We start from the raw sequence: 72,089 nt of genomic DNA on the forward strand, positions 1-72,089 counted from the left end.
ACGCGCAACTTCTTATTCTCTTACCTAATTTAAATAAGTACTGTCCTGTAGCCAACATCGTAGAAGGCGTGTTCACAGATGGGCGTGGTCTACTGGTGCCAAAATTTGACTATGTAATTAGCGGTTTCCCCTATTCATCTAAGGCAGTGGTCACCAGTAGAGTCAAAATGCAAGCTGAGATCTACCGCTCAGATTTTTTTTTAACATGACTTAAAAAATGTAAGCCTATGCAACATTAACCAATTAAAAACAGTTCTGTAGCAAGGATGTTTGTGCAGTAGGCTAAAGGCCCAATACATAATGTAGTGAGTGGCGAGTGGCGCAGTGGTCTAAGGCACTGCATCGCAGTGTTAACTGTGCCACTAGAGATCCTGGTTCGAATCCAGGCTCTGTCGCAGCCGGCCGCGACCGGGAGACTCATGGGCGGCGCACAATTGGCCCAGCGTCGTCCAGGGTAGGGGAGGGAATGGCCGGCAGGGATGTAGCTCAGTTGATAGAGCATGGCGTTTGCAACGCCAGGGTTGTGGGTTTGATTCCCACGGGGGGCCAGTATAAAAAAAAAAGATGTATTCACTAACTGTAAGTCGCTCTGGATAAGAGCGTCTGCTAAATGACTAAAATGTAAATGTAATAATAACTGCATATTGGCTATGCTTGAATTGACCTGCCCATGTTGTTCTTCTCAGACCATTTTGAAATTATATACAAAAAATGTAGGTACAGTGCATTCAGAAAGTATTCAGACCCCTTCCCTTTTACCACATTTTGTTACGTTACAGCCTTATTCTAAAATGGATTAAATACACATTTTCCTCATCAATCTACACACAATACCCCATAATGACAAAGTGAAAACAGGTTTTTAGAAATGTTTGCAAATGTATAAAAAAAAAAAAAAAAGGAAAAACCTTATTTACATAAGAATTCAGACCCTTTGCTATGACACTTGAAATTGAGCTTAAGTGCATCCTGTTTCCATTGATCATCCTTGAGATGTTTCTACAACTTGATTTACCTGTTGTAAATTCAATTGATTGGACATGATTTGGAAAGACACACCTGTCTATATATACAGTGGGGGAAAAAAATATTTAGTCAGCCACCAATTGTGCAAGTTATCCCACTTAAAAAGATGAGAGAGGCCTGTAATTTTCATCATAGGTACACGTCAACTATGACAGACAAAATGAGAAAAAAAAATCCAGAAAATCACATTGTAGGATTTTTAATGAATTTATTTGCAAATTATGGTGGAAAATAAGTATTTGGTCAATAACAAAAGTTTCTCAATACTTTGTTATATACCCTTTGTTGGCAATGACACAGGTCAAACGTTTTCTGTAAGTCTTCACAAGGTTTTCACACACTGTTGCTGGTATTTTGGCCCATTCCTCCATGCAGATCTCCTCTAGAGCAGTGATGTTTTGGGGCTGTCGCTGGGCAACACGGACTTTCAACTCCCTCCAAAGATTTTCTATGGGGTTGAGATCTGGAGACTGGCTAGGCCACTCCAGGACCTTGAAATGCTTCTTACGAAGCCACTCCTTCGTTGCCCGGTCGGTGTGTTTGGGATCATTGTCATGCTGAAAGACCCAGCCACGTTTCATCTTCAATGCCCTTGCTGATGGAAGGAGGTTTTCACTCAAAATCTCACGATACATGGCCCCATTCATTCTTTCCTTTACACGGATCAGTCGTCCTGGTCCCTTTGCAGAAAAACAGCCCCAAAGCATGATGTTTCCACCCCCATGCTTCACAGTAGGTATGGTGTTCTTTGGATGCAACTCAGCATTCTTTGTCCTCCAAACACGACGAGTTGAGTTTTTACCAAAAAGTTATATTTTGGTTTCATCTGACCATATGATATTCTCCCAATCCTCTTCTGGATCATCCAAATGCACTCTAGCAAACTTCAGACGGGCCTGGACATGTACTGGCTTAAGCAGGGGGACACGTCTGGCACTGCAGGATTTGAGTCCCTGGCGGCGTAGTGTGTTACTGATGGTAGGCTTTGTTACTTTGGTCCCAGCTCTCTGCAGGTCATTCACTAGTTCCCCCCCCGTGTGGTTCTGGGATTTTTGCTCACCGTTCTTGTGATCATTTTGACCCCATGGGGTGAGATCTTGCGTGGAGCCCCAGATTGAGGGAGATTATCAGTGGTCTTGTATGTCTTCCATTTCCTAATAATTGCTCCCACAGTTGATTTCTTCAAACCAAGCTGCTTACCTATTGCAGATTCAGTCTTCCCAGCCTGGTGCAGGTCTACAATTTTGTTTCTGGTGTCCTTTGACAGCTCTTTGGTCTTGGCCATAGTGGAGTTTGGAGTGTGACTGTTTGAGGTTGTGGACAGGTGTCTTTTATACTGATAACAAGTTCAAACAGGTGCCATTAATACAGGTAACGAGTGGAGGACAGAGGAGCCTCTTAAAGAAGAAGTTACAGGTCTGTGAGAGCCAGAAATCTTGCTTGTTTGTAGGTGACCAAATACTTATTTTCCACCATAATTTGCAAATAAATTCATTAAAAATCCTACAATGTGATTTTCTGGATTTTTTTTCTCATTTTGTCTGTCATAGTTGACGTGTACCTATGATGAAAATTACAGGCCTCTCTCATCTTTTTAAGTGGGAGAACTTGCACAATTGGTGGCTGACTAAATACTTTTTTCCCCCACTGTATATCCCATAGTTGACAGTGCATTTCAGAGCAAAAATCAAGCCATGAGGTCGAAGGAATTGTCCGTAGAGCTCTGAGACAGGATTGTGTCGAGGCACAGATCTGGGGAAGGGTATGAAAAAATGTCTGCATCATTGAAGGTCCCCAAGAACACAGTGGCCTCCATCATTCTTAAATGGAAGAAGTTTGGAACCACCAAGACTCTTCCTAGAGCTGGCCGCACGGCCAAACTGAGCAATCGGGGGAGAAGGGCCTTGGTCAGGGAGGTGACCAAGAACCCGATGGTCACTCTGAAAGAGCTCCAGAGTTCCTCTGTGGAAATGGGAGAAACTTCCAGAAGGACAACCATCTCTGCAGCACCCCACCAATCAGGCCTTTATGGTAGAGCGGCTAGACGGAAGCCACTCCTCAGTAAAAGGCACATGACAGCCCGCTTGGAGTTTGCTTTGTCATTATGTGTGGGTTGATGAGGAAAAAAACAAATGTAATCCATTTTAGAATAAGGCTGTAACGTAACAATGTGGAAAAAGTCAAGGGGTCTGAATTCTTTCCGAATGCACTGTATATGATCACACTGGTAATAGATAATTTGTTGTATTACTCGTGAGGCACAGCTGAGTGAGCATAATTTGCTTCTTTTTTTGTGGGGGGGGGGACTGATGGCCTGCATCTGATGGTCAGTCTGAGGGGAGGCTGCCTCTCACCCAATTCACCGTCCTTCCACTCTCCCTCTCTCCGCTGAGAAAAGGGGACACAGTCTTCCAGTTCATTGTGAAAAACAAGTCGCACTGCATTATTTCTGCATCATGCACCAATTCATGTTGTTACACCTATGACCAGAGAAAGTGAAATATTCAATATTAAAAAAGACACAAGCCGCTAATAATAACAACGCAAGCTTATCGGAACACTTTGCTATACTCATTCATTGCAGCTGCAGTGCTGGTTGTAGTGTGAGTGGAAGTAGGGATAAACACGCATTTTATGGCTTATAAAAGTGTTGAACAAATCAAATCAAATCAAATGTTATTGGTCACATGCTCTGAATACAACAGGTGCAAACATTACAGTGAAATGCTTACTTACAGCCCTTAACCAACAGTGCATTTAAAATAAAACAACAAAAAAAGTGTTGAGAAAAAAAAGAGCAGAAGTAAAATAAAATAACAGTAGGGAGGCTATATATACAGGGGGGTACCGTTGCAGAGTCAATGTGCGGGGGCACCGGCTAGTTGAGGTAGTGAGGTAATATGTACATGTGGGTAGAGTTAAAGTGACTATGCATAAATAATTAACAGAGTAGCAGCAGCGTAAAAAGGATGGGGTGGGGGGGCAGTGCAAATAGTCTGGGTAGCCATGATTAGCTGTTCAGGAGTCTTATGGCTTGGGGGTAGAAGCTGTTGAGAAGTCTTTTGGACCTAGACTTGGCACTCCGGTACCGCTTGCCGTGCGGTAGCAGAGAGAACAGTCTATGACTAGGGTGGCTGGAGTCTTTGACAATTTTGAGGGCCTTCCTCTGACACCGCCTGGTATAGAGGTCCTGGATGGCAGGAAGCTTGGCCCCAGTGATGTACTGGGCCGTACGCACTACCCTCTGTAGTGCCTTGCGGTCGGAGGCCAAGCAGTTGCCATACCAGGCGGTGATGCAACCAGTCAGGATGCTCTCGATGGTGCAGCTGTAGAATTTTTTGAGGATCTGAGGACCCATGCCAAATCTTTTCAGTCTCCTGAGGGGGAATAGGCTTTGTCGTGCCCTCTTCACGACTGTCTTGGTGTGTTTGGACCATGATAGTTCGTTGGTGATGTGGACACCAAGGAACTTGAAGCTCTCAACCTGTTCCACTACAGCCCCGTCGATGAGAATGGGGGCGTGCTCAGTCCTCTTTTTTTTCCTGTAGTCCACAGGAAAAGTTTTACTCGGGTGGTTCAGTGAAACAATTATAGTTTCTGAGGTGGAAGTTGGGAGAGTTATATATATATTTTTTTTTGGTGAGGGAGGCCTGCTCTCTCCTTTCCCTGATGTTTAGTTCATTTCATTCCGATCTTCTCTGCATTATTGTAGCCATCTGCTGCAGCCTGTCAACTATGCCTCTGCCTATCCCTGTTCTCTCCTCTCCGCACAGGCTACACAAACGCCTCACACCGCGTGGCTGCTGCCTCTCTAACCTGGTGGTCCCTGCACGCACCACACACCTGGAGTTCCAGGTCTCAGGCAGCCTCTGGAACTGCCGTTCTGCCGCCAACAAGGCTGACTTCATCCCAGCCTATGCTACCCTCCAGTCCCTCGACTTCCTGGCGCTGACGGAAACATGGATTACCACTGAAAACACTGCTACTCCTACTGCTCTCTCCTCGTCTGACCATGTGTTCTCGCATACCCCGAGAGCATCTGGTCAGAGGGGTGGTGGCACAGGAATCCTCATCTCTCCCAAGTGGTCATTCTCAATTTTTCCCCTAACCCATCTGTCTATCTCCTCATTTGAATTCCACGCTGTCACAGTCACTAGCCCATTTAAGCTTAATATCCTTGTCATCTATCGCCCTCCAGGTTCCCTTGGAGAGTTCATCAATGAGCTTGACGCCTTGATAAGTTCCTTTCCTGAGGATGGCTCACCCTTCACAGTTTTGGGGGATTTCAACCTCCCCACGTCTACATTTGACTCATTTCTCTCTGCCTCCTTCTTTCCACTCCTCTCCTCTTTTGACCTCACCCTCTCACCATCCCCCCCACTCACAAGGCAGGCAATACGCTTGACTTCATCTTTACTAGATGTTGCTCTTCTACTAATCTCACTGCAACTCCCCTCCATGTCTCCGACCACTACTTTGTATCCTTTTCTCTCTCGCTCTCCTCCAACACTACTCACTCTGCCCCTACACAGATGGTAACGCGCCGCCGCAACCTTCGCTCTCTCTCTCCCACTACTCTCTCCTCTTCCATCCTATCATCTCTTCCCTCTGCTCAATCCTTCTCCCTCCAATCTCCTGATTCTGCCTCCTCAACCCTCCTCTCCTCCTTTTCTGCATCCTTTGACTCCCTGTGTCCCCTATCCTCCCGGCCGGCTCGGTCCTCCCCTCCAGCTCTGTGGCTTGATGACTCATTGCGAGCTCACAGAACAGAGCTCCGGGCAGCTGAGCGGAAATGGAAGAAAACTAAACTCCCTGCCGACCTGGCATCTTTTCACTCCCTCCTCTCTACATTTTCTTCATCTGTTTCTGCTGCTAAGGCCACTTTCTACCACTCTAAATTCCAAGCATCTGCCTCTAACCCTAGGAAGCTCTTTGCCACATTCTCCTCACTGCTGAATCCCCCCCCCCTCCCCCTCCCTCTCTGTGGATGACTTTGTCAACCACTTTGAAAAGAAGGTTGACGACATCCGATCCTCGTTTGTTAAGTCTAATGACACTGCTGGTCCTGCTCACACTGCCCTACCCTATGCTTTGACTTCTTTCTCCCCTCTCTCTCCAGATAAAATCTTGCGACTAGTGACTGCAGGCCGCCCAACAACCTGCCCGCTTGACCCCATCCCCTCCTCTCTTCTCCAGACCATCTCCGGTGACCTTCTCCCCTACCTCACCTCGCTGATCAACTCATCCTTGACCGCTGGCCATGTCCCTTCCGTCTTCAAGAGAGCGAGAGTTGCACCCCTTCTCAAAAAACCAACACTCGATCCCACTGATGTCAACAACTACAGACCAGTATCCCTTCTTTCTTTTCTTTCCAAAACTATTGAGCGTGCCGTCTTTAGCCAACTCTCTTGCTATCTCTCTCAGAATGACCTTCTTGATCCAAACCAGTCAGGTTTCAGGACTGGTCATTCAACTGAGACTGCTCTTCTCTGTGTCACGGAGGCTCTCCGCACTGCTAAAGCTAACTCTCTCTCCTCTGCTCTTGTCCTTCTAGACCTGTCTGCTGCCTTTGATACAGTGAACCATCAGATCCTCCTCTCCACCCTCTCCGAGCTGGGCATCTCCGGCGCGGCTCACTCCTGGATTGCGTCCTACCTGACCGGTCGCTCCTACCAAGTGGCGTGGCGAGAAGCTGTCTCCGCACCACGTGCTCTCACCACTGGTGTCCCCCAGGGCTCAGTTCTAGGCCCTCTCCTTTTCTCCCTATACACCAAGTCACTTGGCTCTGTCATATCCTCACATGGCCTCTCCTATCATTGCTACGCTGACGATACACAACTAATCTTCTCCTTTCCCCCTTCTGATAACCAGGTGGCGAATCGCATCTCTGCATGTCTGGCCGACATATCAGTATGGATGACGGATCACCACCTCAAGCTGAACCCTGGCAAGACGGAGCTGCTCTTCCTCCCGGGGAAGGACTGCCCGTTCCATGATCTCACCATCACGGTTGACAACTCCGTTGTGTCCTCCTCCCAGAGTGCGAAGAGCCTTGGCGTGACCCTGGACAACACCCTGTCGTTCTCCGCTAACATCAAGGCGGTGACCCGATCCTGCAGGTTCATGCTCTACAACATTCGGAGAGTACGACCCTGCCTTACACAGGAAGCGGCACAGGTCCTAATCCAGGCACTTGTCATCTCCCGTCTGGATTACTGCAACTCGCTGTTGACTGGGCTCCCTGCCTGTGCCATTAAACCCCTACAACTCATCCAGAATGCCGCAGCCCGTCTGGTGTTCAACCTTCCCAAGTTCTCTCACGTCACCCCCCTCCTCCACACACTCCACTGGCTTCCAGTTGAAGCTCGCATCCGTTACAAGACCATGGTGCTTGCCTATGGAGCAGTGAGGGGAACGGCACCTCCGTACCTTCAGGCTCTGATCAGTCCCTACACCCAGGCGAGTGCATTGCGTTCATCCACCTCTGGCCTGCTGGCTCCCCTTCCTCTGCGGAAGCATAGTTGCCGCTCAGCCCAGTCAAAGCTGTTCGCTGCTCTGGCACCCCAATGGTGGAACAAGCTCCCTCACGACGCCAGGACAGCGGAGTCACTCACCACCTTCCGGAGACATTTGAAACCCCACCTCTTTAAGGAACACCTGGGATAGGATAAAGTAATCCTTCTACCCCCCCCCAAAAAAAAGTATAATTGTAAAGTGGTTATCCCACTGGCTATAGGGTGAATGCACCAATTTGTAGTCGCTCTGGATAAGAGCGTCTGCTAAATGACGTAAATGTGCCCTTGAGCAAGGCACTTAACCCTAATTGCTCCTGTAAGTCGCTCTGGATAAGAGCGTCTGCTAAATGACTAAAATGTAAAATGTAAATCTCCTTTGTCTTGGTCACGTTGAGGGAGAGGTTGTTGTCCTGGCACCACACGGCCAGGTCTCTCATCATTGTCGGTGATCAGGCCTACCACTGTTGTGTCGTCGGCAAACTTAATGATGGTGTTGGAGTCGTGCCTGGCCATGCAGTCATGGGTGAACAGAGAGTACAGGAGGGGACTGAGCACGCACCCCTGAGGGGCCCCCGTGTTGAGGATCAGTGTGGCAGATGTGTTGTTACCTACCCTTACCACCTGGGGGCGGCCCGTCAGGAAGTCCAGGATCCAGTTGCAGAGGGAGGTGTTTAGTCCCAGGATCCTTAGCTTAGTGATGAGCTTAGAGGGCACTATGGTGTTGAATGCTGAGCTGTAGTCAATGAATAGCATTCTCACGTAGGTGTTCCTCTTGTCCAGGTGGGAAAGGGCAGTGTGGAGTGCAATAGAGATTGCATCATCTGTGGATCTGTTGGGGCGGTATGCAAATTGGAGTGGGTCTAGGGTTTCTGGGATAATGCTGTTGATGTGAGCCATGACCAGCCTTTCAAAGCACTTCATGGCTACAGACGCCAGTGCTACGGGTCGGTAGTCATTTAGGCAGGTTATCTTAGAGTCCTTGGGCACGGGGACTATGGTGGTCTGCTTGAAACATGTTGGTATTACAGACTCAGTCAGGGACATGTTGAAAATGTCAGTGAAGACACTTGCCAGTTGGTCAGCACATGCTCGGAGTACACGTCCTGGTAATCCGTCTGGCCCTGCGGCCTTGTGAATGTTGACCTGCTTAAAAGTCTTACTCACATCGGCTACGGAGAGCGTGATCACATAGTCATCCGGAACAGCTGGTGCTCTCATGCATGCTTCAGTGTTGCTTGCCTCGAAGCGAGCATAGAAGTGGTTTAGCTCGTCTGGTAGGCTTGTGTCACTGGGCAGCTCGCGGCTGTGCTTCCCTTTGTAGTCTGTAACAGTTTTCAAGCCCTGCCACATCCGACGAGCGTCAGAGCCAGTGTAGTACGATTCAATCTTAGTCCTGTATTGACTCTTTGCCTGTTTGATGGTTCGTCGGAGGGCATAGCGGGATTTCTTATAAGCGTCCGGGTTAGAGTCCCGTTCCTTGAAAGCGGCAGCTCTACCCTTTAGCTCAGTGCGGATGTTTCCTGTAATCCATGGCTTCTGGTTGGGGTATGTACGTACGGTCACTGTGGGGACGACATCATCGATGCACTTATTGATGAAGCCAGTGACTGATGTGGTGTACTCCTCAATGCTGTCTGAAGAATCCCGGAACATCTTCCAGTCTGTGCTAGCAAAACAGTCCTGTAGCTTAGCATCTGCGTCATCTGACCACTTTTTTATTAACCGAGTCACTGGTGCTTCCTGCTTTAGTTTTTGCTTATAAGCAGGAATCAGGAGGATAGAGTTATGGTCAGATTTGCCAAATGGAGGGCGAGGGAGAGCTTTGTATGCGTCTCTGTGTGTGGAGTAAAGGTGGTCAAGAGTTTTTTTTCCTCTGGTTGCACATTTAACATGCTGGTAGAAATTAGGTAGAACGGATTTAAGTTTCCCTGCATTAAAGTCCCCGGCCACTAGGAGCGCTGCATCTGGATGAGCGTTTTCCTGTTGATTTATGGCCTTGTACAACTCATTCAGTGCAATCTTAATGCCAGCATTGGTTTGTGGTGGTAAATAGACAGCTATGAAAAATATAGATGAAAACTCTCTTGGTAAATAGTGTGGTCTACAGCTTATCATAAGATACTCTACCTCAGGTGAGCAAAACCTCGAGACTTCCTTAGTATTTGATTTTGTGCACCAGCTGTTGTTTACAAATATACACAGACCGCCACCCCTTGTCTTACCGGAGTCAGCCGTTCTATCCTGCCGATGTAGCGTATAGCCCGCTAGCTGTATGTTATCATTGTCGTCGTTCAGCCACGACTCGGTGAAACATAGGATATTACAGTTTTTAATGTAGGTTGTTGTTCAAAGTGTTGACAGTGGTGAATAACAACTTTAACATGAACTTTCTCATAAAAACAGCAGCTCTTTGCTGTATTTGTTGAGTCTCTTTCTAGTCATGGTTTTAACAGTTTTGAAATCTCACAGTATCAACTTTGCTGTGTGTTCAAGGCTTCTTTTTACAGTCTATGGCGCTGTGAAGACAGTGATCTGAGCTATCTGATTGGCCAGCAGTAGGCCATAGGTGCACTTGATTTGCTCTCTGGGCCTGCTGGGTAGGCGGAGTTCTACCTTCAGACACAAGAAATGGTTCAAAATGGGAACACTGCCTTCCCGGCATTAGGGCTGCTGAATCAAGTGTACCTACCGCCAACAGCGCGAAACGAATACAAAAAATAGGAATGCAAGGCTTTATCGTTGGGTTTTTTACAGAAATGTTTGGTGATCGACTAGGAATGCCTTGGAGATCGTTGGTGACCACTGATCTAAGGCAAAGATACTTATAGGTTTCCGCTTTCATCTGTATCTGGTGTTAGCTAGTAACTGGCTAGTTAGGTCGGCTGCCAGCATGGTTTTGCTTGACATGGGCGTCTTCAAAGAACCGCCAGTCAAGTTGAGCTCCCCGCCCACTCTGCCTACTGCTCCCTGCCCACTCAGTTTGTCTTTACAGACTTCCTGTTAGTTTAACATGAGAGAAAAAGTAAATTTTCTCACATTTTTAGCATTTTTATCTGGAAAACATATTATGGGTAATGTTTTAGTCACTCAAAAGGCTATTTTACATGGGAATCAGAATGGCTGTTCGGGACCCTTTAAACCACACCAGGAGACCATTTTTGAGGTCTGGGAAAAATACATATTTTAATTGGGAGGGGTCCTTTAATTAAATTGTGCACCTAGCAAGAGACCGTTATTTGGCTAGCTGTGTTTCTGTAGTCTACTGTAGTGTACTAGTGTTGCACAGTATACCAAACCTTTTTCAATACTGCACAGAAGTTAACACACTTGAATAATTCGACACGCCATGTAGAAATTTTGAAACTGTTCATTACTGTTCGCAAAACAATGTCCATACAGGCTAGAACACTTAATGCAAGAAGATACCGGTAGCTTCCAACTTTCCTTGTTAGCTGACAGCTAAACATTCACTACCCTAGTACTTTGTTTGTGATAATATGCAATGTGCCTGTGTGTGTGTCTCGTCAGTCCCCGCTGTTCCATAAGGTGTATTTTTATCTGTTTTAAAAAATCTGATTCTACTGCTTGTCCTCTGTAGCTCAATTGGTAGAGCATGGCGCTTATAACGCCAGGGTAGTGGGTTCGATCCCCGGGACCACCCATACGTAAAAATGTATGCACACATGACTGTAAGTCGCTTTGGATAAAAGCGTCTGCTAAATGGCATATTATTATTATTAACCTGATGTGGAATAGAGGTCCGTGTAGCCATGGCTCTATGTAGTACTGTGCGCCTCCCATAGTCTGTTCTTGACTTGGGGATTGTGGAGAGACCTTTGGTGGCATGGCTTGTTGGGTATGCATTGGTGTCCGAGCTGTGTGCTAGTAGTTTAAACAGACACCTCGGTGTATTCAGCATGTGTTATGATGAGTTTATCTGGCATCAAGTAATTCAGTATGCAAGAAGATACTTAAACACTTATATGGAGAGCTGATGCAAAGTATTTAATATTACGGTACTGGATTCAGCTTAATGAGTTGCCCCTCGTTATCTGAATGAAAGGCATACAAAATATCTCAGTTTATATACTGCTTTACAAGCTAATTGTATCCAACAGTTGTCAACCATTATTGAGTGTCACTCCTCACCACAATAGTATCACCCTATATGGTATCGTGTTGCACCCTAGTCAGGATATTCCATCACATACTCCTTCTAAGATTAGCACCAGTGGCCCCCCAGCTATCTTGGCACGCATACCTTCTGGCACGCACCAGTGACAGAAATAAATACATGGAATGTCCTCATCCTCAAAATCCTATGCAGCTCACAATATCAAACATTAACAAACCCTGTATAAAAGACGTAATATCAGCATGTCAACACTTCTTACAAAAACAAGTAGTGATGAAGTCAATCTCACCTCCGCTCTGTAAGCTGCTCCACGAGACAACCAGTTGTTTGAGATGCGCACTCCTGCTGCCCAAAGTCGCACGTGATAAATAATCTACATTAAAAAACAAATAACCGCATCGGGAATTAATCTGTATAGCATTAATTTTAAAAAAAATTCACTGGCCCAAGCGGGCCACTGACATGGATGGTTGACTGGCACGGAGGGTTTATAAAACCTCCGCGTGCCACCGGGCAGCCCTGTATGTCGAGCCCTGATGTGAAAAGAAAATATCAGCGCACAGTATGGTTTGGGTCAGCACGGTACCTGTGAGTAAATGTCTATACATGAGAAAATACCTTGGACATATTTTTCTGTCCACAGGACACACCTGGCCAATTGCATTTGGCTTAGGAACAGTGCTTGGCATGGCATACACAAACTGTCGGAATGATCTGAGAGCACCATATCTACTTCAGAGAAACATTAAGGTCAGTATAAGAATCCTTGCACATTTCGTATTGAAGATGTGGTACAAATGCATAGTATATTGGATCAACATTCAACATCATATCATGCATTAATGTTCTTGCATAATGTACAGAGATGTAAATCCAAATGAAAACTGACTCCATTTTATCTTCACTCTTTTCCTCACAGGAGCAGTAGCCACACGTCAGCGACAAACTGTATTTTTTTGGATGCCCATCATTTGCACTGACCTCCAGCCAGACTAATTTATTTCTGTGGGTCGACCCTTCCATACATATTCATATAATTTTTACGTGCCTGAACAGGACAGTGTGTGTTTATTCAATAAAATAATTGTAAAATAAGGAAAATGTAGGTTTTTGAAGGTAGACAAAATTACGTTGCCACGAGCAGCACCGCAGATATTGCGATAGCGAGATGCAAGACTTCGCTCTCACACAATCACACACAGTATCTGCGTATGTGCAGGGGTTCGCTTCACACTTACAACATGGTAGGTACGGGACCATAACAGCGGAGAAGTTTAGCCTTGCGCTTCAACGCTCTTACTGTTGTGGAAATTGACCCATTATGCTGTTTACTTTGTGCATCTACGTCATATAGCTGAATCTACCTTTAAAACAGCTGATTAGATGTGTTGTGTGTTATATCATAGAGTGAAATAGAAGATACATCAACAATGCAAAACCGGCATTAATTTGTGCGGATACAAACACTTCCATGGAAGCACATTTTGTACTCATTAGCATTCAAGTGCCCTCCGACTAAGCCGACTAATTTACCTTGTCTTAGAATCCATTATAAACGGTGTCTGAGAATCTGCATAATTGTCTGAAACACAACGTTCTTGACATCCTTGACTTTTACTTAGTCTATTGTTAAGATGTTAACATTGAAGGACAAAAAGCTATTAGTAGTTCTGTGGAAAATGCAGCTTTATGCTATTATTCAATAAGTAAGTGAAATAAATATGATAAACCACATATACCCACAGAATTGAATAGAACACAATTTAACAATTATATATACCATAAACTGTTTTCACGCGCTACAAGGAAAATATGAGTCAATACATTTCCAACTTTTTTCACAGAGATAATTTAGAATGTCACAACAAGCACTGGCTATTAAATGAAATTGTACAACAGATGTACAGTGTATAAAGCCCACACTGCCTCGAGCCAACTTTTTTTCACAGAGATAATGCAGAATGTCACATCAAGCACTGGTTATTAAATGAAATTGTACAGTGTATAAAGCCCACACTGCCTCCAGCCACCCTAGTTATAGACTGTTCTCTCTGCTACCGCACGGCAAGCGGTACCGGAGCGCCAAGTCTAGGTCCAAGAGGCTTCTAAACAGCTTCTATCCCCAAGCCATAAGACTCCTGAACATCTAATCAAATGGCTACCCAGACTATTTGCTTTGCCCCCCTCTTTTACGCTGCTGCTACTCTCTGTCTATTATCTATGCAAAGTCACTTTAATAACTCTACCTACATGTACATATTACCTCAATAACATCGACTAACCGGTGCCCCCGCACATTGACTAGGTACCGATACCCCCTGTATATAGCATCGCTATTGTTAGTTTTACTGCTGCTCTTTAATTATTTGTTACTTTTATTTCGTATTATTTTCTATTGTATTTTTTTGTGTGATTTTTTTTTTGTTGGTATTCTTTCATAAAACTGCATTGTTGGTTAAGGGCTTGTAATTAAGTATTTCACTGTAAGGTCTACACCTGTTGTATTCGTCGCATGTGACAAATAAAATGTGATTTGATTTGATTTGCTGTGATACAGAATTTGCATCACCTAGCTGTGAATTTGCACCAGCATGTATTAGCAGCTCAATGCTTAGACACGCTCCTTCCCCGGGAGCAGAACGCTCTGGCTGGGAGGCGCGCTGGAGTGGCCGGCATGGGGATTATCAGGAGCGGGGAGCCAGAGGTAACCCCACAGCAACCATCATACCTGTAGTGCACTTGTGGCCAGAGCCTTGCTTACAAATGACAGCCTCACAGTGGTGTTTATTCTATTCAAGAAAAAGGCTTGAGATTCACACATCACAGGGAGCAGCAAATAGACTTCACACCGCTCACTCACTCACTCTCTCTCTCTCACACACACACACACACACACACACACACACACACAATGCAATACCATTAACCTTGTGTGTGTAGTAAAGAATATCTTGGGTAATTTATTTTTCCCTCTTCTCGCATTTCGTCTCTGCCTTTGTGCTCCCATGTTGTAGCCCACCTCTCAATTTTCCCTCCCCAAGCGAGTGTCATCGTGACGCACTGACAGCCTCTGAATTGCTCACACTGGCTCCAACGCTGAGAAGAAGCAGGACTATTTGACACGATGGAGAGATGGAAACGGTGTCTTCACTTCTGATCGCAGTGTCAACAGGAGATTTTCACACTTAGGAGAGAGAAATGACTCACGGGCCTCTCTGTTAACCTTGGGAAGAAGTGGTGAATGGATGATCAAAACAGGACCTCAGTGGCTTCACTTTATTCTCCTCAAGTGTCAGGAAAGCTTCAGCAGCACTAACAAGCACCAGAAGTCACATACATTTTGTGCTTCACAGCAACTTTTCGTCTTCACAGACTGGGAGAGGAACAGGGAAGCTCTCACATTGACCAATGTCAACCACCGCTATGGGTGACTCTGCCTTAACTGGCTTAGAGGCAGCAGGTGTGGATGCTGTTAACCCTTTAGGGAGCTCCAATGGCAGCTTGTCCACGAGCAGTGCCTGGGGCATCAGTGGCAGCGGTCCGTGGCTGTTGGCGTGCTTGTTAACCCTCATCATCCTGATGACGGCTTGTGGCAACACACTGCTGATCGCTCTGGTGTTTGCCCAACGCTCCTTACGCAACACCTCCAACTGTTTCCTAGTGTCTCTCTTCCTGTCGGACCTGATGGTGGCGCTGGTGGTGATGCCGCCAGCCATGCTCAACGTGCTGTGCGGGGCCTGGGTGTTGTCACCAGGCTTTTGCCCTGTGTGGCTCTGCTTCGATGTCATGTGCTGCAGTGCCTCCATTCTCAACCTATGTGTGATCAGCCTGGACCGCTACCTCCTCATCATCTCGCCGCTGCGCTACAAGCAGAGGATGACCCTTCCCCGGGCCCTGCTTCTGGTGGGAGGGACCTGGGGTCTGGCCGCCCTCGCCTCCTTCTTGCCCATCAAGATGAACTGGCACAGCTTGGGTCACCGGAGTGGGCATTCCCCAATGCATGGGGCTGGCAGTGCCAACATCAGCACATACCCAGAGCTAAGTTTGCAGTACCCCGCCTCCTACTTCCAGCTGTCGCCCTCCGATGGCCTGTCCTTCCAGTGTCGTCTCCGGGTCACCCTGCCCTTCGCCCTGGTGGCGTCCGTTCTAACCTTTTTCCTGCCATCCAGCGCCATCTGCTTCACCTACTGTCGAATTCTCCTGGTGGCAAGGAGACAGGCGAGGCGGGTGGCGGCGCTAACTCACCCTCCGCACCCGCAACATTTGCCCAGGGGCCCTTCTCAGCCTCCCTCACCAGGTGGGGGCGCCATGGGACATGCTCAGCATGACAGAGAAGACTACAGTCATCAGGAGCGCTCTATGTCACGTCATGTACCGGTGAGAGGGAGAGGGGAGTTGTAGAGGAAATTAAGGGAGATACATTGAGACTACATCCCAATGCTGTGTAAACTGTCACTGCATGATCACTGTGTGCCTGGATAGGTTTCCACCATGATGCCTTCTCTGCCTCTCAGATTAGTTGGGTCGTTCCACGAAAAGAGTGCATTTTGCGTCCCTTTGATATTTTAATAGCAATTGTGCACCAATATTGAATTGTAAAAAAGCCTGTATATTAAATGAAGTGCTCTTTCAATGTAGACCACATTGAGAATTCAATTAATCTGATATTTTTAATATTCTACATTTTGACGTCCCTCCATGCACTCTCTATGACTTCTGGAAGATTTTAACCCACTTAACCCCAAAATGTCTCCCAAGTTTTCACCATCATTGTAAAGCCATAGTTATTTTGTTGCTTTGACAAAGTCGTTCCTGAAGATTATTATTTATTCATGTGATTAGTGATTCATTTAAGTCTGTGCCTCATTTTAAGGTCAACCCTGTTACGTTAACTGAACTCTCATTTTAATAAGGTGAAACTATTGCTTTAAAAAATAAAATAATAGTCAAATCATAGTGTGAGCTAATTCTACAATTTTGGGCCATTTTCTGGTGTTTTCTGGTGGAAAACTGACCTGGTCGAGCATAAAGCGTCAACCCTGTTACCCATAGATAGAGAAGCTAGAAATGTTTTAACAATAAATAAATAAAATTAAATGCCACTCCCTGCTTCACACAACAAGGGGATTTATGGTTGATTTAAGATGAAGTCGTCAACTCTTTCGATCAACCCTGTTACTTTATTTGGCACTTAATAGGCACTTACTATAGTAAACATTTTGATTGAACCACTTGAGATGGGAAAACATGTTTTTAATGAAGTTGAACATGTGCTCTTTATGATAGAATGTTAAAATGAGGTGAAATTAAATGGGGGGGTTTCAAAGTTACACTGCTTAAAAGGTACCAAATTGGTGGAATGACCCACTTGTCATGAAGGAAAAGAAATGTGGTGATCTAGCTAAGATAATTAGGACAAGGCCATTGATTTGGGAGATTAATCAAGAAGGTGAGATTAAAGAGCGACTGAACACGCCTATTGGCACGTGTGTTTTTCTGTTGCTCATTTGAAAAACTAGATCTCCGTTTTTCAAGTGTTTCCTGACCATTCCGCATTTGGTTATGATGTTTGTCCCCCATGGGACACTGTAGACGTGGAAGCGTATTTAACTTCCTCAAAATCCCCAGAATTCATATAAAATAACTCAAGAAATCTGTAATAAATCTTGACGTTTTTGCAGAGGATGTTTTAGTTGCGCAATTTTACATCTAAGGTGTTTGGTGCAGTATTTCTGAAGTGAAAAAATGTGCTACGTGTTGTCTTATGCAAACAAAGTCGGAGCTGCTGGGGCAGGTCTGTCTCACTGTATATGCTAGTGGATAGAGAGCAATCACCGCAGCTGTTCACCCCATGTTAGTGGGCAAATGGACATCGTCAAATCAAAACCTAACCTTCATTTACCCGTTGTAATGCACGGATGTTCCAGACTTCGTTTTAAACTACTTAATTTATGACCAAAATGATCCTATTTACACTTGTAGTCAATTTTGACACTAGAATAACTGTTTGACTCATATAGGCCGTTTTCAAAGGGATTCGTTGCTTTTTAAAGGAAGTCGCTCTTTAAAGGTGGAGTGGGTGGGTTACAGTGCCTTCAGAAAGTATGCATACCCTTTGACTTATTCCACATTTTATTGTGTTACAGCCTGAATTCAAAATTGATTACATGTTTTCTTTCTCCCATCTACACACAATACCCCATAATGACTAAATGAAGAAATGTTTTATAATTTTTGAAAATGAAATACATACAGTGCTGCTTGAAAGTATGTGAACCCCTTGTGCAATTACCGATTTTTTTCAGTTTTTACCTTGAAATCTTCATTTAATCAGAACCAGTCTTTTTGATCTGACATAACAGGTTTATATTTACCAATACCATATGTTGGTGTAGAGGAAATAATGTGTGTAGTAGAAAAACAAAATTAAAAAGGAATTAGTGCAGGTGCAAAAATAAGTGAACCCCAAATTGCATTGGTTAAATCAAGTAGGTAAGTAGAATCAGGTGGGTAAATAATTAGCTACCAAATGATCCAATCAAAGGAGACATCGTTAGGAAAGAGTTTGGGCGGGACTCTGATAAATAGAGATAAGAAACCTGGTCAGTTTGGTGTTACCCATCCAGGTGAATGCAAAGCACAACATGCCGAGAGGAAAGGAGATCTCAGAGGACATCAGGACGAGGATTGTGAGAGCATGTCAGTCTGGGGAAGGCTATAAAATAATCTCAAAAAGATTTGAGCTCCATCAGTCCACTGTGAGGTAAATCATTTACAAATGGAGAGCATTTAACATGACAGCAACTCGGCTTGAAGTGGACGCCCTTCAAAAATATCCCCAAGAACAATAATAATTCAGATAAAAGCCAACCCAAACATAACATCTAGAGATTTGCAGACCTCCTTGCTGCATCTCAGGTGACTGTGCATGCTTCAACAATAAGAACACTGAATCAAAATGCCATTCATGGGAGGGTTGCTAGGAAAAAGCCTCTGCTGTCAAAAAATAACCAAACTGGCCGTCTTAACTTTGCCAGAGACCATCTGGACAAACCTAAAGGTTTCTGGAAGTCCATTCTCTGGACCTATGAGTCCAAAATTGACCTTTTTGGTCACAATCAACACCGCTATGTTTGGCCCAACACTGCCTACCACCAAAATAACCTTATCCCAACAGTCAAGCATGGTGGTGGGAATGTCAAGATCTGGGGCTGCTTTTCCTCCTCTGGACCTGGACGAGTCCACATCATTAAGGGAACCATGAATTCTGAGGTATACCAGGAGATTCTTGAACAGAACGTCAGGCAGTCAGTCAAGGAGCTAAAGCTAGGCCGAAAATGGGTCTTCCAACAAGACGACCCAAAGCATTCAAGCAAATCTACCAAAGAATGGCTTAGGAGAAAGAATATTTGTGTTTTGGATTGGCCAAGTCAAAGTCCTGACCTAAATCCAATCGAGATGCTGTGGCAGGACCTGAAGCAGGCAGTTCATGCCAGACACCCCTCAAACCTCACTCAATTGGCTGAGTTCTGTAAGGAGGAGTGGGCAAAAATCCCTCAAAACAGATGTCAGAGACTGATTACTGGCTATAGGAGACATTTAGTCCAAGTTATTGCTGCTAATGGAGGTGCCACAAGCCATTGACTGAAGGGGTTCACATTTTTGCACACATCAAATCTGAGTTTCTGTTAAATAAACCACTTTTGTTAAATAAAAAATAAAAATATCAAATCATTTTATTTGTCATTTACTTGGAATGTCTTTATTACGAATTGGGGTTTAGATAAGGATTTTATGTTCATTTTAATATTTTATAGCAAAATAATGACCAGCCCTGTAGGGTTCACATACTTTCAAGCAGCACTGTATCTATTCACACCCCTGAGTCATTACTTTGTAGAAGACAGCTTTGAGTTGTCTTGGGAATGTCTATCAGCTTTGCACATCTGGATTTGGGGATGTTCTACCATTCTTCCTTTGCTGCAATCTTCAAGTCTTTCCACATATTTTCAATGGGATTCAATTCTGGGCTTTGGCTGGGCCACTCAAGGACTTTCACATTCTTGTTCAGAAGCCATTCCAGCATTGCCTTGGCTGTAAGCTTGGGGTCATTGCCCTGTTGGAATGTAAATCTTCGCCCCCAGTCTAAGGTAGTTTGCACTCTGAAGCAGGTTCTCATCAAGGATTTGCCTTTATTTGGCTCCATTCATTTTCCTCTCTATCCTTACCAGTGTCCCAGTCCCTGCTGCTGAAAAGCATCCGCATAGCATGATGCTGCCACCACCATGCTTCACTGTATGAATGGTGTTAGACGGGTGATGAGCTGTGCCTGGTTTTCTCCAGACATACTGCTTTGCATTCAGGCCAAAACGTAACATTTTTGTCTCATCATACCATAGAATCTTTTGCCTTAGGCTCTGAGTCTTTCACGTGCCTTTTTGCAAACTCCAGGCGTGCTGTCATGTGCCTTTTTCTCAGGAGTGGCTTCCGTCTGGCCACTCTCCCATAAAGGCCAGATTGGTGAAGTGTTTAGAGATTGTTGTCCTTCTGGCAGGTTCTGGATAGTCTGCGTAGTTCCATATTTTTTCAATTTCCCAATGATGGAGAACACTGTGTTCTTAGAAACGTTCAACACTCTAGAAATTGTTTTATACCCTTCCCCAGATATATGCCTCATCACAATTCTATGTCAGAGATCTACGGACAGTTCCTTGGACTTCATGGTATAGTTTCTGCTCTGACATACACTGTCAACTGTGGGACCATATATAGACAGGTGTGTTTCTTTCTAAATCATGTCCTAACAATTGGCCACAGGTGGACTCCAATCAAGTTGTACTGACATCTCAAGGATGATGAAAGCAAATTGGATGCACCTGAGCACAGTTTGAAGTGTCATAGCAAAGGGGTGTGAATACATACGTAAATTAGATTTCTGTATTTCTTTTTCAAATACATTTGCAAAGATTTCTAAAAAACATGTTTTTACTTTGTCATTATGGGGTATTGTGTGTACATGGGTGAGAAAAAAATACATATTTAATCCATTTTGAATTCAGGCATTCAGGGGTATGAATACTTTCTGAAAGCACTGTAGGTAAGCGAGTGTTTATGTGTGTGAGAGTTGTCCTTGCCACTGCACTCGTTGATCTCCACTCTATTAAAGTGAGGTGGGCAGCTGAGGAATTGACACACTGAATACAAAATTGTCTTTCATCCACTAAAATAAATTAAACTGAATAGTGAAATAAGTGAAAGACCATTTAAGTTGAAAGATGGGAAAGAGCTTGAAATTCAGAAATGAAACATGATTAAAAAACATCTGAAAGAGACAGAGGGAGGGACAATGGCGCCTGTTGAAGGAGAAGTGGTAGTTAGAATAAATGGCACAGACCTTGCATTGTATTTATGTAGTCAAGGGCCTGCGTCTACACTCCTGAGATTGAGTGCCGAGGACAGTAATTCTTAGCAATGTTGTTCCACGCAGAGACTTTTCAATGTATTCAGCAACATGTCACATCTCTTTCAATGTGATGATTACATCTTGTGAAATGCAAGCGTTAACTTTTTTCAGAGACTCTTCGACAATATCAGGCCAAGGATGCATCTAAAGTGTGTCTTCTTCTCTTGAAAGCAATGTGGTGGAAGCTATAGTTTATTTTATGTTGCCACTACAGTTATAAAACCTAAGTATTTACATGGTAGCTCTTAAGGACAGTGTAAGTGCACATTGTTACATACAGTTCCTTGCAAAAGTATTCATGCCCTTTGGCGTTTTTCCTATTTTGTTGCATTACAACCTGTAATTTAAATTGATTTTTATTTGGATTTCATGTAATGGACATACACAAAATAGTCCAAATTGATTTAGTGAAATAAACAAATATTAATAACGGAAAAGTGGTGCGTGCATATGTATTCACCCCCTTTGCTATGAAGCCCCTAAAAAAGATCTGGTGCAACCAATTACCTTCAGAAGTCACATAATTAGTTAAATAAAGTCCAACTGTGTGCAATCTAAGTGTCACATGATCTCAGTATATATACACCTGTTCTGAAAGGCCCCAGAGTCTGCAACGCCACTAAGCAAGGGGCACAACCAAGCAAGCGGCACCATAAAGACCAAGGAGCTCTCCAAACAGGTCAGGGACAAAGTTGTGGAAAAGTACAGATCAGGGTTGGGTTATAAAAAAATATCAGAAACTTTGAACATCCCACGGAGCACCATTAAATCTATTATTAACAAATGAAAAGAATATGGCACCACAACAAACCTGCCAAGAGAGGGCCGCCCACCAAAACTCACGGACCAGGCAAGGAGGGCATTAATCAGAGAGGCAACAAAGATACCAAAGATAACCCTGAAGGAGCTGCAAAGCTCCTCAGCTGAGATTGGAGTATCTGTCCATAGGACCACTTTAAGCCGTACACTCCACAGAGCTGGGCTTTACGGAAAAGTGGCCAGAAAAAAGCCATTGCTTAAAGAAAAAAATCAGCGAACACGTTTGGTGTTCGCCAAAAGGCATGTGGGAGACTCCCCAAACATATGGAAGAAGGTACTCTGGTCAGATGAGACTAAAATTGAGCTTTTTGGCCATCAAGGAAAACGCTATGTCTGGCGCAAACCCAACACCTCTCATCACCCCGAGAACACCATCCCCACAGTGAAGCATGGTGGTGGCAGCATCATGCTGTGGGGATGCTTTTCATCGGCAGGGACTGGGAAACTGGTCAGAATTGAAGGAATGATGGATGGCGCTAAATACAGGGAAATTCTTGAGGAAAACCTGTTTCAGTCTTCCAGAGATTTGAGACTGGGACGGAGGTTCACCTTCCAGCAGGTGGTATGACTTAAAGATTGCTGTACACCAGCGGAACCCATCCAACTTGAAGGAGCTGGAGCAGTTTTGCCTTGAAGAATGGGAAAAAATCCCAGTGGAGACATACCGCAAGAGACCTGCAGCTGTAATTGTTGCAAAAGGTGGCTCTACAAAGTATTGACTTTTGGGGTGCGGGGGGGTGAATAGTTATGCATGCTCAAGTTTAGTTTGTTTCACAATAAAAAATATTTTGCATCTTCAAAGTGGTAGGCATGTTGTGTAAATCAAATGATACAAACCCCCCCAAAAAACAATTTTAATTCCAGGTTGTAAGGCAACAAAATAGGAAAAATGCCAAGGGGGGTGAATACTTTCGCAAGCCACTGTAGTACTTATAGCTATTTATACCTGTTTGCTGTTTCTACACAATGAACTTTCTACGCATTAGATTTGTACTCACCCTGGAATTGTTTTAATTCCATTGAGTTCATTTGAAAATCCTTGAAAATGTTCATGCCGCAAACGTGTGTAACAGTTTTAAGAATCATATAACAATGTGGACCTGTAGCTACCATGTACATTTAAATACATACCTAGGTTTTTGGACACATTGTGACGCAGTCCTTGTCTCTGACTGCCCTGTCTGTCCCTCTGTCCTCAGTTGTCGGTGAACAGCGAGCGGCGGCTGGCCCACAGGCAGGGACGGAGGGCAGTGAAGGCCAGTCTGACCCTGGGAGTTCTGCTGGGCCTCTTCTTCAGCGCCTGGCTGCCCTTCTTCATCACCAACATGGCCCAGGTCAGTGACTCAGACTAGGTCAGCCTCTGGATTAAAGGGATAGTTCAGTGATTTAAGCAATCTATCCCTTTAATGTCGAGCTTGGAAGAGTATACATGTTCTCCTGAAATTCTAGTGAAATCTCAATTTCCAAACTTGCACTTTACGTCCACATTAATAAATGAAATTGGCTTATAAGATGCGCAATAAATCTGGCCATTATTTTTTCTTTATCAATGATGTTGTGCCTTGTTGCAGTGTTTGCAGTAAACTTTTTGATTCAAAGGACTCCCTTAACATCTTAAATCGAGGGATTTTCAGGAAAAACGATGAGCCAAAACACTATGGGATCAGTTAGCTGCTCTGAGCTGAGACTAATAGAAATATTTCAATTGGTTGCTGCTCATATTCTCAGGATCAAAACTTGCAAACCACATGTTTGTCTATCTATTCTCATTATGTTCATTGTGTACAGCCTATTCATTTACATTAATTCCCTGTATTACAGAACCTGGACCATATCAATTCAATGTCTGATGCATCGTCTTATAGCAATTAAGCTCCCCTTTGTCTGTGCTTTAACTCTGAGGTTGCCTTATTCCTCTGACTGGGAAAGGTGTCAGCTAAGTGTGTAATATAAAAGGATTTAATCTAAATTGGTAATTATTGTTGTCCTGCTTTCAGGCTTTCAATGATCCAGTCATTTCATTTCCCATCTGTGTCCCTTACTTCACTCCTCCAGAATATAGCAGAGAGAGGGCTCAGTGTGTCTGGCTTCCTCCCCCCTCCCTTCACACTCCATGTGGTATGTGAACACCCACTCACTCACCTCACTCCCTGCCTCCCTCCTTCATCTTGATAATATAGGACACTTTCCTCCAATAGCAGTCTCCTCCCTCTCTCTCTGATATGCCATAGTGAGCCAATGTCCCTAATTTACATTGATATGTTCTACTCAGGCCCAATTACAGTAGGTGATGTACACTGATGAAAAGAGCATTTGAAATATTATTTTCAGTTTTACCTTATTGGCTACATTTTCTGTTGGCTACATACAGTGCCTATCATAAGTATTCAATGCCAAGTGTGCAAAGCTGTCATCAAGGCAAAGGGTGGCTATTGGAAGAATCTCAAATATAAAATATATTTTGATTGGTTTAACACTTTTTGGGTTACTACATGATTCCATGTGTTATTTCATAGTTTTGATGTCTTCACTATTATTCTACAATGTAGAAAATAGTAAAAATAAAGAAAAACCCTTGAATGAGTAGGTGTTCTAAAACGTTTGAACGGTAGTGTATATACATATTGAATAGATATGTCAATACAGAAACACCTTTGGCAGTGATTACAGCTGAGCCTTTTTTGGGTAAGTCTCTAAGCTTTGCACACCTGGATCAATATTTGCCCATTATTCTTTTTTAAATTCTTCAAGCTCTGTCAAGTTGGTATTTAGTATTTTATTCAGATCCCCATTAGCTGTTGTAAAAGCAGCAGCTACTCTTTCTGAGGTCCACACAAAACATGAAATAATACAGAACATTAATAGACAAGAACAGCTCAAGGACATAACTGCTAAATGGCTGTCTAGCAATGATCAACAACCAAATTCTGGGGAAGTGCAAATACAGTGCATTCGGAAAGTATTCAGACCCCTTCCCTTTTTCCACATTTTGTTACGTTACCCCCTTATTGTAAAATTTATTTTTAAAAACATTTCCCTCATCAATCTACACACAATACCCCATAATGTATGTTTGCAAATGTATTAAAAATGAAAACCAGATACCTTATTTACATAAGTATTCAGACCCTTTGCTATGAGACTCGAAATTGAGCTCAGTTGCATCCTGTTTCCATTGATCATCCTTGAGATGTCTCTACAACTTGATTGGAGTCCACCTGTGGTAAAGTCCATTGATTGGGCATGATTTGGAAAGGCACACACCTGTCTATATAAGGTCCCACAGTTGACAGTGCATGTCAGAGCAAAAACCAAGGCATGAGGTCGAAGGAATTGTCCATAAAGCTCCGAGACAGGATTGTGTCAAGGCACAGATCTGGGGAAGGGTACTAAAAAAATTCTGCAGCATTGAAGGTCCCCAAGAACAGTGGCCATCATTCTTCAATGGAAGAAGTTTGGAACCACCAAGACTCTTCCTAGTGTTGGCCGCCCGGCCAAACTGAGCAATCGGGGGAGAAGGGCCTTGGTCAGGGAGGTGACCAAGAACCCGATTGTCACTCTGACAGAGCTCCAGAGTTCCTATGTGGAGATGGGAGAATCTTCCAGGAATCAAATCAAATCAAATTGTTTGTCACATGCGCCGAATACAACAGGTGTAGAGCTTACTGTGAAATGCTTACTTACAAGCCCTTAACCAACAATGCAGTTCAAGAAAAATATTTACTAAATAAACTAAAGTAAACATTGTATAAAAAGGACAACCATCTCTGCAGCACTTCACCAATCAGGCCTTTATGGTAGAGTGGCCAGATGGAAACCACTCCTCAGTAAAAGTACAGCCCACTTGGAGTTTTCCAAAAGGCACCTACTAAAGGACTCTCAGACCATGAGAAACAAGATTCTCTGGTCTGATGAAACCAAGATTGAACTCTTTGACCTGAATGCCAAGCGTCAAGTCTGGAGGAAACCTGGCACCATCCCTACGGTGAAGCATGGTGGTGGCAGCATCATGCTGTGTGGTTGTTTATCAGCAGCAGGGACTGAGAGACTAGTCAGGATCAAGGAAATGATGAATGGAGCAAAGTACAGAGAGGTCCTTGATGAAAACCTGCTCCAGAGTGCTCAGGACCTCAGACTGGGGCGAAGGTTAATCTTCCAACAGGACAACGACCCTAAGCACACAGCCAAGACAACGCAGGAGTGGCTTCGGGTCAAGTCTCTGAATGTCCTTGAGTGGCCCAGCCAGAGCCCGGACTTGAACCCGATCAAACATCTCTGGAGACCTCAAAATAGCTGTGCAGCGACGCTCCCCATACAACCTGACAGAGCTTGAGTGGATCTGCAGAGGAGAATGGGAGAAACTCCCCAAATACAGGTGTGCCAAACTTGTAGCGTCCTACCCAAGAAGACTCAAGGCTGTAATCGCTGCCAAAGGTGCTTCAACAAAGTACTTATGTAAATGTGATCTGTTTTTTTTATTCATTTGCAAAAATGTCGAAAAACCTGTTTTTGTTTGATCATTATGAGGTATTGTGTATTGTGTGTAGATTGATGAAAACATTTTATTTTAGAATAAGGCTGTAACGGTCTGAATACTTTCCGAATGCACTGTATATCAGGCTTGCCATAACAAAGTGTGTGAATACTTATGCAACCAAGACCTTTTAGTTATACATGTTTTATTAATTTGTAAAGTCATCGGTGACAAAAACAAAATCACAATTAAGTCAATTTCGATCCCACTTTGTAATGCAACAAAATGTGAAAAGAAATCCAAGGGGGGTGAATACTTACGATAGGCACTGTATTTCCGACAAGCTACATATTTCTGATAAGAATACTTTTCATTTGAATGTTTGTTTCACAAAATCTTAATGTTGTGTACATACTGAACACAACCCCAGTGCCTGTCTGTTGCCCTCTCTCTCACCTGTCAGGCGGTATGCGAGTGTGTTCCCCCGGCACTCTTCGAGGCCATCACCTGGCTGGGCTACTGTAACAGCACCATGAACCCCATTATCTACCCGCTGTTCATGCGCGACTTCAAACGGGCCCTGGGGCGGCTGCTGCCCTGCTGCTCCACCCGCTCGCCCCGCAGACCCTCGCCAGAGCTCTCCCTCTGCAACTCTGGTGAGCCCAACCTGCCCACAGAGCCCCCCTCCCTGGCCTCCGACCCCCCACAGCCCCCCGCCACCGCCACAGACGCCGTCAACTTGTTTGACGCAGAGCATGCTGGGATTGAGCTGCCCCTGCTGCTGCCCAATCAGGTGGACACGCTAGACTGAAGGGGAGGATGAAGAAGAGCGCATGAACAGATGCTGTGTTCCATAATGTAATGTATGACCACCAAGAGTACAGGATGTGAAACTTGGCTGAATTGAAAAGTTGGTTGGAGGAAGGTGTGTCTTGTTTAACTCATCAAAGCGGCACTGTGGGTGGTAGCAAGATGGGAAAATAATCTAGAAGGTGTAATTTAGCATACAGGACAGGAGTGGATGAGGAAGAGCTAAGCACTGAGAATCACTTGGTGACTGCATCACTGGGTGACATCACTGTGATAACCATAATCCCCAACAGATGGAATAATCGACCGGAGGAATACAGGAATATAGTTGGTACTCATTCATGCTGCATTGTCTTTATATCCATAAAAGTGGGGGATGTCTGTGATTAAATGTTTTGTAATTAAATGTTTTTAATTTACATCCTGCCTACATAAAACCGACAATACTTTAACACACTATACAGTGCATACATTATGCAACACTTTTCTTTTCACAGATTAACTTCTAAATTAAACGATTGACAAAACTTAGATTGCCATAGTTAAATAAATCTAAAAAGCCCTTAAGGAGTTCACGTTCATGATTAGTTCGATTAAAATAAATATATATATATATATGTGTTCTGGCACCTGAGTGTGCTGTGAAGGTAAAGGAGGTCTTTCCACACACGATTGGGATGTTGTTGGTAATTCAAGTTGAGAAGAGGCAGACAAACTGCAGTGAGGCAGTTGGTACTGTAACCTCCTATGTCCGCTTGTTTGGTCCCATGTGTTTGTGCTCAGGAGTCCAGCGTGTGTCCTCCCAACTCCAGGATGTGTGTTCAGTGTCACACTCTGTCCCCTCTACTCCCTCTCCCCATTCCTCCTCCTCCTCCTCCTCCTCCTCCTTTCCCCATCCATCAAACTCTAGATGGGAAGATACACCGTTGTCCCTATGGGTGGCATTCCCCTCAGAACTCTGTTGCAGGTTACCCTCAACACTGTTTTCAGTTGGAACAACATCGATCTCGTTTAGCGAGTCCAACAGATCTGATATGTCAGGGATATCCCAACCGTCTCCCATATCTTCTTTTTCCTCCAGCTGCCCTCCCTCACCCATGCAAGTCTCATCTGCTCCAGCCGAAGAACCAACCAGTTTTTGCTCTTCAGCCACTTCCCCTGGTGCTGATTGGACCATGGCTATGTCCAGTTCTCTCTCGGTCATAGTGAGTGGCTGAAGAGGTCCGCCCCCAGCTCCTGGAACTTCTCTGGTGGGCACGCCCACTGCTACGAGGATGGTATCCATCTGACGCATGTAGTCCAAGTGACCTTTCACCTAAAAGAATGGGGAGGGGGGGTTAAAAGCATTTGAATATGTTCGGAGAAGGAAAAGTGGGCTTTCTGGACACATTTTCACCCCTTTACCGATGGAAATTCAAAACATACCGTGGACTTGTTTTAATAACTGGACATTACTTTACACTTTATAGATTTCACATTGTGCAACTGAAGTTTTGCCATGAATAGGCCACTTTATTTACAGCAAACAACATTATGTAAAACATAATGCTGTAGAGTTCCATAATTTCCATTCAAACACTAGGGCCGGGACAATACCAGTATCGCAATATTTATTCCATGGCAAAAATGAAAACACGAAGCAGACCAAACTCTTTGGTCCTCTAAAAACCTGCTGTATGTAAAACATTGTGTGCTATAGCTTGGAAAATAAATAAATGATGTAATAACAACATAATGATGTAATGATGCCTCGTGTTTTGTTTTCTTGCCGTGATACTGGTATCGTCCCGACCCTATTCAACACGTCAAGATTGTAATGATCTCCAAGTTGTACATGTCCTTTGTGCATCTACCATGATGATTTTCTGTCAAAGGTTGTCTTTTCATATGACAAGTCCATGGGGGTGGTGGCTGAATACCTAAGCCTGGCTGTGAACTGACAGTACAACCTGCAGTTACCTTAACATATTTTTCCTTCAACTTTAAATAAATGGTGCATTATGAATCCATGTCTATTATGTTGTAGTAATAAAAGGTTTTAGAGACAGTATTGGCAAAAAAGAGAAAGTACAAGTTTGCCTGACACCAACTGAAATGGCCCCAAGGGGGGCCAGTATGAAAAATAAAAAATAATAATGTATGCACTCACTGTAAGTCGCTCTGGATAAGAGCGTCTGCTAAATGACAAAAAAAAAACTGGATAAAAAAAAAAAAAAAGTACTATTGAACACACAGCCATTGTGTAGCTAGAAGTAATCTCATCCCTCAACCTTGTCTGCTGAAAAACTCACGCAATCAATGCCTCCCAGCAGCTCAATAGTAAACATCTTCAGATCTCAATAGCTTGACCTCTAATTCCATTCCCAAGGCTGTGGAGTCATTGAGGCCTGTAGCATCATGAAGCTACAACGGCGGTTTATAGGATGAAAGCATCACCAGGCTAGTTGGTACTGCACAGTTGTGTGAATTCTCCATCTGCTCACACCTGGTAGTCATTGAAATGTAGCGAGCTACCACTTTTAATTTAGAAATGACTAATTGAGGTACAATAGTCTAACTCACCACAGAAGATAGATCCACGTTGAATATGCGGCGATCATTCAAGCTGATTGGCTGAAGCCCTGCAACAGACAGCTGTGCCGATGAACCCCTGTACACGTATCCCAGTAGCCAGTCCCCTCTGACAGGTAGATGGACCAATTAATAAAAACCACTGCACCTTTGTATCATGAATGTGCTACCTTTATCAATGAAGAGACTAAATAATTTATATGCTTATTTATGCCATTCCTAATAGATAAAGAATGCGTGCATATGAAAATATAATCTAATATCGAAATGGTCATATACATTCATTTCTGTTTGAAAATAGCTCAAATTCAAAACTTGCTGTATACATATTTTACATCACCCAGATAACAATCTCGCCCCCCAAGGTAAGATGGGATAGGATTTCTTTCTCACCTGCAGTATCCATTCACTATCTTCCCAGCGACAACCTTGGCCATTCTCTCCCAGGCTTGGGCGGTGCCATCTACTGGGGCACCCAATAGGACAACATCCTCCACCACGCCCTCACAGCCTGAGACCATGTACAACAGAAGGATGGAAAGAGAGACATATTGTTAATTTGAACAGTTCTGTATTGCAGTTGTGTGTGTGTGTGGAAGCAGTGACATGTATCTGGCAAAAATATCTCACAAAAATGAATATTTTGATTAATAGATCAAAAGCATACCTAGATGAATATGCAAATTCTCTGTAGGCATTGCAGTTAAATGCAACAATACAATTTGACTATTGTTAGGCTTGTTACAGTCTATAGTATGTATAAAGTCAGGCAAGGGTTTAGTGTGCATGTTATACCTTGATCTTTGGCAAGTTCCTGAAGGCAGAAGTAGATAACCCTCGCTCCAAGACTGAAGCCAATGAGACTGACAGGACGCTTCCCCTTTAAAAATGTTAACACCAATGCTGATTTGTTGACACAACAAACATCATGACATAGGCTTTCAGATAATTGTAAACACATCTACAGCAAACAAATCTATAAAATTTAACTTTAGTTGTATAAAGACATGTTAATTGTAAAACCTTCAATGTGGATGTTGAAACTCCAATGACCATTACAGCTAGGGCTCTGCGATATGGCATAAAAATCATATATATGGATTTTGTTTTCATTTACGGGATTTTCACGATATTTTTATGTTTTGTTGTACACTGCATTTCAAACAGTCTGCAATAATCTAATGAATTCAGGGCTTGTGAAATTATACCTAGGATAAATATAAGCCTTCCGCAACCATAAGACCGACTAATAATTTAATTATTTTCTCAAAATGGTTTAACCAGCTTTTCTGCAATAATCACTGATCTGGCTTTCAAGTCTATGAAAATGCCCTTTCTGTCTCAAATTTTACCAGAACCATGCATAATGCACATTCACTAATAATGACTAACTTCTTGTAGCAGGCATAACACTGGTCTCATACACAATCTCTCAAGCACAAGCCCATGTGCTAGTGAGTAGCCAGCTAATCTTTATATTTCAAGTTTAGCCAACTTGTTGCCAATTTAGCGACGTTGTCGATATATTTTGCCAGTTTTCATAGCCCTCCAGCGACTTGTATTGGTAAAAGATTCTAGCGACAAATTCAGTTACTTTTCAGGCAGCCTTTGGGGAGTTTTGACACCAAGGGTTACTATGGTTTTGAAATGCATTTAGAAGAAGCTGTCTGTGCAACAGAAGTCACAGCAACTGCGCACACATGCAAAGAAGCACAAGGGGAGGGGGTGTGCAGCAGGAGAGTGGGTGAAAATCTACGTCGGGGACCGCAGCAAGGCAAATTGGTGCTGTGACGTCACGGCAAAACGTAATCTAGCGACAGATCAAGGAGCCAATAGCGGATCTCACTGAAAAATAGTTGCCAACACTGTTTGCTAGCTAACAAGGTAGAACAGTTGAACTGTTGTGAACACACCCTTCTGTCCATCTCCAACTGTTTGAACAGCATGCTAGCCTGTCCACTTTGTTCAGATGTTGAAATCAAGTGGGCTACCTACCAAGTTGGCAATTCCTTCTATAATTGTGTTTTATGCTTATTGCACACTTATAAAACACAGACTAGACATCTAGTATAACAATCTTTGGCTAAAATGCTGCTAGCGGTAGTACCTCAATGCCGCACGCGACACACTGAGCATTTATTTTCCAGAATCAATGTTAGTTGATACTCCTGTTTTAGTAGTGTATGCTCTGAGTGCAATTTGAGGAGTTGAGACATAAAAAGGGCATTGTTAGAAAGGTTAAATTCTATTACAGTAAAATAATGTCTAAACTGTTGGACCAAACCTCAAATGCAAATAGCGAGTTGAAACCGCTTGTCAGAGAGGAAGAAGTGATCTCTCATCTTTGTTGTTGTGAGTGGCAGGGGCTTGGTGTGTGTGTGTGTAAATGGGAACGTGCACAGTCACAGCAGAAGGAGCGAAGGAGACGAGACAAAAAAGACATGAGAACAAGTGGACATAAACGTTCATACAAAAATTAAATTAAACTCCATTATTGCGATAGCACAATATTCCAAATGCGTCTCAAACATAATTCAAATTAATTTGATATATCGCCCAGCCCTAATTACAGCTACAGTGTCCTCCGTAATTATTCGGACAGTGAAGCATTTTTCTTTTGGCTCAATAATGAAAAATCAAACAATAACTATGAGGTTAAAGTGCAGACAGACAGTCAGCTTTAATTTGAGGGTATTTTCATCCATATCGGGTGAAGCATTTAGAAATTACAGCAGTGTTTGTACATAAGAAAAGTACTGGGACAAATTCACTTATGTATATTAAAGTAGTACAAAGTTAAGTATTTCTTCCCATATTCATAGCACGCAATGACTACATCAAGCTTGTGACAGTTGGATGCATTTGCTCTTTGTTTAGGTTGTTTCAGATTATTTTGTGCCCAATAGAAATTAATGGTAAATAATGTACTGTGCCATTTTGGAGTCACTTTTATTGTAAATAAATATTTTTCTAAACACTTCTACATTAATGTGGATGCTACCATGATTATGGATAATCCTGAATGAATCGTGAATAATAATACACATAAGTGAATTTGTCCCAATACTTTTGCTCCCCTAAAATGGGGTGACTATGTACTTTCTAAACAGTTCACCCGATAGAGATGTAAATACCCTCAAATTAAATGTGACAGTCTGCACTTTAACCTCATAGTCATTGTTTGATTTAAAATCCAAACTTTTTAAGTATAGAGCCAAAAGAGGAATAAATGCTTCACTGTCCCGATAATTACGGAGGGCACTGTATATTTTTATTTATTTTATTTTATTTTTTAGTCATTTAGCAGACGCTCTTATCCAGAGCGACTTACAGGAGCAATTAGGGTTAAGTGCCTTGCTCAAGGGCACATCGACAGATTTTTCACCTAGTCGGCTCGGGGATTAGAACCAGCGACCTTTCGGTTACTGGCACAACGCTATTAAGCACTAAGCTACCTACCTTGAACATATTAGTATTTAGAAATGTAATTAACAAGAGATCCCTGTTTCAACAGGATTGAATCCTACCGAGTGGTCATGCTGGTGTGTGGTGTTAGCTGTTCTCAGAAGTGAGAAGCATACCTGCTGCCTACTCCTCAACACCTGCGCTAGGTGTTTTCCCACCTCGGCTGAGCGACTAAGACACACAGACCAGGGATTGTCTATAACACTGGCCACCGCAAGTAGAGAGGCAGGCCATGTAAGCGCAGTCACAATACCTAGACAGGGACAAGTAGGGGAAAGAAATGTTCAGTAGTGGAGGGTTACTAGGCTATATATGAGACTGGAGGACAACACTCTTTAGAATTTAGGATGCTAGTTGGAAATCAACAATCAATCAAACCTGCTATGTTCATGGAAAAGTTTAACTTGAAATGAAAATTAATGTAGACTTTGTTTCTACAGTACAGGATACATTGAGTGAGTGCCATGTTCAAAGTTTGTCCTTGAACTCCTTGGTGAAACTGGAAAGAATTCTCAATGGTGTAGCCTACTACAAAATCCCATTCATCTAAAAAAAGGCTCATTTAACTCAGTCACAATGCTTGCATATAAGCTCACATGGCCACTTATTTCCACCCACACAAATGTCAAAGGAACCCTAAGGCTTCTTTCTAACAGCTGTTGCCGACGTTCTATCAGACAAGCCTCCGCATCACGACGTCATCCCTATTGATGGCATTTTCAGTACAAGATATCGTAACCCCTAAAAATATGCCTCCCCTTGACAAGATCAACAGAAGGCATCATCTGTTCAACCAGCTACTCTGAATGTATCCCTCTCTATGTCTTCCCTCTCATTTCAATGCAATGTCTGTCTGAATAAAACAATTTAGTGGAATTCCACTGTCCTTAATATATATTTTTTAACTAGCCAGTGGTGAGGCTTGGTGTGATAGAACAGATGACCTACCTGACAGCACAGTGTACTTGAGGGCCTCCTGGGCCACCATGCTGACCAGGCCGTCGAGAAGAGCAGCCATGGTGGAACCCAGGTCCCTGAGGAAACGAGACTCCCACACCAGACAGTACTGCTCTCCGCACGCACCCAGACTGCACCAAGGAGCCTGGAACGAACCTGAGGGTGGGAGAGAGGACAGGACACGTGAGTTCAGCAAAGTGGATACCGGTAAGTGATATAATGTACGTCCCATGAAACTATTAATTTTAATAGTGATGGACACCGATATGGAAAATCTTTATCAGTTGCATTTTTTCAATTCGCTATCATATCAGTGTTATGAATAACATTGCAACTTTCTGTTCAGTCAAGATTCTCCTACTTTTTGCCTCCATGGGTTTGTAAAGTATGTACAGTAGATGACCTTGGTAGTCTTTAAGTGGCCGTCAGTGTACGTTGACACAGTTTGATGTTAGTATTGATGGTAGATTCTACAGTGAGACTGGTGAGAGGTTATGCTTGCTCACTGTATTTGCCAGTGCACAGCCAGCCGGTCACAGCCACAGTCAGGTGTAGGTGCTTCCCTGAGCTCAGTGGCAGAAACTCAAACTCCTCTATTGCTCCCACCCGCTTATTCATCTTATAGCCTAGAGAGAGACAGAGAAAGAACGAGTGAGACAATAAGGTAAATGATAGCAGGAAAGAGATTCTGATCTCAAACAAAAAATTTAAAAAGGAGACTACCTATCTCAAATTAAAAAGGAGACAAACTATCTTCATACACTGCCAAAGCCCATTCATCTACCAGTGATCTCACCAGTTAAGCCAGCCCCTGCTGCTCCAAACAGGGAGGCCATGATGGCGATGCCAGTGGCTGAGCCCAGAGCAGCCGCCCCTCCTGCCCCTAGTACGGCCGATGCCCCCGCCGCCACCAGTGGTGCCGCCAACCCGCCCGTCACACCTACATTAAATAATGGCATAATTTGCTAATGAGTGAGTAATACAACAAATTTGAATTTCTCAATGCTGCCTCTAATACTAGCGATTGGCCCAAGTAAAGGCACTGACCAATCACAGCTCCTCCACCCACAGTGGCCAGGCCAATGAGGAGGTAGCGTCGTAATTTACGTCCTCTCTCTTTTGTCCGTCGCCGAGATGAATCCTCTCTGAGAGATAAAAGAAAGAAGAGCATCTGAATATACAGCGAGATGCATAATGGTCTATAAACAATAGATGTATTGGTGGATTCATATAGGCTACTCAACGACAATGTTTACAATGTGACGGAAGTACTACAGTTTATGAATACATGTTTCACCACAGGGTCATTCCCTACTGAAACCAAACCAAGTAGACCATAAAGGATAAACAAACTTACTGTTGTAGTCAGTCCTGAGGCAAAGCAATGACACATAAAAGAGAGTACACTGAATGTAATTACCCATGCAAAAATCACACTGCCACCAACATAGATAAACATTTTATCTAGTTTAAACATCTTCATGACTAGGGAAACTAGTTTTTATTCATTATTCTCTCCCTCACTTACGCGCTCTCCACCACTCCCTCTCTCAGTCGTTCACCCAGCGTCGCCTCAAACTCCTCCAGTTGCTGAGGGGACACTCGCAGTAGACAGCTGACATGGCGAATTAGGACTCGTGATCTGGAGTCGTACAGGCCTGGGATCAAAGTATGTTTTGGTCACATTCAGAGACATTGTTAGTACTTTATGAACTTTCCAGTTTTGATGAAGGCCAACTCTACTAACTAATTAATGTAAGCTACTTACCATCTTTGATGGAAAAAGACACAAGGTCCTGTGAGTGAGAGAGAATGACACAAGGAACTTGTGAATGATCTTAGAAGTGACAGTATGCCCAAAGCTTACTTTGTTTTGAAGTGCTGGGCCACAAATATAATAAGTTACATGTAGGTCACTTGTGCAAAAAAGAGAGAGCATGGTCATATCACCAATACACTGATTAATCATTCCAGCATTTGATTGGATATGTGCAAGGCAGTGACCGAACCCACCTGTGTGATGGGAGTGGCCCGTGCAGACAGTAGTGGCTCAGCCTGAAGGATGGAGAGGAAGGTGTCGCTGCCCTCGAATCCCAGGCCTGCCAGAAAGGCCCCCATGACGGGCATCACCGACTCATCCAGCCCCAGCCATAGCACCAGCCCCTCCAGGTACTGCTCCCGGAAACACCTGTACAACGATTAGAGGACTAAGTTTAGGCAAAGCCAGCAAGATGTTCATATTGTTCATATTCATATCAACAAATGTATTAAAATAACCTTACAGAAAGACAACCATATCTGCACCATTCCACCAATCAGGCCTTTGTAGAGTAGCCAGATAGAAGCCACTCCTCAATAAAAGGCACGACAGCCCACTTGGCGTTTGCAAAAAAGTCATCTAAAGGACTCTCAGACCATGAGAAACAAGATTCTCTGGTCTGATGAAAACAAGATTGAACTCTTTGGCCTGAATGCCAAGCGTCACGTCTGGAGGAAACCTGGCACCATCCCTACGGTGAAGCATGGTGGTGGCAGTATCATGCTGTGGGAATGTTTTTCAGCGGCAGGGAGACAAGTCAGGATCGAGGGAAAGATGAATGGAGCAAAGTACAGAGAGATCCTTGATGAAAACCTGCTCCAGAGTGCTCAGTACCTCAGACTGGGGCGAAGGTTCACCTTCCAACAGGACAACGACCCTAAGCACACAGCCAAGACAACGCAAAAGTGGCTTTGGGACATAGTCTCAATGTCCTTGAGTGGCCCAGCCAGAGCCCGGACTTGAACCCGATCGAACATCTCTGGAGAGACCTGAAAATAGCTGTGCAGCGACGCTCCCCATCCAACCTGACAGAGCTTGAGAGGATCTGCAGAGAAGAATGGGAGAAACTCCACAAATACAGGTGTACCAAGCTTGTAGCGTCATACCCAAGAAGACTCGAGGCTGTAAAAACGTGGTTTTGCTTTGTCATTATTTTTATTTTATTTATTTTATTTTATTTCACCTTTATTTAACCAGGTAAGCCAGTTGAGAACAAGTTCTCATTTACAACTGCGACCTGGCCAAGATAAAGCAAAGCAGTGCGATAAAAACAACAACACAGAGTTACATATGGAATAAACAAAACGTACAGTCAATAACACAATAGAAAATCTATATACAGTGTGTGCAAATGTAGTAAGTTATGGAGGTAAGGCAATAAATAGGCCATAGTGCAACATAATTACAATTTAGTATTAACACTGGAGTGATAGATGTGCAGAAGATGATGTGCAAATAGAGATACTGGGGTGCAAATTAGCAAAATAAATAACAATGTAAATAACAATATGGGGATGAGGTAGTTGGGTGGGCTAATTACAGATGGTCTGTGTACAGGTGCAGTGATCGGTAAGCTGCTCTGACAACTGATGCTTAAAGTTAGTGAGTGTCTCCAGCTTCAGAGATTTTTGCAGTTCGTTCCAGTCATTTCCAGCAGAGAACTGGAAGGAATGGTGGCCAAAGGAGGTGTTGGCTTTGGGGATGACCAGTGATATACCTGCTGGAACGCATACTGCGGGTGGGTGTTGCTATGGTGACCAATGAGCTAAAATAAGGCGGGGATTTGCCTAGAAGTGATTTATAGATGACCTGGAGCCAGTGGGTTTGGTGACGAATATGTAGTGAGGGCCAGCCAACGAGAGCGTACAGGTCACAATGGTGGGTAGTATATGGGGCTTTGGTGACAAAACGGAAGGCACTGTGATAGAATACATCCAATTTGCTGAGTAGAGTGTTGGAAGCTATTTTGTAAATGACATCGCCGAAGTCAAGGATCGGTAGGATAGTCAGTTTTACGAGGGCATGTTTAGCAGCATGAGTGAAGGAGGCTTTGTTGCGAAATAGGAAGCCGATTCTAGATTTAACTTTGGATTGGAGATGCTTAATATGAGTCTGAAAGGAGAGTTTATGGTCTAACCAGACACCTAGGTATTTGTAGTTGTCCACATATTCTAAGTCAGACCCGCCGAGAGTAGTGATTCTAGTCGGGCGGGCGGGTGCCAGCAGCGTTCGATTGAAGAGTATGCATTTAGTTTTACTAGCGTTTAAGAGCAGTTGGAGGCCATGGAAGGAGTGTTGTATGGCATTGAAGCTCGTTTGGAGGTTTGTTAACACAGTGTCCAATGAAGGGAAATATGTATACAAAATGGTGCCGTCTGCGTAGAGGTGGATCTGAGAGTCACCAGCAGCAAGAGCAACATCATTGATATACACAGAGAATAGAGTCGGCCCGAGAATTGAACACTGTGGCACCCCCATAGACTGCCAGAGGTCCAGACCACAGGCCCTCCAGTTTGACACATTGAACTCTATCTGAGAAGTAGTTGGTGATCCGGGCGAGGCAGTCATATGAGAAACCAAGCCTATTTAGTCTGCCAATAAGAATGCGGTGATTGACAGAGTCAAAAGCCTTGGCCAGGTCGATAAAGACGCCTGCACAGTACTGTCTTTTATCGATCGCAGTTATTATATCATTTAGGACCTTGAGCGTGGCTGAGGTGCACCCATGACCAGCTCGGAAACCAGATTGCATAGCGGAGAAGGTACGGTGGGATTCGAAATGGTCGGTGATCTGTTTGGTTAACTTGGCTTTCAAATACTTTCGAAAGGCAGGGCAGGATGGATATAGGTCTGTAACAGTTTGGATCTAGTGTGTCACCCCCTTTGAAGATGGAGATGACCGCGGCAGCTTTCCATTCTCTGGGGATCTCAGACGATACAAAAGAGAGGTTGAACAGGCTAGTTATAGAGGTTGCGACAATTTCGGCGGCTAATTTCGGCGGGTCCAGATTTTACAGTTCTTTCAGGGCCTCAGCTATCTGAATTTGGGTGAAGGAGAAGCGGGGGGGGCATGGGCAAGTTGCAGCGGAGGGTGCAGAGCTGGTGGCCGGGGTAGCGGTAGCCAGGTGGAAAGCATGGAAATTCTCGATTATCGTAGATTTATCGGTGGTGACAGTGTTTACTAGCCTCAGTGCAGTGGGTAGCTGGGAGGAGGTGCTCTTATTCTCCATGGACTTTACAGTGTCCCAAAACTTTTTGGAGTTAGTGCTACAGGATGCACATTTCTGTTTGAAAAAGCTAGCCTTTGCTTTCCTAACTGATTGTGTATATTGGTTCCTGACTTCTCTGAAAAGTTGCATATCGCGGGGGCTGTTCGATGCTAATGCAGTACGCCACAGGATGTTTTTGTGCTGGTCAAGGGCAGTCAAGTCTGGGGTGAACCAGGGGCTATATCTGTTCTTAGTTCTGAATTTTTTTAATAGGGCATGCTTATTTAAGATGGAGAGGAAAGCACTTTTGAAGAACATCCAGGCATCCTCTACTGACGGAATGAGGTCAATATCCATCCAGGATACCCGGGCCAGGTCAATTAGAAAGGCCTGCTCGCTGAAGTGTTTTAGGGAGCGTTTCACAGTGATGAGGGGTGGTCGTTTGACCACAGACCCATTACGGACGCAGGCAATGAGGCAGTGATCGCTGAGATCCTGGTTGAAGACAGCGGAGGTGTATTTAGAGGGTAAATTAGTCAGGATGATATCTATGAGGGTGCCCATGTTTACAGATTTAGGGTTGTACCTGGTAGGTTCCTTGATAATTTGTGTGAGATTGAGGGCATCTAGTTTAGATTGTAGGACGGCCGGGGTGTTAAGCATATCCCAGTTTAGGTCACCAAGCAGTATGAACTCTGAGGATAGATGGGGGGCAAGCAATTCACATATGGTGTCCAGGGCACAACTGGGGGCTGAGGGGAGTCTGTAGCAAGCGGAAACAGTGAGAGACTTATTTCTGGAAAGGTGGATTTTTAGAAGTAGAAGCTCAAACTGTTTGGGCACAGACCTGGATAGTATGATATGATATCTCTACAGCAGATTGCAACTCCGCCCCCCTTTGGCAGTTCTATCTAGATGGAAAATGTTGTAATTCGGGATGGACTTTCAGCTCCCTCCAAAGATTTTCTATTGGGTTCAGGTCTGGAGACTGGCTAGGCCACTCCAGGACCTTGACATGCTTCTTATGGAGCCACTCCTTAGTTGCCCTGGCTGTGTGTCCCCAAAGAATGATGTTTCCACCTCCATGCTTCACGGTTGGGATGGTGTTCTTGGGGTTGTACTCATCCTTCTTCCTCCTCCAAACACAGCGAGTGGAGTTTAGACCAAAAAGCTATATTTTTGTCTCATCAGACCACATGACTTTCTCCCATTCCTCCTCTGGATCATCCAGATGGTCATTGGCAAACTTCAGACGGGCCTGAACATGCGCTGGCTTGAGCAGGGGGACCTTGCGTGCGCTGCAGGATTTTAATCCATGACGGCGTAGTGTGTTACTAATGGTTTTCTTTGAGACTGTGGTCCCAGCTCTCTTCAGGTCATTGACCAGGTCCTGCCGTGTAGTTCTGGGCTGATCCCTCACCTTCCTCATGATCATTGATGCCCCACGAGGTGAGATCTTGCATGGAGCCCCAGACCGAGGGTGATTGACCGTCATCTTGAACTTCTTCCATTTTCTAATAATTGCGCCAACAGTTGTTGCCTTCTCACCAAGCTGCTTCCCTATTGTCCTGTAGCCCATCCCAGCCTTGTGCAGGTCTACAATTTTATCCCTGATGTCCTTACACAGCTCTCTGGTCTTGGCCATTGTGGAGAGGTTGGAGTCTGCTAGATTGAGTGTGTGGACAGGTGTCTTTTATACAGGTAACGAGTTAATACAGGTAATGAGTGGAGAACAGGAGGGCTTCTTAAAGAAAAACTAACAGGTCTGTGAGAGCCGGAATTCTTACTGGTTGGTAGGTGATCAAATACTTATGTCATGCAATAAAATGCAAATTAATTACTTAAAAATCTTACAATGTGATTTTCTGGATTTCCGTCTCTCACAGTTGAAGTGTACCTATGATAAAAATTACAGACCTCTACATGCTTTGTAAGTAGGAAAACCTGCAAAATCGGCAGTGTATCAAATACTTGTTCTCCCCACTGTACATCTACAGTGGGGGAAAAAAGTATTTAGTCAGCCACCAATTGTGCAAGTTCTCCCACTTAAAAAGATGAGAGAGGCCTGTAATTTTCATCATAGGTACATGTCAACTATGACAGACAAAATGAGGGGAAAAAATCCAGAAAATCACATTGTAGGATATTTAATGAATGTATTTGCAAATTATGGTGGAAAATAAGTATTTGGTCAATAACAAAAGTTTCTCAATACTTTGTTATATACCCTTTGTTGGCAATGACACAGGTCAAACGTTTTCTGTAAGTCTTCACAAGGTTTTCACACACTGTTGCTGGTATTTTGGCCCATTCCTACATGCAGATCTCCTCTAGAGCAGTGATGTTTTGGGGCTGTCGCTGGGCAACACAGACTTTCAACTCCCTCCAAAGATTTTCTATGGGGTTGAGATCTGGAGACTGGCTAGGCCACTCCAGGACCTTGAAATGCTTCTTACGAAGCCACTCCTTCGTTGCCCGGGCGGTGTGTTTGGGATCATTGTCATGCTGAAAGACCCAGCCACGTTTCATCTTCAATGCCCTTGCTGATGGAAGGAGGTTTTCACTCAAAATCTCACGATACATGGCCCCATTCATTCTTTCCTTTACACGGATCAGTCGTCCTGGTCCCTTTGCAGAAAAACAGCCCCAAAGCATGATGTTTCCACCCACATGCTTCACAGTAGGTATGGTGTTCTTTGGATGCAACTCAGCATTCTTTGTCCTCCAAACACGACGAGTTGAGTTTCTACCAAAAAGTTATATTTTGGTTTCATCTGACCATATGACATTCTCCCAATCCTCTTCTGGATCATCCAAATGCACTCTAGCAAACTTCAGACGGGCCTGGACATGTACTGGTTTAAGCAGGGGGACACGTCTCGCACTGCAGGATTTGAGTCCCTGGCGGCGTAGTGTGTTACTGATGGTAGGCTTTGTTACTTTGGTCCCAGCTCTCTGCAGGTCATTCACTAGGTCCCCCCGTGTGGTTCTGGGATTTTTGCTCACCGTTCTTGTGATCATTTTGAACCCACGGGGTGAGATCTTGCGTGGAGCCCCAGATCGAGGGAGATTATCAGGGGTCTTGTATGTCTTCCATTTCCTAATAATTGCTCCCACAGTTGATTTCTTCAAACCAAGCTGCTTACCTATTGCAGATTCAGTCTTCCCAGCCTGGTGCAGGTCTACAATTTTGTTTCTGGTGTCCTTTGACAGCTCTTTGGTCTTGGCCATAGTGGAATTTGGAGTGTGACTGTTTGAGGTTGTGGACAGGTGTCTTTTATACTGATAACAAGTTCAAACAGGTGCCATTAATACAGGTAACGAGTGGAGGACAGAGGAGCCTCTTAAAGAAGACGTTACAGGTCTGTGAGAGCCAGAAATCTTGCTTGTTTGTAGGTGACCAAATACTTATTTTCCACCATAATTTGCAAATAAATTCATTCAAAATCCTACAATGTGATTTTCTGGAGAAAAAAATTCTCAATTTGTCTGTCATAGTTGACGTGTACCTATGAAGAAAATTACAGGCCTCTCTCATCTTTTTAAGTGGGAGAACTTGCACAATTGGTGGCTGACTAAATACTTTTTTTCCCCACTGTAAGCATTGGGTAACGATGAAAGAGATCACTGGAGGTACCGATTGAGCCGGTCTCCACGTGTATGCGGGGTGGGACAAACGAGCTCTCTGAGGCTGGTTGAGCGGGACTGGGGGCTCTACAGTGAAATAGTACAATAAGAACTAGCCCAAACAGCAATAGGCTAGGCATATTGACATTGGAGAGAGGCATAACGCAATCACAGGTGTTATTCGAGAGGACTAAGACAACAACTGGTAATGGCGACGAAAGTTTGGGCTGAGGCTAAACAGATAAACAGGATAGGGTACCGTGTAAAGGAACAGTACAGCAGGCATCAGCTGTGTAGCTGAGTGATCATAAGGTCCAGTGAACAGCAATAGGTAAGTCCGGGAGCAGTTCGTAGGCTGCTACAGCACAGGCGAGCAGGAGGCACGGCTGTTGATTGCGCGTGCTAGCGGGCCGGAGCTAGCAGATGGATCATTGTGGTCGTCGCAACGGGAAGCCTGTTGAAATCACATCAGACGATTACGTCGGCAGACCAGTCGTGATGGATTGGCGGGGCTCCGTGTCGACAACTAGGAGGTCCCGTCCGGTTGACAGAGAGGTAGATAGCCGGGAGATGGGCCTGGCTCGAGGCTAGCTCAAGGCTAACTGGTGCGTCGGGACAGTGGTGAATTAGCCAACAACAGCCATTTGGTTGCAGCTAGCTAGTTGCGATGATCCGGTGTTACGGTCCAGTGATTCTGTGATTCCGGCAGAAAATCCGATATGCTCTGGGTCGATAGCACGCTGTGCAGACTGGCGCCGGAGAAGATGGCTGCCGTTTTACAGCCCTCTAACCAATTGTACTATTATGTGTGTTTTTCCGCGTTATTTGTAATTTATTTTGTACATAATGTTTCTGCCATCTTATAACCAAAAAGAGCTTCTGGATATCAGGACAGCGATTACTCACCTCGTATTGGACGAAGATTTTTTCTTCAACGAGGCGGCCGCGAAGGATATCATACAGACACCCGACAAGGCCCAAATCCCCGTCATTCGCGTGAGGAAGAGACGGAGATATCGTGGACGTAGATCGGGGTGCCTTGTAAGGATCCGACGGCGAGCGAGTAAACTGCCTCTTCCATCAATCCTATTAGCCAACGTTCAATCATTTGAAAATAAATTGGATGACCTAAGATTACGGTTATCCTACCAACGGGACATTAAAAACTGTAATATCTTATGTTTCACCGAGTCGTGGCTGAACGACGACATGGATATCATACAGCTAGCGGGCTATACGCTACATCAGCAGGATAGAACGGCTGACTCCGGTAAGACAAGGGGTGGCGGTCAGTGTATATTTGTAAACAACAGCTGGTGCACAAAATCAAATACTAAGGAAGTCTCGAGGTTTTGCTCGCCTGAGGTAGAGTATCTTATGATAAGCTGTAGACCACACTATTTACCAAGAGAGTTTTCATCTATATTTTTCATAGCTGTCTATTTACCACCACAAACCAATGCTGGCATTAAGATTGCACTGAATGAGTTGTACAAGGCCATAAATCAACAGGAAAACGCTCATCCAGATGCAGCACTCCTAGTGGCCGGGGACTTTAATGCAGGGAAACTTAAATCCGTTCTACCTAATTTCTACCAGCATGTTAAATGTGCAACCAGAGGAAAAAAAACTCTAGACCACCTTTACTCCACACAGAGACGCATACAAAGCTAACCCTCGCCCTCCATTTGGCAAATCTGACCATAACTCTATCCTCCTGATTCCTGCTTATAAGCAAAAACTAAAGCAGGAAGCACCAGTGACTCGGTTAATAAAAAAGTGGTCAGATGACGCAGATGCTAAGCTACAGGACTGTTTTGCTAGCACAGACTGGAACATTATCCGGGATTCTTCAGACAGCATTGAGGAGTACACCACATCAGTCACTGGCTTCATCAATAAGTGCATCGATGATGTCGTCCCCACAGTGACCGTACGTACATACCCCAACCAGAAGCCATGGATTACAGGAAACATCCGCACTGAGCTAAAGGGTAGAGCTGCCGCTTTCAAGGAACGGGACTCTAACCCGGACGCTTATAAGAAATCCCGCTATGACCTCCGACGAACCATCAAACAGGCAAAGAGTCAATACAGGACTAAGATTGAATCGTACTACACTGGCTCTGACGCTCGTCGGATGTGGCAGGGCTTGAAAACTATTACAGACTACAAAGGGAAGCACAGCCGCGAGCTGCCCAGTGACACAAGCCTACCAGACGAGCTAAACCACTTCTATGCTCGCTTCGAGGCAAGCAACACTGAAGCATGCATGAGAGCACCAGCTGTTCCGGATGACTATGTGATCACGCTCTCCGTAGCCGATGTGAGTAAGACTTTTAAGCAGGTCAACATTCACAAGGCCGCAGGGCCAGACGGATTATCAGGACGTGTACTCCGAGCATGTGCTGACCAACTGGCAAGTGTCTTCACTGACATTTTCAACATGTCCCTGACTGAGTCTGTAATACCAACATGTTTCAAGCAGACCACCATAGTCCCCGTGCCCAAGGACTCTAAGATAACCTGCCTAAATGACTACCGACCCGTAGCACTGACGTCTGTAGCCATGAAGTGCTTTGAAAGGCTGGTCATGGCTCACATCAACAGCATTATCCCAGAAACCCTAGACCCACTCCAATTTGCATACCGCCCCAACAGATCCACAGATGATGCAATCTCTATTGCACTCCACACTGCCCTTTCCCACCTGGACAAGAGGAACACCTACGTGAGAATGCTATTCATTGACTACAGCTCAGCATTCAACACCATAGTGCCCTCTAAGCTCATCACTAAGCTAAGGATCCTGGGACTAAACACCTCCCTCTGCAACTGGATCCTGGACTTCCTGACGGGCCGCCCCCAGGTGGTAAGGGTAGGTAACAACACATCTGCTACACTGATCCTCAACCCGAGGGCCCCTCAGGGGTGCGTGCTCAGTCCCCTCCTGTACTCTCTGTTCACCCATGACTGCATGGCCAGGCACGACTCCAACACCATCATTAAGTTTGCCGACGACACAACAGTGGTAGGCCTGATCACCGACAACGATGAGACAGCCTATAGGGAGGAGGTCAGAGACCTGGCCGTGTGGTGCCAGGACAACAACCTCTCCCTCAACGTGACCAAGACAAAGGAGATGATTGTGGACTACAGGAAAAAAAAGAGGACTGAGCACGCCCCCATTCTCATCGACGGGGCTGTAGTGGAACAGGTTGAGAGCTTCAAGTTCCTTGGTGTCCACATCACCAACGAACTATCATGGTCCAAACACACCAAGACAGTCGTGAAAAGGGCACGACAAAGCCTATTCCCCCTCAGGAGACTGAAAAGATTTGGCATGGGTCCTCAGATCCTCAAAAAATTCTACAGCTGCACCATCGAGAGCATCCTGACTGGTTGCATCACCGCCTGGTATGGCAACTGCTTGGCCTCCGACCGTAAGGCACTACAGAGGGTAGTGCGTACGGCCCAGTACATCACTGGGGCCAAGCTTCCTGCCATCCAGGACCTCTATACCAGGTGGTGTCAGAGGAAGGCCCTCAAAATTGTCAAAGACCACCCTAGTCATAGACTGTTCTCTCTGCTACCGCACGGCAAGCGGTACCGGAGTGCCAAGTCTAGGTCCAAAAGACTTCTCAACAGCTTCTACCCCCAAGCCAAAAGACTCCTGAACAGCTAATCATGGCTACCCGGACTATTTGCACTGCCCCCCCACCCCATCCTTTTTACGCTGCTGCTACTCTGTTAATTATTTATGCATAGTCACTTTAACTCTACCCACATGTACATATTACCTCAACTACCTCAACTAGCCGGTGCCCCCGCACATTGACTCTGCAACGGTACCCCCCTGTATATATAGCCTTCCTACTGTTACTTTATTTTACTTCTGCTCTTTTTTTTCTCAACACTTTTTTTGTTGTTGTTTTATTTTTACTTTTTTTGTTAAAAATAAATGCACTGTTGGTTAAGGGCTGTAAGTAAGCATTTCACTGTAATGTCTGCACCTGTTGTATTCGGCGCATGTGACCAATACAATTTGATTTGATTTGATTTGATAATTGTCCAGGCTAGAGCTGGCTGGTAGGTAGTACAGGCCACGGACAGTGGTGAAGACCGCTAACGGTGGCTAATAGCAAGTAGCTAGTTAGCTGGCTAGCTGGCTAGTTTCAGCCGTAGGTTCTTGATAAAAATAAAGAAATAATAGAATCCGTTCCACATTGGGTGAGGCGGGTTGCAGGAAAGTATATTTAGTTAAAGGATGGAAAGTGAGCGAGAAATATATACAAAAAAATACAAAAAAACAGGCTATTTACACGAGGACACAACAGAATACACGACCGCACTGCTACTCCATCTTGGACAGTTATGGGTTATTGTGTGTAGATTGATGAGGGAGAAAAAAACAATTTAATCCATTTTAGAATAAGGCAGTAATGTCACAAAATGTGGAAAAAGTCAAGGGGTCTGAATACTTTCCGAATGCACTGTACATATTTGGTACAGTTATTCTGAGGGTACAGTACAGCAGTGGTTGCCAAATTGTGGGGCGTGTGAGGGGTCGTTTGCAGGGGCGGTGTGTTCATTAGGGCGATATGGGCGACGCACTGCCAAACGGGAAAAGGAAGGGATTTTTTTTCTAATCAATTATATCACGGCAACAGTAGTTATCAGTGTTCTAATCTAGACGTCTGATCTGCCACTAAATGTCCAATCAGGCTAAAGTCGTGCTTCAAATGTCCCCGCCCGTTTTGGGGCGATTTCAGTCAGGTTGAAAATCGCCCAGAAGTCTCTCATAGCCTCTAATGTAAAATCAATTTTTTTCAAATATCAGAGCTTTCAATACAATCTCTATGGGTTTCTGAGGGCTTGCATTTACGCGCTTTCGTCATACGTAACATAACCATGAACGTAACTAAGAAAAGAGCGGGTAGCCTCATCAATCAATTCACTACTACTGTCAAAATGGCTAGCCTTCAGTGCAACTCGATTGTCTCTTTGAAAGAAGTTCCTTTTTGTCGGCGAACAAATCAAGATAAATTGGCAACGAAACAATTAGGACCTCCCAGACCAAATTTAATAATTCAACAGGTTTCTACTAAGCAGAGTCGTGAACACTGTCTACGAGAATCGAGACGACCTCATAGAATGTTTTGAAGCCATTCGGACGGGTTCATTGGGTTCATTTGACCAGCCCACCGTGAGAGAGGCATCTGGCTACGTGAGGATGCTACATGATGAAGATTTTATTTTTTTCCTGCGGCTTTTTCACAAAATCATGCCCCACGTCGACATTCTGTACCAGAAGCTACAGAAGAAGGACATCGATGCTGTCTTTATCAAACGTGCCCTCGACAGCTTCACAAGCAGTGTGCAGGCCAAAAGGTAAGATTAAACAATATCATTCGATCTTTCTCAAAGCAGAGCTTTATTTGAAAATGTATGCATGAAAGGAGACTGCATTTGTGTTTGAAATTACATTATTCTCATTATATATGGCCAGTGGTGTAATCTAGCTTATTTTATATACTATGTGTACTGTACAGTGGTGCTCATAAGTGTATGAACACATTCTAAAGTTGACTAAAAAGAGGAATACAAAAATAAAAAAAATTATCTTTTGGAAATTGATCTTAATGACTTAATTAAAAAAGTTGTAAAATCCAACCTTTAAGGACACCAATTTTCTTTTCTTTTTTATTCCTCTTTTTAGTCAACTTTAGCATGGGATCATAAGCTTATGAGCACCACTGTATACTGTGCTGAACATCCAGGCTATGTGAGACACAAAGGCTAATTTAAACACTAAAGACTTTATGCATCCCTGCCCATTTTAAGTGGAACTGAAGTATTTGTACTATACATGGATACATTGCATATACCTGTGCATCACATAGACAACAATACTGTACAAAGCCAACAAACACATTGGTCTGTTTGCCTTCAGGGACTCCTCTCAACAGCAGCTGCAAGAAGCAACAGGAGCCAAAAGACCCAGAACAGCTTTGAGAGAAGAGGAGAAGCAGAGGCTGTCTGAAGAGGTCTGCAACACCATCCTGGATCACACCAAAGAAAGGTTCTCTTTCTCTGGCCACCTTGTGAGTGCTACCTTACTGCAAGCAGACATGTTTGAAAGGTACTGCCATTCATTTCCTGATGAGGCTCTGAATGCCACTGTGAATGCATACCCCATGATGAGCAAGGCAAAGCTCAAGACAGAACTATCTCTGATCTATGAGAATCCTGAATTCAAGGGATGCTGTGGTGCACTGGCACTGTACCAGGTTCTCATGAGCTACAACCTCCAGGAGACGTTCTCTGAGACTGTGACTCTGTTGAACATCCTCATAACTACTCCCATGACAACAGCTGAAGCTGAGAGATGTTTCTCAACTTTGACACGAGTTAAGACATTCCTGCGAAATTCAATGGGCCAGGAACGTCTGAATGCACTGGCCATGCTTTCCATGGAGAGGGAACTAGTCCTCAGCATGCCTGATTTCAATGAGAAAGTCATTGAACGCTTTGCTGTATTGAAACAGAGAAGAGAACAGTTTCAGTACAAGTAATGTAGCCTCTCTCTCTCTTTGTCCCTCCCTGTCTGTCTCTTTAACACACACACGCCCAAATCAGTTCACAGTTGATGTTGTTTAAAATAGTTATTTTTCATTTTAAAAAAAGTAAAAAAATAAATAATCTGTTCATGTTCATTTTTACAAATCTATACAATTGGCCAGAATATGGTTGTTCATATTTACAAATCTATACAATTGGCCAGAATATGGTTGTTCATTTTTACAAAGCCATACAGATAGCTGTGTTTACCTTTTCTAGAAATTACTTTCAAATTCTGTTTTCAGGCAAAATGTCTATCACTGTTCATTTTCACAAATCTATACAAGAGGGCAGAATATGGAAGTCTATAAAAATGTCTTATTACCAATAACTTGCATCAATGTTTTCAGTAGCCTCTATCAAAAGCTCCTGCTTGCTTGTTGTGAATTATGCTCAGGTGCACATATTTCCAATTCAACCATGAGGCAAAAAATGTGGTAAAAGCTCTTGTTGATCCTGCAATCTGAACAAATACCAAGATGCTGTATTTTCAGCTGATATTTCATTTGTTTATGGAAATGCATATTGTTTATGCAGTGTTGAGGAATGTGAAAGAACACCCTTGATTATTTTTACTGTGATAACTTATTTTGATTTTGTAAGCCAACACTTTTGAGATCAGTCAATAAATGCTTCTGGTATTGACTTATATGCTGCCCCTGTCTTCATGTTGTTGCTGGACATATCTTTTTAAAAATGTGTGTAGGTCACCTAAATCATCAGAAAAATTGTCCTGAGAATTTTTTCAGGAGCCGCCACTGGTCGTTTGGGAACCCCTGCAGTACTGTACCTGTTCTCAGGTCCAGGAAACAGCTGGCCCAAGGAGACCCCACAGAGCCCTGCGTAGGCAAAGCGCCCTGGTTCAGTCAGCTGCCTGCCAATCACCGCCACAGCGATAGGTTCATCCGGCCCATCTCGACGGGGCTTCTCCCCCCCTGGATCTGTAGAGATTGACAGATATATTTAGTTAATGTGTAATAGCAGTATCATAACTTGATAAAGGTTTGATGAATCTGAAATCTTTCCAACGATGCTGCACTAGAACAGTCAGTGAAAGGTAACAAAAAATATTTTTACAAATGTGCTAGGTAGCTACATGAAAAACAAATGTTCCTGCATCACGGAGAAACTCACTGAACCTAGGCAACAATAAGTCCCCCAAAAAGTATTTAGCAACTTGCACCTTCCATGCACTGACTCAAACTAGTACGTTATCTAACTAGGTAGCTAGACAACCAAAATAAGCTAAGTGTTCTAGTTAGCTAACTAGTTACGTAACTAGTTAGCTATCTTGCCAAATAAGTAGGGGACTATTTAGACTAGGATACAAGTTTCTTGCTAACTTTCTAGCTAGCTAATAACGTTCAGTGGCTAACAACCAGCTAACGTACACTCACTGTTCGAAACAGCTGGCGGATAGCTAGCTTAGGTTAGCTAGTTTATGTTAGGTAGCTAGATAACCCACGTTGACACGTAGACGTTTCTTTACAAATGCAAAACATTATTGATTACCTGGAGTCAACACTGGATTAAAACAGTGTTGTTTTGTTCTTTCCTCCTCCATTTCACTTTGTTAGCATGGTGGCTCAGCTTGGTTGTTGTTATCAACTTGTGGTTGAAAGTTCAATGAACTCTTTGCAACTTCTGACCAAAGAGCTGACGCGTCCAAACAGGGTCGTGTTCAAGATTGTAACGTTGAGACACAGCTTGTACATACGTGTAACGATCTGAAACACCTCGTTCGTTCATTCAGCAAGAGCAAATGGATGGGGGGAAATTATTATATGACCCTCGATATTTATTGGAAAGGAGTATCAAGCTCATCAACGGGCACTTTCACCATCATGTGAAGTTCATCATAACTTTTTCATCTGTAGCCTAATAAACTGCATGCTTTCCCGAGTCGTAGCAGGATGACCACACAACACATAATTCATTTTACTGACACAAAAATATCCCACCTTGTCTACCGTATTTTGTTTTGTGGACATTTGGAAAGTTTAGCGATAAAAAATGTGTTTCCATCAGGCCTGTTCTGACATTTTTTATCCAACGTGTAGGCTACTATACTCGCATAAAACGTTTGAATGGAAACCTGGTTATTTAAAAAGATCAAGAACAAATATTTATTGAATAATAATACAATACACTTATTTTAGTTCTGTCCTGCTCCCATTTGTTCAACTCAGAATTAAGATTGATGTCTCTCAAGAGGTTATAACTTATTGGGAAGACAACGAATGAGATAACAAGCAAAGAGGACCTTTGTTAATCTCTCACAAATATATATTTGTAAACCACAAACTAGGTTTCCATCCAATTCACAACAGATTTTCATGCGAATATTCGAAAATCGGCATAAACAAAATGTGCGCATTTCCCCACCACTAACCATGTTTCCATCCACAGTTTTTATGCAAGTAATGTCATAGGCCTACCATATTAAATAAAACCATGACAGCTGTGATGGAAACTGGAAGTTTCGGTGCAATTGTACAAATGCTGACAGAACATTTGTTAATTTGACATGGTGTGATCTTTTTGTATTTTTGTATGGATATAGCCTAATAACCATCATATAAAACTAAACTTGGAGTCACACGATGATATGGTGTGTGGTCCTCCCACTTACTCGGTAAACCATGCAGTTTATTAGGTAGGCTACAGATGAAATAATTTATGATAAACCTCACAGGGTAGTGAAAGTGCAAGTGTAATCTTGATGCTCCTTTCCAATAATTATTCTGGTGACATAATGATTGATGCTTCATTCCCGTTTGACAAATACAAATATTCTCGCTCTTAATTATCTCATCATGTATTGTAGACTATCCTACCTGCACTGTATCTGCTAGCTGTTGGCTAGAGCACGCGTGCCAAGACTAGAGTCGGCACATTTGCTATTTGCCTCAACAGTTTTAGTGAGAAAAATATCGGTAGAGTTGAAAATGCGATGTAAACACATTGAACTTTTTTATTCGGTTCTTGAAAACTGATTTTCAAGATGTAGCCTATACATGGTTCATACAGACATTGCCAAGTCACATTCAAGGACTTTCAATTACATTTTCAAGTACTTAATTGTAATTTTGAAGGATCTTTATATTTAATTGTTGTAATAGCCTATAGAAAACCTACTCCCCCCAAAATGAATGCAAAAAAGTATGCATTACCACTTAAAGAATAATGCATTTTTTTTATCGGCCTACCCAATGGCATTATGCATTCACATTATTTTTACATTCTAAAATATGTCAGAATAATGTGGGCATTGCCTGGCTAAATAGACAATATGCTGCGGACACAAACAGAGTTAGAGGTTCCCTTTGTAATGTAACGCTTTGTTTGGAAAGCCAATTTGAAGACAACATTTGATGTTGTTGTTATATCTAGCCTAGTTGTAGAAGAACGGACATCTGCACAGTTTCACATTGTACATCACTCTGTCGTTTAATGACATGTGCCACACATTCTGACAACCCATTCATCCGTAACGCAGCACACTGTCGTAAACCATAACAACGTACAGTACGACGTACAGCACGTCGTACCATACATAACATTCCCCCCCCCTTTCCAAAACCAGGGACTGGTACCATATATAAAATGTCCATAGGGCAAGAACCTAGAGTGATACCTGTAAGAAATAAACATTAACCCTTAAACGGATGGACTCTCCAAACTAGCCAGTTCAGTCAATTAACCTGGAGGTTGACTAAGACACCTAACGGAGCCTAAGAATGAAAAGAGGTTAAGTAGTCCACCAGATAAGCAGGGCGAGTTCGTGCCCGCATAGGCCTTTCTTCAACCGCCACCGCTTGTGGCTCTGGCCCTTGGGGAACCCACAGAGGCTGGGGCTCAGGTGGTAGTGGTGGAGGAGGTCCATTCGGTGGCGTCTCTGGCCTGCATGTCTGTTTTGTGTGCCTTCGTGTTCCTTGAGGGGCAGGGACTTTTCTGAGGCGGCTGGCGTGCCAGCGTGATCCATTGCTCATCATGAATGTGGCGGGCCCCAGTTGTCGACTGACCTGCAAGGGGTCCGACCAGAATGAGGCCATTTTGTTGCACCGCTGAGGCCGTCGGGCTCGGACCCAGTCTGACACTTGGATGATCGACTTCTTCACCCTGTGTGCCTTGTCAAAACGCTGTTTCATTGCTCTTTGGTGCCTGGTCACTGCCTGCTGTTCTTGGGTGCGCCTAGTCGCCGGTTCTGCTACTCTCTGTGTTCTGAGTCTGTCCAGTGGCAGTTCCATCTCACGACCTAGCATGAGGGATGCCGGGGAGACCTGTGTTGTTGTGTGTTTGCTTGCTCTGTAGTGCATTAGCGTTTGATTCAAAGCAGTTTGGAACGTGCACCCCTGGACCAGGTGCGCTCTGATGCCGTTCTTCAGCGTTTGGTTGAAGCGTTCCACCCCTCCGTTAGCTTGTGGGTTGTAGTAGGCCGTGCGGATGTGTTTGATTCCCTTGTTGCTGAGATATGAGGAGAACTCGGCAGAGGTTAGCTGGGGCCCATTGTCCGTGGTAAGGGTGAGGGGTAGGCCCCACCTTGTGAACAGGCTGTCTAGGATGTCCACGATGGCCTGTGCTGTGACAGTTCCGACAGGAACCACTTCTGGCCACTTAGAGTGGAGGTCATACACCACCACCAGGAAGCGCTGATGGTGAGGGACTGCGTGTCCATGGATCTCTCCACAGATGTCCAGTTGGATGTGCTCCCAGGGGTGGGACGGCCATGCGAGAGGCTGCAGGGGGGGTGGGGCGGACTGTCCTGTTTTCCCACTGAGGAGGCATGCAGCACAATCCCTGACCAGGGCTTCAATGTCGTGGTCGATGCCTGGCCACCACACAAGGTCTCGACATCGCTGTTTGACCTTCACTATGCCCAAGTGACCCTTGTGCGCCATGGATAGAACACGCGCACGCAGGCCACTCGGGACCACAGTGCAAAACCCTCGAGAGACACAGACTTCTTCCCAGCAAGAAAGTTCGTGCTTCACTCTGGCGAAAGTCGCCAGCTCTTCCGGCACATGTGCTGGCCATCCAGTGCGTATGTAGGTGCGCAGGGTAGACAGTGTGGGATCCTGTTCCGATGCTTGCTTCAGCTCCTCCAGTGAGACGACTGACTGAAGAGGAGCGTATAGCATTTGTACAAGCTCTGTTTCGTTGTCGTCTGGCAAGACGGTCGGAGTAGGAGCGTCAAAGGAGCATGAGAGGAGGTCTGCCACCACGTTATCCCTCCCCGGAGTGAACTTCAGCTGATAGTCATACTGTCTGAGGCGGTCGGCCCATCTGTGCAGCCGAAGTGGCTTGTGGCCAGTTCCTGATGCTGACAGTAGCGTTGTGAGGGACTGGTGGTCGGTTCGGAGTGTGAACAGACGGCCATATAGGTAGAGGTGCCACCTTTCGCACGCCCAGACACAGGCCAGTGCTTCTCGTTCGCCCACAGAGTACCGTTGTTCTGTGGGGCTCAGGGCCCTTGAGGCGAAGGCGACGGGCCTCTCAATGCCATTCTGCAGCTGTGAGAGGACAGCTCCTAGTGCTCCAGCTGAGGCGTCACATGTGACAATGGTGTGGCAGACGGGGTCAAAGTGAGCCAAGACTGGGGCTGTGGTGAGCTGGCTCTTCAGTGAGTGGACCGCGTCTGAGCAGGCTGCCGTCCAGGCCCATGGCTCATCCTTCTTGAGGAGCTGGCGAAGGGGCGCTGTGGTCTGAGAGTAGTGGGGCAGAAACCGGAGGTAGTAAGCTGTCATGCCCAAGAATGAGGCCACCTGAGAGGCTGAGGTCGGTTCCGGGATCCGGTGGACGGCTTCAATGTTCGACATGAGTGGGGCAATGCCTTTGGCCGACAGGCGGAAGCCCACAAGCTCGACGGCTGGAGCTGCAAAGGTGCACTTTCCACCGTTAAGGGTCAGGTTGTTCCGCAGTAGAGCACTGAATACTCTGTGGAGTCGATAATCATGGATGTGGAGGTCAGGGCCGTGGACCACGATGTCATCCAGATAGACCGCCACCCCAGGTATTCCAGCGAGGATGGTGCTCATCACCTTCTGGAAGCAGCTGGGTGCGGAGCTAAGTCCAAAAGGCATGCGTGTATATCTGAACACGCCAGCATGTGTGACAAAGGCCGTGAGGTCTCTGCTAGCTGCATGGAGGGGTACCTGAAGATAACCCTGACGAAGGTCAAGCTTCGTGAAGATCGTGGAGCCATGGAATTGTGCGGTCAGCTCCTCAGCTGTAGGCAAGGGGTACTTATCCGGGACAACGGCCTTGTTCACAGCACGGAGATCCACACAGGTCTGGATTCCACCTGACTTTTTGGTTGCAATGACCAAGTTTGAAATCCAGGGGGCAGCGTTGACTGGCTCAATGATGCCTGCATCCAACTGTGACTGGAGATCTTTTGTGACGTCATCACGCAGTGCAAAGGGAATGCGCCGCAGGGGCTGCATGACTGGGGTCACTTCCGGATTCACTAGGGGCCTGTGAGTAAAGGCTGTGAGGCAGCCCAGTCCATCAAACAGAGTCGGCCAGTTCTGTTGCCATGTGCAGGTAACCTGGTAGATAGCTGACCCACTGTCATCTCTCAGTGTGAATCCCAAGCCTGTGAAGAGGTCGAGGCCCAGGAGGTTGGCACCCCGCTTTGCAACATGAAATGTGAATGATGGCAGATGTTTGGTGCCGTAGTGTACTGGGACCTGGAGGGTGCCTACAATGTCTATCTTGGATCTACCGTACCCACACAGGGCAGTGGAGGGCTGTTGGAGTGGTAGGTGACTGAGAAACTTGTAGTAAGTGGCAAGGTTGAGCAACGACACCGCAGCGCCAGTATCCAGCAGCAAAGGCAAACCCACCTCACCCAGCTGCACAGTGCATGTCCTGAATGACACATGGTTGGTGGAGACGGTTCGGATTTCCGTGTGTTCATGTTGAGAGTGAGATGAAACTAAGGGCCTGTTCTGGGTGGAGCTAGTAGCATGGGCAGAACGACACACTTTCGCAAAGTGATTGTATTTTGAACAGTTCTTGCATATTTTCCCACGGGCTGGGCAGTTTGAAGCCCTTGAATTGTGAGAGCTAGCCCCACAGTTGCCACAGCTACTTCTGTTTGTTTGTCTGTGTGCCTGCTGCACGGGCATGTCGGTGTCTGTGTCCATGCAGCTATCGACGCGGGAGGGCGTGCGCAGCGCGTGATCGTTGTAGTGCGCCTGCTCGGGCTGAAGCTGCTGTGTGAGAATGGCTGGGGGCCGAGTGTATGCTGCAGAGCTGTCTGTTAGCATAGAAGAGCATTCCAACGCCGCTTCAACCTGGAGTGCTATTTTAATAGCTCCATCTAGTTGTAAATTATCCGATTCCAAAAGCAGTTTCTCCCTTGTCTTTTCACATAACGTCCCCTCTATCAACTGATCCCTGATGATCTCGTCCTGAAGTGTCCCGTAGTTACAAGAGCTAGCCAAATCCCTCAGATTAGCCACGTAGCTTTGAATGGACTCACCCGGCCGTTGGTGTCTCTTCCGTAGCCGGTAGCGTCGGAGGAGCACTCGCTCTTTCCCGGCGAAGTGGTTCCGTAAGAGGCTGACTGCAGCAGTGAATGTAGGAGCCGATCCAAGCGCTCTGAAAATCCTCTGTCCCTCTGTACCAAGGCAGTGACGGAGCAGTGCTGTCCTCCGCTTGTTGGAGATTGTAGAAAAGTCCATAGCTTCTAGATAAGTGTTAAAACTATCAAGCCAGTTATTCCACGGGACTGGAGGTTCGCCAGGCACGGCGAGGAATGGTGCTGGCGGTGGTAAACTGAATTCAGCCATCTTCGTCGCCAATGTTATATCTAGCCTAGTTGTAGAAGAACGGACATCTGCACAGTTTCACATTGTACATCACTCTGTCGTTTAATGACATGTGCCACACATTCTGACAACCCATTCATCCGTAACGCAGCACACTGTCGTAAACCATAACAACGTACAGTACGACGTACAGCACGTCGTACCATACATAACAGTTGTCTTGCTCATAATAACTGCACGTGGTTTTACCGCAACAAGAGCAAAAGACTAGTGCAACACCCTTCAATTGAAACGGCGGGAAACAAACGAAAGCGGCTACATCTCTCATAAAAACTGATCACAAATTAAATCACAGAATAATTATATTGGAGCAGTAAGTTAGAACTTCTAAATCGGCTACCATGACTTTTCAAGGACCAAATAGCCTAGAGGAAATGTCAGATTTTCAAGGTAGGCTATTCCATGATGACTGAATTGCACATATAATAATATTCAACTAAGACTTTGAACTTTTTCAATACCTGGTATGCATACCCATTATTGCCTTAGCATTTACTGGTAGATTTGGAACATATTTTCGACCTCTTTCCTACCCCTACCACTGTCGTTTTTCGGTGAGTTGCTTCACACAACAACCAGCTGCCGACATCTATAGGCTATATGTCGAGCCATGACACACACAGACATGGGCATTCCCGTGCAATTGTTGCCTCTTCAGAAAGTTGGTTTATTTTTGGTCAATTGCACATTACTGTTTGAATAAAACATTATGATAAAAAAATATTTGTGAACCAAAACGAACATGATTTCTTCCCTGATAGCTAGTGATAGTGATGGACAATCTAGGCCTATTTGAAACAAAGCCATAGATTGAATTGAACACTGCACTGTGTCACGCCTGCTCCCGCTCCACCTCTCTGGCGCTCGAGGGCGCCAGGCTGCCCATCATTACGCACACCTGTAACATCGTTAGGCGCATCTGCGCTCATTGAACTAACCTGGACTCCTTTACGTTGTTGATTGCCCCTTCTATATCTGTATGTTCCCCAGTTTGATCACCGTGTCTGGATTGATGTTGTTTCGTTTCCCCTGTCCAGACGCTGTCCGTGTTTTGTGCCATGTATTTTATTTATATTAAATGTTCACTCCCTGTACTTGCTTCTCGTCTCCCAGCGTCTGTCCTCACAGCACTGCACATAAATGCAAGGCAAACATTAGATTTCTTGCTCCATAACTTATTTTCACCAACTCTAACCTCTTCCCCAGGCTCAGTTGCTACCTACCGCATATGAGAGCAGGCTGGGTGGACGAGATTACAGCAATTCTAGTCAGATTCACTAGAAAACATTTCACAGGCCTCTTATTCTTAATTGTTATACTTTACTTTTCTTATTTGTATAGGCCACTTATGATTTGTTTCTCTACTAAATAACACAATGTTTATAATACAAGAGAGACTCAAGAATGGAAAGACAGTGTAAGCAGGATGCTTTACAGAGACCTAGGTTGCATCCCTAATGCACCCTATTCCGTATGTAGTGCAATACTTTTGACCAGGGCCCTAATGGGTCTGGTCAAAAGTAGTGCACCAAATAGGGAAAATGGTGCCGTTTGGGATGCTGCAGCCTTAATATACAGCATGTAGGCTGGGGATTTCACACTGACACAGCAGGATATTAGTTTGACAGAGTACCCAGGTTGTACTAACAGTTTCACTGCATAAAGGCCTTGCTCTTAATCCACCCACACACACACACTTTCCTGTCTTTCCACAGAACCCTGTCATTATACAGATGTGCCGGCCCACAAACGGTGCCAAGCATGAACTGGTGAGACAGTGAGTCAGAAAGAGAGAAGGGGGGGGGCACACATACTTTTGGCTTTCAGGGGCAACAGAGTGTGAATGTGTGGCATAAGCCATTATGCATCTGATCTACACAAATTGTATGTATTTTCACTCATCCCATAGTATTACTCTTGCCATGATCTTGTCTGACTGTGTGCTTCTCATCTGTATCTGAAATAAAAACTACAGTTAGAAAAACAATTTTGTAAACTGACAAACATTTAAACGAAAAACATTTGAAAAACTAAAGCTATACTGAAACTATTATCTTTGACTTCAAAACGAACTAAAATAAAAAAACATAAATTATGTTTAGTTTGAGTTTTTCCTTCTAAACTTTGGGCAAAAATCAAAAGGTGTTTTCAAGCTTTTTTTGCTAATGGGGTTTTCGAGCATCTGAATCTGGCAGGTAAATGCTGCCAGTAGACGCCATCAAGCTGCAGCTGATATTGAAATGAATAAAAGGAGAAAAAGGCAGCTTTGAATAAAACAAATGCTTCTATTCAGCGATTGGTTAAATAGCCCTGTTCACAAGTTATTAATTTGACTCTGGAAAAAGGGATTGCATTGACTTACAATGTGGCAGCAAAGAGAAATGCTCTGATGTGGTTCACTGGTGACAAAATGAAGTTAGTGTTTCCCAAAGGGTGGGGCAGGACCCACTGGACCCACTGGTGGGTCGCAGCCCCATTACTTTTGGGTGTTGCAAGAAAAAAAACATTTGTTTACTTGGTGGGTAAAAATAAAAGTCTGAAAGCCATGCGACACAGTGAAAAAAGTTATAATCACAGTTATAAGTGATTGTTATGTGTAGCCTATGTATCAAGTTTGCATTTGCGAAACAACTTTGGCTATACATTATATACCATAAATATTTTTGCCAATTAATTATATTCCTTGATAAATATCCCACTGATCCTATCTTGATTTTGTAGGAGGTAGCCGTCAATCCCTTAACCTTGGAACACTCCTGACTACACTCCTTTATCTATCCCTCCCAGGTAAAACACACATTTCCGCATGCGTCTACTCTGAGCTATGTGACACACGCTTCAATTCTGTGTGAGCTCAGCCTTAGGCAAAGGATGGAGTGATTACTCTTTGACCGCAGATAGGTAGACAGCAACGCTCTTGCAGACAAGTTCAAACACAACCCCACTGGTACCATATCACTGACGGACAATGTGAAGCCTCTTTTCGCCTCCCTCTCGTTCCTTGACAAATTAAAATAAGGCAGGCAGCATAACACAGGTTAGTACACCAAAACAACCCTTATGGAAACAAGATCCCACAATGAACAGTGCCAAACAGGCTGCCTAAGTATGGTCCCCAATCAGAGTCAACAAGCAACAGCTGCCTCTGATTGGGAACCACCCTGGCCAACATGGAAATACATGAACTAGAACAAAACATAGAAAATGACACATAGAAAATCCACACCCTGGCTCAACATATAAGAGTCCCCAGAGCCAGGGCGTGACACATCTTAGCTACCGTTGAATCATTATGTTTTGACCATGACAGTTTACAATCCAGGGTTACATCAAGCAGTTTAGTCTCCGCAACTTGCTCAATTTCTACATTATTCCCAAAAATGTTTTTGAAAAGTTTACTAAGGCTTGGTAGCAGGCTGATTGGTCGTCTGTTTGAACCAGCAAAGGGTGCTTTGCTATTCTTGAGTAGCGGAATTACTTTTGCTTCCCTCCAGGCCTGAGGACAAACACTTTCCTGTAGGCTTAGATTGAAGAGATGGCAAATAGGAGTGGCAATATAGTCCAACCAAATTGTCAGTCCCAGGTGGTTTGTCATTGTTGATAGACAAACATTTTTCTTACCTCTTCCACACTCACTTTACGGAATTCAAAATTACAATGCTTTTCTTTTATAATTTGGTCAGTTATGCATGGATGTGTAGGTTCAGAGTTTGTTGTTGGGATGTCATGCCTAAGTTTGCTAATCTTGCCAATTAAAAAATAATTGAAGTAGTTGGCAATATCATTGGTTTTCAGATGATTGAGCCATCTGATTCAATGAAGGATGGAACAGAGTTCGCATTTTTGTCCAAAATTTCATTTAAGTTGCTCTAAAGCCTTTTACTATCATCCTTTATATAATTTATCTTTGTTTCATAATACAGTTTCTTCTTCTTTTTGTTTAGTTTAGTCACATTAACTCTCAATATACAGTACTGTTACGGGAGGGGGTCGCAGTTCCGGAGCGACCCACTATGTGTCATCCTCCGACAACCTTAGGCACCTCCTTACTCACAGTCTGGACTAATCATTATCCTATTGGTGTCACCTGTGTCTACCTGTTCACCTGTGCACTTAAGCCCTCACTTCCCTGTGTTCCCTTGCTCTGTTTTCTCTGCTAGTTTCTCGATGCCAAACAGTACTAATCAGTGTCTGAACGCGAGACATATGTACAGGTACTTGAGAAGTGTTCTCCCTGTTTCATTGTTGTTTTCAGTCGTAGTTAGTATTTCGTATGTTTGCTGTCAGCCTGTTTTTGGAAACCAATTTGCTCATCCTTTATTTTATCATGTCAAGTCCGTTATTTTGTATCCTGGTTTTGGGACCACCAGTAAAGATCCTTGTTTCACCATCTCTGCCTACTGCCTACTGTCTATCCTGCACCGCACCTGGGTCACATCTCACACCAACCCTTACACAGTATGTTTGCCAATCAGCTGTGCAGCCAGACATATTTGCCATTCCTTTTGCCACGTCCCTCTCAACCATTTTAAACCGTTTTTACAGTCATTTTCTTAATGGGTGCATGCTTATTAGTAACTGGAATAAGCAATTTCATAAAGGCGTCAAGTGCAACTTCTGGTTGCTCCTCATTACACACCACAGACCACATACACATCTGGTGAGAGCTATGAGTGCAGGTTTGCACTGCTGTCTGTCTCCACAAGATCTACACGCAGATACATACACACAAACACACATACACACACACTGGTGTTGTGTTTAGCTCACAGAAACTGAGATATGCAGTTGTGGGTACATCTGCAGTGGAATCTGTTAGGGCAGGTTCAGAGAGAGAGATTTTGAGAACTTGGCAACCAATCAAAGGTATCATAAAGTAAACCCACCCTTACTTGCATCTACTCCCTCCAGAAAAAAAGAAAAAATAAGAAGAATGCACACAAACACATTCATATAGTCTATGACCTCCAGCTATGGTACCTGTATCAGGAGAACACAATGGCCAACTCTTAGCAGATCTTTGCTTAGAGGACAAGTAAGTGCATAGGTCCCCCAGATATAATGGAAAGTAAGGTTTGCACTTATGTAAGTAGTGTGTGTGTAAACAGTGCCTTCAGAAAGTATTCATACCCATTGATTTATTCCACATTTTGTTGTGTTATAGCCTGAATTAAAAATGGATTACATAAAAATACATTTCTCACCAATCTACAGACCCCATAATGACAAAGTCAAAACATATTTTTAGAAATGTTAGCAAATTTATTGAAAATGAAATACAGAAATGTACATAAGTATTCACACCCCTGAGTCAATACATGTTAGAATCACCTTTGGCAGTGATTACTTCTATGAGTCTTTCTGGGTAAGTCTCTAAGAGCTTTGCACACCTGGATTGTACAATATTTGCACATTATTCTTAAAAACATTCTCTGTCAAGTTGGTTGTTGATCATTCCTAGAAAGACATTTTCAAGTCTTGCCATAGATTTTCAAGTCGATTTAAGTCAAAACTGTAACTAGGCCACTCAGGAACATTCAATGTCGTCTTGGTAAGCAATTCCAGTGTACAGTCGTGGTCAAAAGTTTTGAGAATGACACAAATAAATACATGTACACAAAGTCTGCTGCCTCAGTTTTTATTATGGCAATTTGCATATACTCCAGAATGTTATGAAGAGTGATCAGATGAATTGCAATTAATTGCAAAGTCCCTCTTTGCCATGAAAATGAACTTAATCCCCCAAAAATATTTCCACTGCATTGCAGCCCTGCCACAAAAGGACCAGCTGACATCATGTCAGTGATTCTCTCGTTAACACAGGTGAGAGTGTTGACGAGGACAAGGCTGGAGATCACTCTGTCATGCTGATTGAGTTAGAATAACAGACTGGAAGCTTTAAAAGGGGGGTGGTGCTTGAAATCATTGTTCTCCCTCTGTTAACCATGGTTACCTGCAAGGAAACACGTGCTGTCATCATTGCTTTGCACAAAAATGGCTTCACAGGCAAGGATATTGCTGCTAGTAAGATTGCACCTAAATCAACCATTTATCGGATCATCAAGAACTTCAAGGAGAGAGGTTCAATTGTTGTGAAGAAGGCTTCAGGGTGCCCAAGAAAGTCCAGCAAGCACCAGGACCGTCTCCTAAAGTTGATTCAGCTGCGGGATCGGGGCACCACCAGTGCAGAGCTTGCTCAGGAATGGCAGCAGGCAGGTGTGAGTGCATCTGCACGCACAGTGAGGCGAAGACTTTTGGTGGATGGCCTGGTGTCAAGAAGGGCAGCGAGGAAGCCACTTCTCTCCAGGAAAAACATCAGGGACAGACTGATATTCTGCAAAAGGTACAGGGATTGGACTGCTGAGGACTGGGGTAAAGTCCTTTTCTCTGATGAATCCCCTTTCCGATTGTTTGGGCCATCCGGAAAAAAGCTTGTCCGGAGAAGACAAGGTGAGTGCTACCATCAGTCCTGTTTCATGCCAACAGTAACGCATCCTGAAACCATTCATGTGTGGGGTTGCTTCTCAGCAAAGGGAGTGGGCTCACTCACAATTTTGCCTAAGAACACAGCCATGAATAAAGAATGGAACCAACACATCCTCCAAGAGCAACTTCTCCCAACCATCCAATAACAGTTTGATGACGAACAATGCCTTTTCCACCATGATGGAGCACCTTGCCATAAGGCAAAAGTGATAACTAAGTGGCTCGGGGAACAAAACATCGACATTTTGGGTCCATGGCCAGGAAACTCCCCAGACCTTAATCCCATTGAGAACTTGTGGTCTATCTTCAAGAGGCGGGTGGACAAACAAAAACCCACAAATTCTGACAAACTCCAAGCATTGATTATGCAAGAATGGGCTGCCATCAGTCAGGATGTGGCCCAGAAGTTAATTGACAGCATGCCAGGGCGGATTGCAGAGGTTTTGAAAAAGAAGTGTCAACACTGCAAATATTGACTCTTTGCATAAACTTAATGTAATTGTCAATAAAAGCCTTTGACACTTATGGAATGCTTGTAATTATACTTCAGTATACCATTGTAACATCTGACAAAAATATCTAAAAACACTGAAGCAACAAACTTTGTGAAGACCAATACTTGTGTCATTCTCAAAACCTTTGACCACGACTGTATATTTGGCCTTGTGTTTTAGGTTATTGTCCTGCTGAAAGGTGAATTTGTCTCCCAGTGTCTTTTGGAAAGCAGACAGAACCAGATTTTCCTCTACGATTCTGCATATGCTTAGCTCTGCCTAGGCAGTGCTCCTCCTGCTCCTCCTTGCACAAAGGCGGAGGTAGCGGTCCTGCTGCTGGGTTGTTGCCCTCCTACAGCCTCCTCCACATCTCCTGATGTACTGGCCTGTCTCCTGGTAGCACCTCCATGCTCTGGACACTACGCTGACAGACACAGCAAACCTTCTTGCCACAGCTCGCATTGATGTGCCATCCTGGATGAGCTGCACTACCTGAGCCACTTGTGTGGGTTGTAGACTCCGTCTCATGCTACCACTAGAGTGAAAGCACCGCCAGCATTCAAAAGTGACCAAAACATCAGCCAGGAAGTATAGGAACTGAGAAGTGGTCTGTGGTCACCACCTGCAGAACCACTTCTTTATTGGGGGTGTCTTGCTAATTGCCTATAATTTCCACCTGTTGTCTATTCCATTTGCACAACAGCATGTGAAACGTATTGTCAATCAGTGTTGCTTCCTAAGTGGACAGTTTGATTTCACAGAAGTGTGATTGACTTGGAGTTACATTGTGCTGTTTAAGTGTTCCCTTTATTTTTTTGAGCAGTGTATAATGAATAACTTCACCATGCTCAAAGGGATATTCAATGTCTGCTTTTTTAATTTTTTACCCACCTACCAATAATAGGTGCCCTTCTTTGTGAGGCTTTGAAAACCCTCCCTGGTCTTTGTGGTTGAATCTGTGTTGGAAATTCACTGCTCGACTAAGGGACCTTACAGATAATTGTATGTGGGGTACAGAGATGAGGAAGTCATTAAAAAAGCATGTCCATGCAACTTATTATGTGACTTGTTAAGCACATTTTTTCTCCTGAACTATTTAGGCTTGCCATAACAAAGGGATTGAATACTTATTGACTCAAGACATTTCAGCTTTTCATTTTGTATTAATTTGTAAAAGATTTGAAAAACATAATTTCACTTTCACATTATGGGGTATTGTGTGTAGGCCAGTCACACAAAATCTGAATTTAATCCATTTTAAATTCAGGCTGTAACACAACAACATTTTGAAAAAGTCAAGGGGTGTGAATACTTTCTGAAGGCACTTTGTATGTATACATGAGTGTTACTAAGGACGGAAGGCAGCTGTGACACAAAGGGAGTGTGTGGCGTATGAAGAGTAAGGTCATGATATCACGAAGGGAGGAAGGAATGGAGAATGCAGTTGTATTCGGCCGAGGCCAAGACGTGCTGGGAAATACACTGAGAGAAGGAGAGAAACACTCACACAGTATGGGAGGAAAACAAAGAATTAAGAGGGTTAAGCGAGATGATCTCAGTGGTGCTTGAGAAGAAGAGAGAGAATGAAGGATAAAGGGGGGCCTAGGCTGAGGAGAAGAGAGAGAGGGAGATAGAAGAGAGTGGCCTTGGAGCTGGAGAGGAGGAATCCTTATAATGTGAACAGTGACAAAAACACTTCTGCACAGAGCTGGCAGCTTGTGAGCGCTTGTCGTTGTGGTACATTTTGGCAGTCTTTTCCTCCAGATTGTATAACAGAACGTGGGAGTAAGAGCTTGGCTTGGGGAACTCTGACATCGATGACTCATGACAATGACCTTGGTTCATGGCTACTGAATAACTGGGCTTTAGTAGTCAACATTTTTATGAGGAACTTGCTGTATATTTTTACCAAAGGACAAGCTATTGAATGGAAGTTCAAGTCACAGTACTGATACATTTTCTATTAAATGTTATTAACAAAGTTATTAACAGTGTTGTATGAAAATCATTCAGATTTTCTGTTTATGCATCAAATTGTAGAATATAATTAGTACTGTAACCACGTCTGAACAAATTGTAAAGGTAAATGGATTACAAAGCCAGTTATCATGACTCTTGAACTGGCTATTTAGATATTTCCATTTCAGTGTAAACTGTGAAAGACTTACCCCCATCTGTTTCTCTCTCCAAATGAGCTATTTATCAGCATGACCACATTGGACCCCAACTCTAAATATAAACAGTCCTTGTCACAATAAGGCCATTATCAGGCCAGTCCTCTGGAGAAGCCAGCACATCTTTAGAGAAAACTTCCATGAGTCTAACTTGGCAATATGGGAAGCTGTAATATTTCACTATGGAATCTTGAAATGTTGCATAGAGGGCCCCTAGAATTTGGGAAAGACTCAATGCAGATTATAGCACAGATGTTTATCATTGCTAGATTAATCTAGTAGTTGTCATTCATTCACACAAAGACAGTGCACAGATGAGTGTAGTATGTTTTCCTCCCTAAATTCAACATACATAATGTTTTACATATCCATGAAAACGAAGTCAAAAGTACGATGCACTATATGGTACGCTGTGTTTAATGTAACTTGTCATATTTGTTTATGAGGTCTTTTGATGGATCGTTTCCCTGTGAGCTCGATGCAGTTTGCCCACTGGCTCCCAAAGCATGGTGGGATCCCTTACAAAAGAAAACATGAAAAAAATCACATGTGGTTTTTGGACACATGTATGAACACACGTATGAACAAATCACATGTTAAAAAACAAACATTTATATATTTTTTCACGAGTCAGACGTGGTTTTCAGACATGTTTGAAGTTTCACATGGAATTTTCACATGTACATTTTTCACATGTGAATTAGTTTTTTCATAAGAGTCAGACACGTGGAAAGGTGGCATCCTATGACGGTGCCACATTGAAAGTCACTGACCTCTTCAGTAAGGTAATTCTACTGCCAATGTTTGTCTATGGAGATTGCATGGCGGTGTGCTCGATTTTATACAATTTGAATTTGAATTAGTGGATTCGACTACAAAAGTATGTGGACACCCCTTCAAATTAGAGGATTCGGCTATTTCAGCCACACCCGTTGCTGACAGGTGTATAAAATTGAGCACACAGCTATGCCATCTCCATAGACAAACATTGGCAGTAGAATTGTCACGGTTTCGGCCGAGGCTGCTCCTCTTCCTTGTTCGGGCGGACTTCGGCGGTCGTCGTCTCCGGAGTACTAGCTGCCACCGTTCGATGTTTCTTGTTCTTTTGGTTTTGTCTGTTCATAACACCTGTCCCTTATTTGTGTCTTGATTGTTCCCCTTATTTAGTTTGTTTGTTTGGGTCAGGTGTTATGCGTGATTGTTTTTGTCAGCCTGCCACTTCGAGTTTGTTTCTCGTTGTGTTGTAATTACGAGAGCTCGCACTGTGTGCGCTTTTTCCTTGTTTTTTCGCACTGTGTATTTCGTGCGTAATTGTTCGCGCCACCCGGTTGGGTTGGCGACTTATACTTGTGTTTGGACTTAGTAAAGTTCTGTTGACGTCCTCCTGGTTTCCTGCGCCTGATTCCTATCATCCACCTACACCAGTCTGACAGAATCACGCATCTTAATGGAATCAGCAGGAGCGACCGCGCCGACCGCCGATATGGACGAACGTCTTCGTGGTCAGGAGGACCGAATGAACCAGGTCTGTCACGCCCTGGAGAGGGTGATGAACACTCTACACCGATGGGAGACCAGCGGGGTGCCCACACCTCCAACCACCGACCCAGCTCCAGCGGTCAGCCCTCCGGTTTCATCTCCGGAACCCAGTGGGATTCGGCTCTCGCTCCCGAGGGCGTACGACGGCTCCACCGCCGGGTGTCAAGGGTTCCTGCTGCAGGTGGAGCTCTACCTCGCCACCGTACACCCGGCGCCCTCGGGACACGAGAGCGTCTCAGCCCTCATCTCCTGTCTCACCGGCAAGGCGTTGGAGTGGGCCAACGCCGAGTGGAGGAGAATGGACGCCGCAACCACGAACTATGCGGAGTTCTCCCGCCGCTTCCGTGCTGTATTCGACCATCCACCAGAAGGGAAGGCGGCGGGGGAACGTCTGTTCTACCTCCGACAGGGGATGAGGAGCGCACAGGACTTTGCCTTAGAGTTCCGGACCCTAGCGGCTGATGCAGGGTGGAATGAGCGGGCCCATATTGACCATTTCCGCTGCAGCCTCCGAGAGGACGTCCAGCGAGAGTTGGCGTGCAGGGACACGTCGTTAACTTTCGACCAACTGGTCGACATGGCCATCCGGCTGGATACCCTGCTCGCCACCCGTGGGCGTCCCGGAGGGGGGGGTTCGCCCATTCCACTCTCCAGCGCCTCCGAGCCGAGTCCTATGGAGCTCGGGGGTGCTGGCGCTAGGGAAAGGAGGAGGAGGAGCCCACGGGGACCCGGCCCTTGCACCAACTGTGGTCGTGGAGGGCACACTGCGGCTAGGTGCTGGGGCGGGTCCTCCAGGGGAGGAGATGGCAGGTCTAGCATTGGGGGGTCCCCCCAGGTGAGTAGGCGCCCTGCTTACCCAGAGCTTTCTGTCGTGCACCTAACCTTGCCTGTTTGTTTCCCACAGGTTGCACCTCGTTCCCAGCATAAGGCGCTGGTAGATTCAGGCGCAGCTGGGAATTTTATAGATCTCCAGTCAGGCGCAGCTCTCCCGCGGAGCCATGTGTATCCCTTGTCTCAAGAGGAGAAGAAATCTATGGAGACATACATCTCTGAGTCTCTTAGACAGGGATACATACGGCCCTCCGTTTCACCCGTTTCCTCAAGTTTCTTTTTTGTGAAGAAGAAGGATGGAGGTCTGCGGCCGTGTATTGATTACCGCGGTCTCAATCAGATCACAGTGAAGTACAGCTATCCACTTCCTCTGATTGCGACTATGACGGAGTCACTGCACGGTGCGCAGTTCTTTACAAAATTGGATCTTAGGAGCGCATATAACTTGGTGCGCATCCGAAAGGGCGATGAATGGAAGACAGCGTTTAGCACGACTTCCGGGCACTACGAGTATCTAGTCATGCCATATGGGTTGATGAATGCTCCCTCAGTCTTCCAATCCTTCGTTGATGAGATTTTCCGGGACATGCAGGGACAGGGAGTGGTTGTGTACATCGACGACATTCTGGTGTATAGTCCTACCCGTGCTGAGCATGTAGCCCTGGTGCGCCGAGTATTGCGGAGGCTGTTGGAGCATGACCTATATGTCAAGGCAGAGAAATGTCTGTTTTTTCAGAAGTCGGTCTCCTTTCTGGGTTACCAGTTATCTGCGTCAGGGGTGAAGATGGAGGTAGACCGGGTGTCAGCTGTGCGTAATTGGCAGACCCCAACCACTGTGAAGGAGGTGCAACGGTTCTTGGGTTTTGCGAATTACTACCGGAGGTTTATCCGGGGTTTTGGACAGGTGGCAGCTCCCATAACGTCTCTGTTAAAGGGGGGTCCGGTGCGCTTGCGGTGGTCAGCTGAGGCGGACAGGGCATTTGGGAGACTGAAGGACCTGTTTACCTCGGCGCCGGTGTTGGCGCATCCGGATCCCTCTTTACCGTTCCAAGTAGAGGTGGACGCGTCAGAGGCCGGGATAGGGGCCGTTCTTTCCCAGCGTTCTGGTACTCCACCTAAACTCCGTCCCTGTGCGTTCTACTCTAAGAAGCTCAGTCCGGCGGAGCGGAATTATGACGTAGGAGACAGGGAGCTGTTAGCCGTGGTACAGGCCCTAAAGGTGTGGCGGCATTGGCTCGAGGGGGCTCAACACCCTTTCCTCATTCAAACTGACCATCGTAACCTGGAGTACATCCGGGCAGCTAGGAGACTGAATCCTCGCCAGGCTCGTTGGACTATGTTCCTGGCCCGGTTTGTGTTTAAGATCACTTACATCCCGGGGTCCCAGAACGGGAAGGCAGATGCTCTGTCCCGGCGGTATGACGCAGAGGAGAGGTCAGTTGAGTCCACGCCCATACTACCGGAGTCTTGTCTGGTTGCTCCGGTGGTGTGGGAGGTTGATGGTGAGATCGAGCGGGCGTTACGCACCGACCCGAGTCCTCCTCAGTGTCCTGTGGGTCGGACGTACGTTCCGCTCGAGATACGCGATCGCCTCATTTGTTGGGCTCATACGTCCCCCTCCTCTGGCCATCCGGGTATCGGCCGGACAGTGCACTGCCTTAGCACGAAGTACTGGTGGCCAACGTTAGCTAGGGATGTGAGGATTTATGTCTCCTCCTGTTCGGTGTGTGCCCAGTGTAAGGCGCCCAGACATTTGCCCAGGGGTAAGTTACAACCCCTGCCTATTCCACAACGACCCTGGTCCCACCTCTCGGTGGATTTTGTTACCGACCTTCCCCCCTCACAGGGGAATACTACCATCCTGGTCGTTGTGGATAGGTTCTCGAAGGCCTGTCGTCTCCTTCCCATGCCGGGTCTACCCACTGCCCTACAGACCGCTGAGGCTCTGTTCACCCATGTCTTCCGGCATTACGGGGTACCCGAGGATATAGTGTCTGACCGAGGCCCCCAGTTCACCTCTAGAGTGTGGAGGGCATTTATGGAACGGTTGGGGGTGTCGGTAAGCCTTACCTCGGGTTACCACCCGGAGAGTAATGGGCAGGTTGAACGTGTCAACCAGGATGTGGGTAGGTTTCTGAGGTCATACTGTCAGGGCCGGCCGGAGGAGTGGGCGAGATATGTGCCCTGGGCCGAGATGGCACAGAACTCTCTTCGCCACTCCTCCACCCAACTAACCCCGTTTCAGTGTGTGTTGGGGTACCAGCCGGTGCTGGCACCATGGCATGAGAGCCAGATCGAGGCCCCCGCTGTGGATGAGTGGGTAAGGCGCTCGGAGGAGACGTGGGACGCTGCACACGTCCATCTGCAGCGTGCCATACGTCGACAGAAGACGAGCGCCGACCTACACCGCAGTGAGGGGCCAGTGTACGCACCTGGAGATCGAGTCTGGCTCTCAACCAGAAACCTGCCCCTCCGCCTGCCCTGCCGGAAGCTGGGTCGGCGGTTTGTGGGGCCGTTTAAAGTCCTGAGGAGATTGAACGAGGTGAGTTATAGGTTAGAACTACCTGTTGACTACAAAAATATTAACCCCTCGTTCCATGTGTCTCTCCTCAGGCCGGTGGTAGCTGGTCCACTCCAGGACTTTGAGATTGAGGAGACTCCTCCGCCCCCGTTGGACATCGAGGGGGCTCCGGCGTACACCGTGAGGTCCATCCTGGATTCTAGACGCCGGATGGGGGGTCTTCAATATCTCGTGGAGTGGGAGGGGTACGGTCCGGAGGAGCGGTGCTGGGTGCCAAGGAGGGACGTGTTAGACCAGTCCCTACTGACCGATTTCCATCGGGGTCATCCTGCGCGCCCTGCTCCGCGTCGTCCGGGTCGTCCTCGAGCTCCGGGTCGGCGCACGGCTGGAGCCGCGCGTCAAGGGGGGGGTACTGTCACGGTTTCGGCCGAGGCTGCTCCTCTTCCTTGTTCGGGCGGATCTCCGGAGTACTAGCTGCCACCGTTCGATGTTTCTTGTTCTTTTGGTTTTGTCTGTTCATAACACCTGTCCCTTATTTGTGTCTTGATTGTTCCCCTTATTTAGTTTGTTTGTTTGGGTCAGGTGTTATGCGTGATTGTTTTTGTCAGCCTGCCACTTCGAGTTTGTTTCTCGTTGTGTTGTAATTACGAGAGCTCGCACTGTGTGCGCTTTTTCCTTGTTTTTTCGCACTGTGT

At 44.9% G+C, this 72,089-nt stretch overlaps 2 protein-coding genes across 2 annotated transcripts; one reads left to right on the forward strand and one right to left on the reverse strand.

The window, feature by feature from the left end:
* Positions 1-15,099: 15,099 nt before the first annotated feature.
* Positions 15,100-27,243, forward strand: htr6 (5-hydroxytryptamine (serotonin) receptor 6; the record flags this gene model as incomplete). The annotated part of the gene is made up of 3 exons (XM_084184379.1): positions 15,100-16,053; positions 23,158-23,292; positions 26,896-27,243. 3 exons carry the CDS (start codon positions 15,100-15,102, stop codon positions 27,241-27,243), a joined length of 1,437 nt encoding a protein of 478 aa, XP_084040505.1.
* tmco4 (transmembrane and coiled-coil domains 4) lies at positions 24,720-51,133 on the reverse strand. The gene is made up of 14 exons (XM_084184182.1): positions 51,024-51,133; positions 50,302-50,452; positions 36,249-36,423; positions 36,004-36,031; positions 35,764-35,893; positions 35,283-35,380; positions 35,032-35,175; positions 34,742-34,861; positions 34,227-34,391; positions 33,395-33,531; positions 30,609-30,693; positions 30,207-30,324; positions 29,805-29,922; positions 24,720-28,557 (listed from the first exon to the last, which is right to left on the reverse strand). Exons 1-14 carry the CDS (start codon positions 51,073-51,075, stop codon positions 27,988-27,990), a joined length of 2,091 nt encoding a protein of 696 aa, XP_084040308.1. The 5' UTR covers positions 51,076-51,133; the 3' UTR covers positions 24,720-27,987.
* Between the last annotated feature and the right edge of the window lie 20,956 nt (positions 51,134-72,089).

Source organism: Coregonus lavaretus, assembly GCF_964263955.1.
Source record: "Coregonus lavaretus genome assembly, chromosome: 20".
NCBI lineage: Eukaryota > Metazoa > Chordata > Actinopteri > Salmoniformes > Salmonidae > Coregonus > Coregonus lavaretus.

Excerpts from the sequence above, each read along its gene's own strand:
- tmco4 (XM_084184182.1), bottom strand. The coding sequence starts at position 51,075 with ATGGAGGAGGAAAGAACAAAACAACACTGTTTTAATCCAGTGTTGACT. Across the intron at positions 35,176-35,282 it reads GGGTGGAGGAGCTGTGATTG|GTGTGACGGGCGGGTTGGCG; the intron begins GTCAGTGCCTTT and ends TATTTAATGTAG. Across the intron at positions 34,862-35,031 it reads AGCAGGGGCTGGCTTAACTG|GCTATAAGATGAATAAGCGG; the intron begins GTGAGATCACTG and ends GTCTCTCTCTAG.